This window comes from Ascaphus truei, chromosome 3 (assembly GCF_040206685.1).
Source record: "Ascaphus truei isolate aAscTru1 chromosome 3, aAscTru1.hap1, whole genome shotgun sequence".
Lineage (NCBI taxonomy): Eukaryota > Metazoa > Chordata > Amphibia > Anura > Ascaphidae > Ascaphus > Ascaphus truei.
The window spans coordinates 213622722-213694810 of NC_134485.1; the positions used below are offsets into that span (position 1 = coordinate 213622722).

Genomic DNA, 72089 nt, shown 5'->3' on the forward strand with positions numbered 1-72089 from the left:
GGTGGGAGCCTGAGTCCTATGGGTTACTGTTTAATTCTTATAGTGTGTGCTACATTTTGTGTGAGACTGTAGTGACTAGACACAGCACAGTGGTAAAGAAATTATAACCATTTTTATATTCTCATAGCTATAATTTGTGGTGTTGCATATCTCATATGAATTAGTACGGTGACTTATTCTCAGAATCACTCCATACACATATTTAAGCAAACTATACCAACAGTGCGAATGTTGTGCAAACAAATAATAACTTTTATCTCTGTCCGGCCTCCCAATCATGGGGTACTGGCCTGTAGATCCTGGTGCGCTAGCACAATCGTTGGAGCTCATAAACTGTGTGTGTGTCTGTGTGTGTGTGTGTGTGTGTTTTGAAGGCCTGGTGCTTCATAAAGATCAAACTGATGGCAATATAACTGCAGTTTATATCCTTTGTGGATTAGCTCACTTACTCCAATCTGGTGTAATTCCTGCACAGCCGGGCTCCCTAATCTCTCTCTCTGTAGTAGCCTCACTCCCTCAGCTCCCTTTCCAACTGTCACTCCACTGGCTAAGCACAGTCACATGGTCCAGTGGAATGTAATTCTTAAAGGGGCCATGTCCTGTGCTGATAGCAGATACAGAGGGTTACAGTAGTATCAATCACAAAATCTGAGTGGGAATCATGTAGTCCATGTGTAATCCCAAATAGTAAAGTGAATCCAAGTTTCCTCCGTGGATTAGTCTGGGTGACTGGTATCCTCTGAGAACATATTGAATGGGTGTGGGAGTCAATAATGCAGGGATAATTGATCCTAGAGGACAGTCCTTACCCGATATTATGCAATGGGACCTGCACATGGCAGCCTCAAGATCTGATCCAATCTGGGGGCGGGGAATGTATTCCCCTGCTTCCACAGCACCTCAAGCAAATCCCAGGGTGGATATATAATAAAACCACAGTCCATACCCAAATACACCACTCCTCTGGACCATCCGAGTGAGATACAGCTTGCAGCTGGTAATAGCTTTTAAAATACCCGCCTGCTGAAAGCGAGTCACTCATCAGTGACCGCTGCAGAGAGCTGTAGAAATCATCCAGTAAAGCACAATTAGATTCTCTAATCAGACAATGTGATGACGTCGTGATGAACCAATAGAAATCTGTCCTACCTGGTCATGAAGCAGGCTCCACCAATGCAAAAGCAGAGAACTTAACTCAGTAACAATGCATATGCAGGGCTCATCAGTGCTGTACGCATGCGCAAACTATAAGCGTGGCGCGCGCGGAGGACGTCACCGTAGCAACGGGCCAACAAACTGACGTCATGCATCCGGGAACACCGGTGCACTGACCAATAATAGTAAAGTGCGCTAGCGTTCCTTAGCAACCCATAAAATCAAGAGGAGGGTGTAAATGTGCATATAAGGGGGGACTCCATTTTGATTGCTGGATAACCATTTTTCTATAACTATTCTGTACTAACGTTTAAGTCTCAGGAACTAATCACATGCCATATGCCATATGTAATTGTGCTGTGCAGGCAGGTCTGAGAATGTGACTTGACCTGTCACCTACTTATCTCTAGCTGAACTGTGTTTGTTCAGACTTATTCAGACTTATTTTGCCCTGTAGAAAACAGGAACTTGTCTTCAGCCATACTGGGCATAAGTTACACAACAATGCATTTCACAACATACTGCCATTTCCTTAACGGCCTCCTAACTCTGTATTGAGCCCCTTTCCCAGACCATAAACTGTCTAACTGTCATTTTGCTGAGATAGACAGACTGTGAAGTAAAAGGGGAAGTATGTTCTCATATCTGTGTTTTTTCTATGCTCAAGTTTGCTATATAAACTGGCTGTAGACCTTCAATAAATGAGAGAACAGTTTTTGACAAAGCTTCACTGGTTGTCTGACTCAATTACTGTCTTCTCCCGAGCTCGTCCGCCATTTTGTTTTCCCAGGTCATCAGCGCTATAAGAGTGTGGTAAATCCTCCGGAGGTTGGAGTCGTCCTGAGTCGGCAGACGGTGTATTTTCACGCTAAGACGTTGGAGAATACAAGGGCACATTTTCATGGTGTCGGAAGTTGGGAAAGAAGCCACATTCGGGGTAAGCATACAAGATATATATTTTATCTGTATATTATCCGTCTGTGTCTCCTTGCCCAAAGAGCCCATAAGGTTTTAAAGTTTAGAAGTTTTTTAGAGTTACCGCTGCACCGGATGATCCAAGGTTAAGGAAAAACCATAGAGACACTTGAGTAAAGGACTCAAAGTGAAGTCAGGATTACATGAATCCTTGACAGAAGTATATACACAGGGTTATAGTCCCTGTTGAGAGATAGGAACAAGCGATATAGTTGGGTATCTGCTTGAAAAACTCTTAAAGTGTCTGTGGGAAAAGTGTATTTTTTTTTAAGGGGGGAGGAGGATTGTACGGGATTTTTAAGGGATTTTTTTTTTCTTTTTTCTGTATTATTGTGCATGGGCATGTCGTTATATATATAAAATAAGATATATAAGACATATAAAGTGCTAAGTATATATAAGTGCATAAGTATATAAGTGCTGAGTATATCTGTGCGTAAGACATATACGTGATAAGTATATCAGTGCGTAGGATATATAAGTGCTGAGTATATAAGTGCTGAGTATATAAGTGCTAAGTATATAAGTGCTAAGTATATAAGTGCATGATATCACGCTGTGTTGCTCATATATTTTTACAGTGCAGTGCTTGCTTGATTTTGGTTATTTTAATCAAGTGTGTATTGTATTGTCTAAATGATGGGAAGGTAGTTTTGCCGCATTTCATATGACAATGATAAAAGGATTATGTTTGGGTGGAGATCCTGAATGGCTATGGTTTCAGCCTGATCCCGAGTGGGACATGCATTATATGGCATTATGTGGCCGCATTTGGGTAAAAGTTGCACCTCACATTGATGAGGCTAAACAAAATAATAACCCAAAATTTGAGGAGCCAATTTGGCCACCCCCGCCTGATAATCTCACTACAATGTATTCCCAAGCCCCTAATGCACCCCCACAGGAGTTTTTACCTCCAGATATTTTAACCCCAACACCGCCGCCTTCTGTGATGTTACAAGTACCCCCGTATAGTCCTATCACACCTGTGCCACTATTTTCCAAGTTTTGATCCTAACATGTTGGCAGCGTTATCACACTATGCTGCAAGTCATCACCCCAAACCTCCTGCATCCGTACGCAGGGAGGAGAGTAATGGCATTTGCCCACAGCCCTCTCTTCCCACCTATGTGGAGTTAAGAGACGATGCAGAATCAGAGGTGGTACACCTATCTGAATCTGAGCATCATAAGTCGTCCTGTAAAGAAAGCCCAAACAGAAAGCTTCCCAATGCCGTAAGCTCCACAAAAGTTTCATCTCTCGTTTCACCCCCTGTCTCCAGGGAGAGTGAATGGGAAGACGATACTTCAGATTCGTCTCATTCCGATATACCATCACCCCGTAACCAATTGCCTTTAAGGAAACTTAAAGAAACCACTGCTTCAGCAGGTTCTGTGACGTCTGAGTCATCTGCAGGAGCCAGCAATCATAGAGTTAAGGATTTTTGTGCTTCTGTAAGGGAACTAGCTGAGGAATTTAAAGAGGTATTGACTGATTCATGTGCTGTAACATTAACTCCGGCACATAGTAATGCCAAACCTGTCCTAGTTACACCGCAATCATCTGTTTTCTTACCTAAAAATACTACTAGGAACGATTTGATTCGCACTGCTAAAAAAAACGCGAATATGAATCATTGTTAGCTGACACACAGGATTGTGCTGAAGCAGAGGTTGATTTTAGCATTATTAAAACTGATACGGAATGCGCTGCAGCCTGTGTCAAAATTGCATCTTTTAAGTGTTGTCAACTGAATTTTTTTTATATATATATAACTCTCAAAATGCATATTTGCCCCCTGCCCCTATGGCATCGGGACAATTACCATTTCCATAGGTAGCCCCAATTTACCCCAGTGTCCCTGTTCTAAAAAAAAAAAAAAAAAAATCCTGATCCCTTAACCTTTCCTCGGTCACAGGCTCTGAGGCAGTCTCCGATAAAGAAGTTCTTATGGCTTCATGGGGAACCCGAAGCAATAGGCTCCCTAGACCACTCCCTATTGATATGCCTGCCAGGCAGATCGGTACGGATGGGGAAGAGACGGACTCTAGACAGGAATTAACCCCTGTCAGGGACCGTTCATGGGACAGGGAAAAGTCACAGGATGAATCAGAATCAGATACTGACACTGTGGCACAGTTTTATGCAGGTCTGTCAAACAACGCTAAAAAAAAAAAAAAAAATGTGTTATAACTCCAAACTGCTGTATTTATATTTAACATAACGTAAGAAGGAAAAAAAAAAGAGCAGAGAAGCTAAGAAAGCAAGGGAAAAGAAAGGACAGGAAGTGCTATGATTGTAAAGAGACAAGATATTTTTCCAGTAATTGCAAACCAGCCCCTAAGAAGGGAACCAGAGAATTTTTTTTAGTAGAATATTTTTGTCTAAATTCAGACGGGTCTTTCCCGCCGGTATTGAGATTCTCAAGTATTGTAAATCTTAGTGGAAAATATGTTTTGTGTGTAAATTCAAGGTAGGAAAATTAGTTTTTCCCCAGAATGTTTTATTAAATTTTATAAATATGGTAAAAAGGTTGATTGAGTAATCCCTGTGTGCTTGTATAATCTGAGTGAATCCTAACTATGTGAAAGTTTTATGTGCATTGAATAATATGAATGTCGGTTTATTGTATATATACAATTTTATCTAGGTACTTGCAATTGTTTCTGAAATAAGAACATAATTAATTGCTCATGTTAAGTGTAAATTTTAAAGGTAAGAAACACCCGCACTATAACACAAACTAATCAATAATGGGAAAGGGAGAGTTTGACTGGTTATAGAGAAAAGGACAAAAAGATGGGCAAATGTCAGAAAAAAGGAAAAAAAATATATAATTCAGCCCAGTCACTGGTATATTTTGAGGATTTATTCGTTCTGGCCAGACGATGATTTCTTAAAAACCAGAAAGACATCCTTTTCCAACTTCTCTATTTCCATGTCGAGAGAGAGAGGGAGAGAGAGAATCAGAATAGCAGCCCAGACAATCTAAAATAATTAGCCCCCCTTCTCCAGTTGAAAAAAATGTGCGGAGATACATTTGAGACACGAAAATTAACCGAAGCTCTGTAGCTACAAATTAGGTTTAACTGTTTTATTAATATAGTTTGCGAGCAGGATCAAACAGTTTTGCATTGCCTTGTCTTGGTAATTTTTGTTGTATTATTTTTGTTTCTTTTGTGTGTCACATTTTATTCTGTTATCAGGCCGTGTGAGGAGCTGCATTTTTAGATGTCCCAAATTATATTGTAATGTAATTAACAGTTTTTTTTTTTTTTCTTATCTGTTTTGTTCCAAGGTTTTGGCAGGATGCCCAGAAAGCTATTTCAAGCTTGTTCCAATCCGAGGAAAAAAAAAAAAGTTTTTAAATCTGTGTCTATAATTTCTTATATTACAGGATGTTTCTGTCAGAAGACAATAGTTGCTTATATTTATATTCAGTAGTGTTTTCAGTGTTTTTAATGCAAATTTTATACCCAAAGGATTCAAGTTAGTTTAGCTACAGATCAAACAACAATAGTTAGTTATGTTTTGAATGCTGTTATCCTTTCTGTAATATTGTTCATATATAAAATTATGTGAACAAAGGAGGGGTATTATTGCTGTTTATCATATAGCTGTCTATGCCCAGAAGTTAGATGGGTTAGTGCCCGGGATGAACGAAATCTGAAATTATCATTTATTTATTTTTAAGAATAATGCTGAGTGCCTTTTAAGGTTGGCAGTGTGCTCGGCACTTTTCAAAGAAATTATATTACAAGTAATTAGTTTGGAGTTCTATACAGAATTATTTTAGCCATTTTTTTCTTTTGGTTAGGCAATAGCTGAGGCACCAATTTTAATGAATTTAGATTGTAGCAAAGTCAAGACCACAGTGACTGTGTAGTAAAACAATTAGTAAGTATTGTATGCAACTGATATATTTTTGAGTCTCTCTAGGCACATGTCAAAGTTGAAAGTGCACCTACGAGAGATGGGTTAATGGTCAAGCATTTCCTACGCAAGAACGTTCTTCATCCCAGATGAAAAGGCGCTACTACTACTATTAAAAGTACTACTCATCACCACTACAGCAAATAAAGTGGCAGAGGTCTCTTTTTGGATCCACGTTACGCATATGAAACTTATCCCAGCACCACCCACAGTTGCTTCAATCTGCACCGTATCCAAAGTGGAAAAGCCTAGAGACACAGCCAAAATTCCAGGCCTCAACACATGAACTTTGAACTTTTTAATAATCTTTTTTCTTTACAGGTTTTGTTATTTTAATTATAAATGTATAGTCTATTAGGTTTGTGTAAATAAGTGTGCACACAAAGACGATAGGGTAGGAACAGGTATATTTTGTTTAGTAATTGTTATTTTGTTTTTATTGATTTGTGTATAGCATATATGCACACCTTTTGTCACACAATGGAATCCTAGTAAACAAAGCCCATATTTTATGTATAATATAATCCAATATACTATCTATATTCAATAGGTTGCACCCCAGGAAAAATGAGTGTTATATTTAACCCCTTGAGAAAAAATCAATATGAAATAAGACATTTGTAGAACCATCTATAAGAAATTGGTTACGAAGGGTGTAGAAATAAGAGTTTGCCCTAGGGAAGTTATTGACTCTGTGATAGGAGGACAGATAGAACATTACCCTGCAACTAGAATAGTTTATGTTATTTGGGGAAAATAGTCCAGTGTTTAAAGGTAGAGATGACGGATGGGATTTGTTGGGACTTGGTGGTTGGATTAGTTCTCTGGAAGCGAAGCTATTGGATGCTTTTGTGTGTGTGTCTGTCCTACTCATCACTCTCTATGTATGTGTCATATGCAGTAAACTTTGATCCAGAAGTGCGTTGCACCCCCACCGACGCTATGCCTCTTTTCGGTGATGTCAGCAGTCCCCCAGAAGAAGAGACCAAGAAGAAATCAACTGTGCCGATATAATGGCCGAAAAAGAATGACAAGGCACAATTGGACAATCTCCTGGTCCAGCAGGACTATGCAATGGTTAACTGTTCTTTAAATAGACTGTCTCTAAAGAATAAGAGGGGACTAAGCAGATTGGATATGAGGCTATGAGGAAAGTGGGAGGTCACCCAGAGGCGTGTGTCAGCCACAAGGAAAGGATCATAAGTCAGCCATTTTTTACCATAGCAGCCATTTTTCTGTTTTGCCATTCTGAATAAATGCAGTATGAAAGATGCGTGCAAGATGGATATTTGTGCAATCGCTCCCGGTAGAAATTAGCCCCCACCAATTTTCACAAGTTTTAGCCGCCATAATGTGCTAATAGTTACAGAAGAGCAGTATGAATAGTAATTTAGAAATTGGTAATAGTTTTTGTAGTAATAGTCAACCTGGTAAACAGCAAAGATATCATACCAGCCACACCGATATATATCTCTCTACAAACAAGAACTCCTGTGGCCATATATATATATATTTTTATTTTCTTCGGACCCCCAAAACCTGCACCACTATTTCTGTACGACAAAATATATCAACAATATCAAAAACAATATAGTAGTTGTTAGGTTATGGACCCACGACAAAATAAGGGAAAGAGAATTGTTATGGGACTGATATTTATCGTTTGCATATTTGTAGTATTAGTTGTTATTATTTCATGTTACAAATTTATGTGCTTATCTTTATGTAAAATGATTATGCCTTTTGGTAAGTCCATTGATCACGCATATGCATCACTGGACGTTAATGCCCCCATTCACAGTTTCTCAAATATGATACGTAACTCTGGACCTACTGCCACTAGAGTCCAGATACCTTTGATGGATTATGATAACATTCAAATCCAATACGAGACCCCCATATCCTAGAGGTTAATTGTCATTTTGTGATGACAAAAGGGGGGATTGTAAATGTGCATATAAGGGGGGACTCCATTTTGATTGCTGGATAACCATTTTTCTATAACTATTCTGTACTAACGTTTAAGTCTCAGGAACTAATCACATGCCATATGCCATATGTAATTGTGCTGTGCAGGCAGGTCTGAGAATGTGACTTGACCTGTCACCTACTTATCTCTAGCTGAACTGTGTTTGTTCAGACTTATTCAGACTTATTTTGCCCTGTAGAAAACAGGAACTTGTCTTCAGCCATACTGGGCATAAGTTACACAACAATGCATTTCACAACATACTGCCATTTCCTTAACGGCCTCCTAACTCTGTATTGAGCCCCTTTCCCAGACCATAAACTGTCTAACTGTCATTTTGCTGAGATAGACAGACTGTGAAGTAAAAGGGGAAGTATGTTCTCATATCTGTGTTTTTTCTATGCTCAAGTTTGCTATATAAACTGGCTGTAGACCTTCAATAAATGAGAGAACAGTTTTTGACAAAGCTTCACTGGTTGTCTGACTCAATTACTGTCTTCTCCCGAGCTCGTCCGCCATTTTGTTTTCCCAGGTCATCAGCGCTATAAGAGTGTGGTAAATCAAAAAAAAAAAGTGTGGAGGTTGGAGTCGTCCTGAGTCGGCAGACGGTGTATTTTCACGCTAAGACGTTGGAGAATACAAGGGCACATTTTCAGAGGGACAAACACATAACTAAAAGAAGGGGGACGACCACAGCCAAGAAAAAACAATCCGGCGCTAGGCAAATTAACTAAAAATATTATTTATTGTGGGTGTACAGCATGGTGGCGCAAGGATGTACTCTGCGCGTTTCACGCTAAAATAGCGCTTTTCCAAAGAGTATCCTTGAGTATCCTCAATCCTGATGAAATTACATCACAATACCATGCAGGTCATAGTACAATGAGTAATGGAATGGAGTGTTGTTCTAAGGTTTCTATGTTTCTTTATGAAGTTCAGATGCATCAGACCCTGACTCAACAGTGATTATCTCTGAAGCCCTTCATATTCTCTCCACACAACTTTCTGCTGAGGTCTGTCACTTTTATCTTACTTATTTATGGTACCAACGTCTCCGTCTGCTGATGAAGGCCCCATAGCTGACCAAAACATTGGTATCATTTCTTGACCACAATACAAACTTTTTTGATTCACTCAGTGTGCTGTGTCCTTTAGTGAAGTTCCTGCCTGGGTATTGTACGGTATATATGGTTAATCGTAGATACATGCTGGGCTGCCAAGAGTGAGTTCGGGCCCCGGTGAAAAAAAAATTTCCGGGACACTTAGCTGCTCTTTTCTCTCCCGCACTTAGATGTGTGGCCGCCTCTTTGCTTAAGGCCTCCTCCATCTGAACCACAGCGTAAAATGACGTCGCTGACGTCACCGTGACGGTGTCGCGTTGCCATAGTAACACGACGTTCTGATGTCATTTAATACTGCGGTTCAGAAGGAGGAGGGCGGCCGCAAGGAGTGACAAATAATGATACTACCGAGAAAGCGAAAACATGCAACATAGTCGGGTCCCGGGCCCCCTTTCAGACCCCCTTAATTTGTACCAGCTTCTCCCCCCTTTTCCTTTGGAGTGGTGTGTGTGCACATTTTAAGTTATGGTGGGTGAAAAAGGCAACAAAAAACCTCCACCGTTAGCATATAGCCAATAAAGAATATCACTTGTGAGCACATTCACATGTCTTAGACAGGTCTACAAACCTGCCTTTCACCATTATCATCTAGCATACAGAGCTTCCACTGCAGCAAGGGATTCTGGGAAATGAATGTACTCACAAGTGATATTCTTTATTGGCTATATGCTAACGCTGGAGATTTTTTTGTTGCCTTTTTCACCCACCATGACTTAAAATGTGTATGGTAAATCCACCCAGACTTGAAAATTGCAAAGCCAGGACAAGCAACCTCACACTGATGAGACCCATTAAGGTTGAAGCATGTCTGTGCGTGGTTTGGCTGGCTTTGCATCTAATCCCATGCTGTGCTTAAAAGCTGTGTGAACAGCAGAGCATTTGCTTATATGTGGTCCATGTAAATGTATTTCAGGCAAAAGGTGACACATTGTGTGCTCATTTGCATGTAATTTCCCAGAATCCCTTGCTGCAGTGGAAGCACTGCATGTTAGGTGATAATGGTTGAAAGGCGGGTTGCAGACCTGTCTAAGACAGGTAAATGTGCTCACAAGTAAAATTCTTTATTGGTTATATATATATATATATATATATATGTATGTATGTACAGTATGTGTGATGCCTATCCAAGCTTCAAATTGCAAAGCCAGTATAAACAGCCTCACACTGATGAGACCCAAAAGGTCGAAAAACAGTTGACTGTGAGTAGGTTTACTGGCTATGCATCAAAACCCAGGTTGTGCTGAAAAGCTGTGTAATGCAACGAGCATAAGTTCGTAGGGATCCATATCAAAATTGATTTGAAGCAAAAAATGACACTGTGTGCTCATTTGCATGTAATTTCCCAGAATCGCTTGCTGCAGTGGAAAAACTGTATGCTAGGGATAATGGTGAAAGGCAGGGTTGCAGACCTGTCTAAGACATGTGAATGTGCTCACAATTTATATTTTCATTTGCTATAGTGTGTGTGTGTGTGTGTGTGTGTGTGTGTGTGTGTGTGTGTGTGTGTGTGTGTGTGTGTGTGTGTGTGTGTGTGTGTGTGTGTGTGTGTGTGTGTGTGTTTATCTTCCAAATGTTTACTAACAATGCAGTTGCCCACAAGATGAAGACATTTGAGAATCTCTGCGCTTTACTGCATATGGACCCCATTATTATCTGTTGCAGCAATGAAAACTTGAAATAGATTAATAAACTTTACAAAGGAATGTTTGTTGTAAGTGAAAAATTATAAACTAATCACCGTAAAAAAAAAAAAAAAAAAAAAAAAAAGAATAATTGTACTGACTGTTAAGCACCCCTTCCTATAACTTTCATCACTAATCCAAGAGATAAAGAAAAAAGACACAATGGGAACCACAAAAAAAAGTGCACAGACAGGCACCTAATTCAGATGTGTCCCTTAATTTTTTTTTTAATATATACAAAGGAGAGCACTGGAAAAACAAAATAAATAAACACAGATTTTACCAACAAATTAACATGGAGAACTGGATTCTTCAGGTCCTTAAATATAAAAAAACATATATAGGTTATTTGTAAATTCACACAGTGGTTCTTCCAGCATCTTAATATATTCATATAATCCAGCACATGTATATGTACTTGTTTATATATGAAGTCATTTTATACAAAGTTATCTACAACCATTTTTCCGTATACTGCACTGTTCATTTTTAGTACGTATTACAGTCCTTCCAAACGGAGACCGATACAAAACAGTCTTATTGCAAATATATTTACTTTGCTTTGGATGTGTAATCAAGGCTGGCATTATAGAACGCTCTTTTGTGCAGTTGTATTCATGTTTCACACTACTGCAAACACCTTTACCAGTGAGATGAAAGAGCTTTCAGCACACTCATTTTCTACTACTACTGTAAGACCTAAGGAAGGTCCCACAGTCCGTAAATAAGGCTACTAACAATTGGTCATGAGTGATCTGTGCTTGTACCTTTTCTCATCTCAGTACTAAAAGAATCTAGAGGCCGTTGACCTGTTAAAGTGAGCTCCCTATCATGTTTTCTTTCAATATGCTTCCTTTTTATTCTTCTTGTTTATTGCTCAGTATATTATTTTCGCAATTACACTTTTTCCGTTCGTGGTATATGCCAAGTACAGATGATGCAAGTACCCCAGATCATATTAACCACAAAAAAATCCCAGTCAGCAGATCACAAATTGTGCTTCGGGTGGGTCAATCAGTTTGATTTTGGTCCTCTGTAGATATGTTTCTTGTTTTATGTATTAGGTGGTAGAGCCTGATTGGGTCGTCATGGATCATATCCTCTGCGGCATTGCTTTCAGCTTTTAGCTGCTCACTGTTGAGGTATATGCTGGACCTAGATACGATATCGCCAGGCTTCAGGGCTTTTCTGTCCTCCACACAATCTTGAGCATCTATATGGCAGGCTTTCTTTTTTTTATTTTTCCTGGGCTTTTTAGGGCTGAGGTCCAGTGCTGCATAACACATTTGTTCCTCAAATTCCACCTGAAGAATATAGTAAACAAATAAAATAAAAGGAAAATGTGATCAGCAGTCTTTCTTTCAAAGTTTGTAATAAAATAATAATAAAATATGCCAATGTATGTCTGTAGAACAAAAAAAAGATCAAAGTAACATCTCTTCCAAGGTAGAAAAAATGGGGAATCTTTTTCCTTGAAAAAGCGCCATAGGTGGCGTGAAATGCGTGGGTGGAGTTTTTTCACTGTCTTTATGTTTTTTATGTAGCCTAATAAATTGTTTTTAATTTTCTATGGCTGGTGGGTTTCCCCATTTTTTTTCTACCTTGGAGCAGCTGTTACTTTGATCCTTTATTGTTCTGTCTACTTGTTTGATCGAGGAAACGCCACCGGGGGCAAACCGGAGGACGCACATTGTTTAGCAGCATCCATGCTAGCAGCTTAAATCCAAAGGAGTCACAGGGCGGTGCTTAATAGTGAGTAGAGGCTACTCACACCGGCTTAACCAGGGACTCAGGGATTTTTGCTTACAGCTCATTATATCTCCCTTATACGTTATGTCTCCTCCTGTTCTCCAGTACAATTCGATTTGATATAGCTGCAGCAGACCTTCCGTTATAACTCGATTTTTCTCCTCACGTGCCACCTGACTTCCTCTTTCTTTCTTCGTCTGCTTTCTGGGTAAACTTTATAGCTATCTGACTCTCCTTATCTGCTACCAACCAGGCTATGTGCATTATGATGTCACGTGCCAGATACAAAGCCTACCAGTTACAGCACATGGAACGTAACGATCCTAGCAGCACCCTCTTTGGAATGTTCGAGAGGATCCAAACCATGACTATGGTTTTGATACATAAAGTAAACCTTCCAAGTTTGGTTGCCCTAGGTCTTATAGTTTGGCGTGCATAATGAGAGAGAGAGAGGGAGAGAGAGAGAGAGAGAGAGAGAGAGAGAGAGAGAGAGAGAGAGAGAGAGAGAGAGAGAAGAGAGAAGAGAGAGAATAGATATTGCTTTTAAAATGCTTTTATTCCTTAATCTGACCAGTCAAGACTTTCTACCACATCAGCCTCACCAATGTATACATCTTCCTTTACCTCATCCAGGCTGTGTCAAGCGTACAGTAATGATTACACATTGAAAATGTGAAGCTGTTCAGAGTTCTCTACTGTGATCAGAGCATTAGTGTATGTTTGTGTCTTGCTTGGAAATATAAAATAGAAGACAGCACCTGGAATTCTTCTCTGTTTCTCTCTTGGGGTGTTGCCATCTGTTCATAACAACATTCATCTATGCGCCCTTAAAAAGAAAAAAAAATGATTAGATGCTTTTTTTTTTTTTTTTTTTTAAAGGCTAAAGACCTAATAACTTTAATAAAGAAGAAAGCAGATTTAAGCTGATACCACCATAAATCTCTCTTTAAATCACAGAATATTAATCTACTGCAGTTTTAACTTGTGTTAATAAGAACGGAATAGAATTGTCATTATCTGGTGATGTAACCTCAATGTTGATGACATCAGTCAACATTTGTATTAGGTTCTTTTGTACGTGCACACACAGGGTCCCTGTGATCTGCTGCAGCTGGCATAATTAGAAATGGCTATATGTCAAAGTTATTGGTTTATATATAAAAAAAAATTAGAGGTGGGTACATTTACAAATGTTATCTCTAAGTACTGTCTGTGTAAAAATGGTACCAAGAAAATGGACTGAATCTGAAAATTGCCCATCCTTGGAAGCCTGATGGGAGCATTGTTACAAGATTAATTACTGATCATTACCCTCTTAGCAATAATGTCCCCCCTGCAGAGGCAATCCAAGCCGTTTGTTTTGTTGTTTTCTTTAATTTTTTTAAATACAGAATTCAAGCAGGGGGTCTCCGGAGTGGAACCCCATTAATTTCACGTCTGGGGACCCCCTGCTTCCAGAGGTACTTACCTCTGTGGTGGGTGCCGGAAGCCACTGCAGGGTTCACATTATGACTGCTTTTCAAAGCTCGCGAGCCAATAGGAAGCCGTAATGTCATCAAGTGCAGCTTCCTATTGGCCCATGTGATCGGGGGCTTTAAACTGCAGAAAAGCTGAAATTAACAGGGTTCTGCTCCCGAGAACGTCTGCTTCATTCTTGTATTAAAAAAAATGAGGGGGGTGGGGCTAAAACCTCATCTGAAAATGATTTAGCTTAATGCAGAGAGAAGCTTTACTATTAACAATTAAAAGGGATAGTGAAATACTGTATATATATACATACATACACTGGTTGTGGGGCAATAACCTGTCTGTGATTGAGAATGTGTGCTTGTCCGTTACATCCTCAGTAGATTATTATTCTCTTTGTCTACACTCTGATTTTTCCCTGTAAATAATCTTCCATTCATCTACCTCCTATTTTGAATACACGTCTTAATGTAGTACTGTACTTTTATTGCTGCAATCCTATTATATGTAACCCTGGTAAGAAATGGGGCTATAGTTCTATCCTCCTCCTGGTATAATCCCTGGTAAGGGCAGGTTGCCAGGAGTTATCATGGGTTTCCCCCACTTCAAGCACTTGCCCTGAGTGGTGGAGGTAGGTCACCTGACCCTGTGTCAAAGCAAGAGACACAGGGGCGGTGCCTGCTGAGATCATAAAAGAGCAGTGCATTTCCTATTTAGTGTGTTCTGTTTTGTCAGTCTGAGAGTAGTGAGTGATTGAGTGAGTTAGTGAGGAGAGGAGTGATCAGCTCATGAGTAGAGCTGATATAGTTGTAGTTAGTGAGGTGGACCAAATACCTCTCACCCTGCATAGGGGGTGAGGGAAGAGCTAGCCCCACTCTGGATGTCCTTTGGGTCCAGAGTGGCGGCAGGGACATCACAAGGAGAACAGTTAGTGGACTGTGCATCACTGTACCTGTCGGCTGCTGCTGCTGCCCAAGAGAATAAAGAGACTGTTGCTTTTAAAGATAATCCGTGTGAGACTGGAATCTCTCACCCCTGTGGGGAAACTCTGTGGTAAGGATTCCACCCCGCATTCCTTTGGCTTACTTGAGATGGAGGCGCTGCACCATTGAACAAAGACGAAGGCATCCACCCCAGTAACCTGTTCCTGTTATCCCCCATGTCATCGGGGGAGACTCAGGCCCTCCTGTTGCCAGCAGGTATGCACCACACAGAGACATCTAGCCAGACCCCAGAACACCTTAGGGGACCTGATCTGCGATTAGGGGGGGAAGAGGGGCTAGATATATAACTAATATTAAGGTCAATCAGCAAGCTGCTTTTCTTTTTCCAACTTCCTTTTTATAGGTGTTAAAATGAACATTTGTTCAGAATAATTAGAAGCGCGGTGTTCCAATAAGAGAAAGCGCCAACACTTTCTGCGGCTATTGATTAATTTGCGATCCAGTTACTGTTGCGGCCACCTTTAATCTAACACTTACCCGGATTTATCCGGGCCTTTTCTTCTTTTCTTCCGGAGTTTCTCGCGCGCATCATCAGATAAGCGCTAATGGCGCTTATCATTGAAAGCGCCCGAGGCGCGGGAAACCGGCCAAAAAGAAGCCGCACGCCTCCGCAGTTTTAAAATTCCCGCGGTGGCAGCCGCATTAGGTTAAAGGCGGCCGCCACTGTACATCGTGAAACGTAGGTGTGCGTGATCTTAATGATGATTTGGCATCTTTATCAGTCCTGCCAGATACATGCAGTTGGTGCAAGAAATAGACAATCATAAAAAATATAACTGAAGTAGAAGTGAGTCAAACAGGACTTATTAAAGCACGGTTTTGTACTGGCATTCAGGGGGGAAACGTTTCAGCACTTTTCTTAATGGAGTGTATGCATGCAATGATAAAAGAGCGTATTATTATTAATATGCATAAGAAAACAAATATTATTATCTTTTATTTGTATGGCACCAACATATTCCGCAGTGCAGTACCATGTGGGAGGGAGGACAATAATGTTGCATTACTAAAGACTACATATATAGTATGTTAAGACCGAATGAGACAATAGGAAGGAGGTCCTTGCCCCAAGGAGCTTACATTCTAGAAGGAGAGGAGTGGAGACACAAGGAATAATGTGTGTGAGTTTCTTAGCAATGGTTTGGCTATGAACATCCGGACTCTCTGTATATGTGAGTCTAGGATGAAAGCAACCGTAGACAGGAGAGTGTTGGAAAGGTCTCCATGAAAAAGTGTGTCTTCAAGGAACGTTTATATGTATGTGTGGCAGGGGAGAGGCTGATTGTGCGTGGTAGAGAATTGCAGAGTTGGGGTGCAGCACAGGAAAAGTCTTGTAGGCGGGAGTGAGAAGAAGTAATAAGGGAGGTGGAGAGACGTAGATCAGGAGAAGGTAGACTACGTGTAATTTCATTCCACTTACCAAGTATTGGTTGATGTAAATTGCCATAGATTGGGTTATTTTCAATATATTGTTGTTCATAACTGCAGTGAAAAAAAACAAAATGAAAGCATTAATTATACAAATGCTATAAAAAGCTTGAATAACATTAGAATAGTAATGGTAGAGGAGATTATTAATTGTAGGACGGCCTCTTCCATTGAGTTTGACTTTTGTCAAACTTATGCTGGAGCAGTGTTTTTCAACCTTTTTTGCATTGTGCACCCCCTGCTAAAAAAATATTTGTGCCACAAACCCCTAATTAATAATAAGTCCTATTGCCTATTCATGAGACTGACAAAACAGTTTGACCGATCCCAGGTAGTATAGTGACCTGAGCTCATGATGGAATACATACTTAATAAGGCCCCAAACTGCGCCTCGGTGTGTGCAGACAGCATTGGTGGTTTAGCTGTCAATTTGGAGCTTCCAAAGTCACGCCCCACAATTCTTTGCTGCCGTGGATGCAAAACACTATGGGGACTGATTTTGGAAGCTCCTGCTGTAATTGACGCCTCTGTCACGGGCTCAGCAACCTACTATACTGCCTGGAATCTGCCATTACATATATATTTTTGGCGAACCCCATTTGGGAATCACCATAGTTATAATTGTTCCATAAAAATAACAGTAGCCAGGAATTATTATTATTACTGTAATTTGTTTAAAAAATTATTTTAACCCTGCCAGGTCTAAACCGGTAGCCCTATCTGTCTGAGAAAGTCTTTTAAATGTATAAAACATAATTGAACGGTTTCATACACTTGAGAAAGTCACTACCGGGGGGGAAAGTTATTATACACGTACGCAATTTATAGATCAGCTGGTTAGTTAGTCCCCATGGAAGTGTGGATTGTTGCATATTGCGGGCGTGGGCAGTGCCTTTGTGCCTCGGTTTTCCTACTTTATATATTTAGTTCCTTGTAGAAAACGTTCATTATGCCTTTAAATTATATACACTATGCATGTAATATATACTCTGTCAGTGCCATAGGGAAAATTATTACATGAAGATTATATTGAGTACGTCACCATCATTATAACCGATTATTTGTAAAGCGACAACATATGCCGCAGTGCGGTACAATGGGGTACAGTGTTATGTATGTTGCATAAACAGTTACATACAAGTGAAGACAAACATGCACAATCAGATACAAAGAGCAGTGAGAGCTTACAATCTAGAGGGAATGAGGGAGACAAGAAGGTAAGGTGGCTGCACATTGTAGGATAATGTTTGGCTCAGGTTGGAATATGGCCCAGTCTGACAGCTGAATCCATTAAGGTTGGGGGGGGGGGTAGGGGAGTTACATACATTACAACGTGATGTCGCTGAGATGAAGAGCAGGTAAGAGACCCGTGCTCTCCCCTGGCACCAAGCCCTGCTAAATTTACTCTGATGATACGTGGTAGGGAATTCCAGAAGGAGGGGGCCGCACGGGAGAAGTTTTGTAGTGAGAGGTGTTAATAAGGCAGCAGTAAAGGCGGGTGTCGTGTGCAGAATGTGGAGGGCTGATAGAGGAGTCTCGCAGCATCATTTCGGATGGATTGGAGTTGGGATAGGCAGACAAGGGGTATGTCAACTAAGAGAAGGTTGCAGTAGTCGAGGGGAGTGAGTGAATCTGGATTTTAATTGCATCCTGAGTGAGAAAAGGGCCTATCTTAGTGATATTTCTAAGGCTAAGGCCCCGCTGCCTCAGACCACGCGCCCGCACTGCAGACAGGCGGCGCGTGGAGAGGCACTTGGGGCTTTTTCCAGTCCAAAGGGATCATTTTTGCGAGCGGGGGGGGGGGGCTCGTGGCCAAACGGGTCGGGGGCGGCCATGGTGGGGGGGGGCGGGACCGCCCCTCAACTGTTCAGCCCTTCAGCCCCTCAACTGTTCAGCCCCTTACCTCCTCAGCCGCTCACACACACAGACAGGCACTCAGGCACACACACAGACAGACACACACACAGACAGGCACTCAGGCACACACATACACACACAGACAGGCACTCAGGCACACACATACACACACACAGACAGGCACTCAGGCACACACACAGACAGACACACACACAGACAGGCACTCAGGCACACACACAGACAGACACACACACAGACAGGCACTCAGGCACACACATACACACACACAGACAGGCACTCAGGCACACACACAGGCAGGCACTCAGGCACACACACACACACAGACACACACACAGACAGGCACTCAGGCACACACATACACACACACAGACAGGCACTCAGGCACTCACAAATACACACGGGGGGGTGGGTGGGAGCCCGGGGGATCGGAGCAGGGGGGGAATCGGAAGGGGGACCCTCCCCACCTCCCAAGAGGAGAGAGTATGTGGGAGGGAGCAGGGGGGACTTCCTTGGTGCTGCAGAGTTTATTTAAAATCGCTGCTTTCCCCCCACACTCTCCTCCCCGCTCCCCGAAGCCTCCCCTCCTCATTGGCTCACAGCCACACCACGTGACGCGTCACCGCTTGGGATTACAATTCTCTTGAATTCCCTGGCGCGTCACAGCGTGTAGTGAGCTGTGCAGCGAGGGGGGACTGGGACCGGCTCGGGAGTGTTCCCCTGCTGGTGGGAAACGCTCGTGCGGCTGCCCGCGACGCCGGGCGCAGCGGGTCCCAGCCCTAAGGTGGAGACGGCAGGACTTCGTAAGGCACTGGGTGAGAGGAATGAAGGAAAGATTAGAGTCATAGATGACCCTTAGACAATGGGCTTGGGGTGTTGATTAGATTGTGGTATTATTGACAGTGAGGGAAGGTGGGTGTAGCTTAGGCAGTGAAAGAATGAAAGAGTATTAATTCTGTTTTAGACATTCAGAGAGACAATTGGAGACACTGGACTGGAGAGAGGGGAGAAAGAAGTTAAGGGAGGAGAGATACATTTGGGTGTTATCGGCATAGAGATGATACTGAAAGACAAAATATTGTATTAGTTCACCAAGAGCAGAGGTTTGTATCTCTTCTTTTTATTGCATATGCATTTGTTTTAAATCCTCGCCCCCTTTTTTCTTTATTTTCTAAATACCAGTTTGCTTAACCTGGTCACTTCCTTCTCTATGTTTCTATCAGACAGGGCTGGCTTGATAGCAGTGCCCTCTGGTTATAAAGGTCCTTCACTCTTCCCCCACAACAATGAAACTGACATGCAAACTGTAGACATACATGAATACAGTTCTTCCATTAGTGCCCACTCTTAACACTCAAATGGAGGTACTGTAACTTAGTTACTCTGAGTAAATGTGGACTCGGACCCCCTGGTTGCTTCAGAATCATCATTGGTATTGATCCAATTACTCTGGGCCGCTACAGGAATCCAGACGGGTCTTTCTTACTTGACCCGGTACCTGATGCCCGATTGGAACTGCCACTTCCATACAGACTGATAAGGAATAATAGCGCCGATCCACCGTTAGAGCATATCTGCCGGCGCACGGGAAGCCCTCTTTTCTGAGGCCCTCAATGGGGACATATATTCCTTTCATTCCTTATTCCTTCCTTAACTCCATTCCTTCTTTCGGGGATCCTAACTTAACGGGCACTGTCCCTATCTACAACACGGTAGACAAGGGGGCCTCATCTATACTATTACTTTATAAACATTACTTATGTACTCTCCCTGGGGCTCCTCTCGTCCTCCTGGAACCTAACCTTCCAGAATAATCCCTCTTCCTTAAATATCCCTGGGTGACATCTGAATCCCCATAGCAGTCCAGGCAGGCACCCAGCATACAATAGCCATGTTAGTAACCCTTTAGGAGAGGGGGTTACATATGTATATCTTTATTTAAATAGCGCCATTTATGTACATAGCGCTTCACCGTAGTAATACACGTGACATAATAACACATAATGAGAAGAAGTGCTTCAGACATAAAAGTAGCATTTAGGAAAAGGAGTCCCTGAGCCGAGGAGTTTACAATGTAAGTGGTAAGTAGGAAGAACGTACAAAGACAGCAGGAAGGTTCTCGTAAGTGTCTGCAAGGGAACCACGGTCGATGTATGAGGTGTATAGTATCAGCCATAGAGCTACCCAATAGCCTCAAGAAGGAGGTTGGTTTTAAGATCGGTCTTATGGGTGGATAGAGATGGGAAGGGCATTTTAGAGGTGTGGGGCAGTGAGTGAGAAACGTTTAGGTGGGAGAGAGCTTTATATACAAAAGGGGTAGACAGAAGACATCCTTGAACAGAACGCATAGAATAGTGAGAAATTAGGGCTGAGATGTAAGGAACGGCAGAAGAGTGTAAAGCTTTCAAAGTGAGGAGGAGAATTTTGTGTGTAATACGGAATTTGATAGGAAGCCAGGAGAGGGATTTCAGCAGGAGAGACACCGAGACAGACTTAGGCTGGAATTCTGGTCCCTGCTTGGCCGTGTGCGAATGAGTACTCTGCCGCGCGCACTCCTGCAGCCCAAGCGATTTGTGAACTTGGCTGCAGGAGATTGTAGACGCGGGGCGTGGCGGACGAGTCACAAAGCTGGTTCGGCCTCATTGGCTGAACCAGCTCACATGTGCTGACGTCATGCGCATCCGCCTGAAAAGACAAAATTTGTTGCATTTTCAAAACACTGCTGCATCAACACGCCTCTTCACAGACAGGCATGCAGGCACTGGGGTAACTTGTATAGCCCACTACAGAAAGAGTCCTTGCCGGGCGCGCGCACATAGCCACACTGGCACCATAATCTCAGCCTTAGGAGAGAGTAAAGTGATTCTAGCACAGACAGATCGTTAGAAGAGGTGTTAGCAAATGAGACACTGAAAGTGCAATTGGGGAGGTAAGAGGAAATCTTGGATAGAACTTTGTTATGGATACCAAGAGTATGGAGAATGTGGTCCACAGTATCAAAGGCTGCAGAGAGGTCGAGCAATATGAGCAGATTGTAATGACCATATTTTTGGCAGCATGGAGGTCATTAGTTAATTAGTGAGGGCTACTTCTGTGGAGTGAGCAGTGGGGAAGCTAGATCGTAGAGAATCTAGGAGAGAATAGGTGAGAAAATGGAGCAAGCGAGAGAATACAAGACGTTCAAGGAGTTTAGAGGCAGGAGGGAGACGGGACGATAGTTAGAGACACAGGGTAGGGTTAAGCTTGCTGTTTTTGAGTAATGGTATAAATGTTGCGTGTTTGATGGAAGAGGGAAAGGTACGAGAGTAGAGGGAGGAGTTAAAAATGTGTGTGAGCATAGGGATTATAGTAGGAGCAAGAGGTTTTAGGAGATGGAGGGAATACGGTCAAGAGGGCAAGTGGTAGAGTGAGAAGAGATCAGCAGTGACACATTCTCCTCTGAGACAGCAGAAAAGGAGTTGAGGAAGGCAGGGGGAGAGTTAAGAAGACGTATAGAATGTGAGGAGGATACAGAGGGAATGTCTTGATGTACTGCACCGACACACTTTATTCGAGCAAATACCCGGTATGTACCTGGCAGATACCTGGAATGCGCCGCTCCTCACCTCTGACAAGCCCCGTTGCATTTGCCTTCCCAGCCTGGGTTCATGCCTGGCTGATGGGCAGCTGATCTGTTAAATGATAATGATTAGGATTTAATAGGCTGCAATGCTTCGCGTGTCTACCAGATGGCATAAATTCATGAATTGTAATGCAGTATATATATATATGTACAGTGCAGTATTGCAGCCAGCGGGAATAAAATGCTTCAATCCCTGTCTGGAAAATAACTCAATGCACTCTGGCAGAAAACAGTCACAAACCTCAATACACCCGGGTATACCCGAATTCGTGGGACTAGCCAAGCTCGAATAAAGTGTGTCGCCAGTGTACAGTACGGAATCCACCTTTGTCTACTCAGCAAAGTCCTGAGATGACATAGAGGAAGAAAAACAGGCCACAGCCTGTTTCTGCACTGTAGACTAATAATAAATTAATCTCTTCTCTATTCATTATCAGAATGAGCGCCTGCGTAAAAAAAAGACATTGATTGTGCAGCAAACTGTTTTGCCTTTGTTGTATCTGAGTTATTTGTACCGTACGTCAACCACAAGATGAATCAAGGAGGGAGCAACAAGAAGCACATGGAGATAACTGGTATTTTGTTTGGTATACAGTAGCAAACACAATTTTGCACCTACTTTTATAACAAGAACTTATCAGAACTGTTACGTGTGTGCTATTTTTAAATCCCCCAGTTACAGTGAGGAAGAAAACAACATGATCACGGGTGTGATTTTCCCAAGATTTCCAATTTCTAATTCATTTATAAACAAGCTGTTCAACACGGTGGTGAATTTGGACAGTCATTTTGAACCTTAGAACTGTGGAACCCATTATAAGTGTATTGTAACACCGTGGAACCTCTTAAAAATCGATTGTAATGGAACGCCACCCCACGTATCATACGTACGTTAATAAACAATTTTGTGATAAGACTTCTATGAACAGCTTTCTATATTAAGTTTAATTTATAACTTTATTAACTTTTTTTTTTATTAAATCAAAACTAGCAACAAAAAAAGCTATTGAGTCTTGAGGACTAAAATATCTTCTATTACCATTTTTTTTTCTCAGGGAACCCCTTTCTGTATAATATCATAGCAGATCCCCAGGATCACAGGTTGCAAAGCAATGTATTAGGAAATGGATATTTCACAAGTTGGGTTTTAGTAATAAACTAGCACGTACTACATAACAAATAGCACACAGTAAGTATACCCCAAGTACATATATGCAAGTCAATGAACAAATATGTGCAATATTAAAATAGTGCACTTTCGATGATGAAAGAGCTTTGCAAGAAACAAAAATAGGGTGGTGTTGGACATCTGAAAGAAATGGAGCTAGAAATAGCTGGTTTTGTTACTACTGTATGTAAAAGAAAGTTGGAGGTAGGGGGTCACTGCTTAAAAAAAACAATAAAGCTTGCATTAATGGCAGGGCAGCCGACAGCTTTCTCCTCACTCTCTTCCTAGCCCTCTCTCCTCTCACCCACTCCTCTCTTATTCTCTCCCATTCCCTCCTCCCCGCTTTCTCCCTTTCCCCCCCACTATCTCCCACTCCCTCCTATTTCACTCTCCCCGCACCTCTCTCTACTTCCTCCTCTCTCACTCTCATCCTCTCACCCCTTCCTGCTCTCTCATCCCCTCTTCCATAACTCTAGCCCCTCTCCTCTCTCACTCAATCCCGCCCTTCTTTCTCACTCAACCTTCCCTTCTTCAAACTCCACCCCCTCCACCATCCTTACACTCAACCCCACCATCTAAGAAATGTACCTTGTGGAAGGGGGAGGGGATTCTTGTCCCGCGTTGGTTTTGCACTGGGCCATCTCTTCTCTTTCCCAACCCGTCCTCTCTCCATCCCTCCTCTCTCTCCCCTCCTCTACTCCCTCTCCCCCTCCTCTCTTCTCTTTCCCCCTCTCCTCTCTTTCTCCCCCTCTCCTCTCTTTCTCCCACTTCTCATCTCTCCCTCCTCTCTCCCCCTCATCTCTCTATCCCCTCTCCTCTGTCTACCCCCTACTCCTTGCTCGCATCCTCTCCCTCTCACCCCTCCTTTCTCATTCACTCCCATTCCATTCTCTTCCTCTTTTCAACGTATCTCCCCACCCCTCCTCTCTCTCTCTCTGCTCCTCTCAAACTCTCCCCCTCCTCCTCTTTCACTGTCATCCTCTCACCCCTTCTTCCTCTCTCGCCCTATCCTCCATAACTCAAGCCCCTCTACACTCTCACACAATCCCACCCTCCTTTCATCACTCGACCCTCCCTACCTCACACTCAATCCTCTCCCCTATCCTTACACTCAAACCCTCCTGATAAGAAATGTACCTTTGGGAGGCGGGGAGGGGGGTATTCCGGTTCCACGTAGGCTAGGAGCTTGGCCCCCCTCTTATTTCTCGCACCCCTTTGTTTCTCTCCCACCCCTTTCCATCTCTCCCCCACTTCCTCTCTCACTCCTCTTACTCCATCTCTCCTTCCTCTCACTCCTCCTCTCTCACTCTCATCCCCTCTCCCTCCCCCTTCTCTCTTCTCCCTCCCACCCCATCCTCACACCCTCCCACTTCCTCTTTCACTTCCCCCTCTCTCGCTCTCATCCTACTTTCTCCCCCTCTTCCTCCTTTCACCCCCTCCTCTATAACTCAAGATCCCCCTCCTCTTTCAGTCAATCTCCCCCTACTTTCTCACTCAAACCCCTCTTTGTCACACCCATCCTTAACCCCCACTCTTAGAAATTTACCTTGTGGGGTGGTGGGGAGGCCCAGCAGACAGATGCAGAAGTTGGCCCAACTTCCGGCTCTGACCGGCAGGAGTATTGCTTTGGGGGCCGGCATGGGTTGGGGAGAGCTGTGGCCCCAACAGCTAGACACAGAAGTCGGGTCCAACTTCCAGCACTGTCTAACTACGCCCCCACAGCCACCAGGCCCGGGAAATCTGTGCCAGCTCTCCACACCTGTCGACGGCCCTGAATAATTTACTAAACATAAAATATGGTATATTGAGTAGTCAAACAGAACGTACCTTATGCTATACTGACTGTAGTGTTGCAGTTCTTTAGCTGTATGGAAATACAATAAGACATTAAGTAAACTATTGAATGAATTGTTACACATTGTAGATTCACAATAAGGAAGCACTCATAGAAACATTAGAAGCACACACTGAATCATTGTTCAGCGGTGCCCATGCCCATCATGCCAATGTACATGTATGCAGGATTAAACCGTGAACAATAGAGACCGTTTCAAAACAAACAATTCTATTACTAGTAGTTTTTTTTCTTAAGGATTCAAATAGGCAACTCATTAAGCAACACTCTTGCTTTTCAATCATTGCACTTTAGAGGGCTTTTAGCTCCCATCATTTGACCAGATGACAATCCCTTTTATGAATATGTGTTGGACCTATCCCTCGTAGAAAAAAAAACCCCCTCAGTAATAATAATACATTGTATGTTACTAAATCATTCTAGAGAAATGCAGTATATTTCAGTATAAAATGACTTTACATTAATGCAGCCACCTTTGGGATGGAATCCTGCCAGAGCATGGCCACTTGTGTGGTTTGAAGAGCAGCAGATAAAGAGGATAGGTTTGAAGGGAACAATGATAATTTACGTGAGTGTAAGTGGATGCACATGGAGATAAATAATATATCCAAATGTATAGCTTGCATTGCTGTTACTGAAGTGTAACGTGATTGCTTCGCCACCGATGATGGAACGGAAGGGGGAGGAGTCCTCCTTACATTCCACTTCCTCTTAGACCGCGTTTGGAGCGCAGAATATCATCTCCCCTAGAAAAATTAGCATGAAGATGTCCTCATCATCAGTGATGGAGCTAACATGTAATCACGAGTGCTAGAGGGGTCATGGCACTCTGGATCCCTCCAGCACTCAAAGTTAAGATGTGGGATTTTAGTTCAGATATGAATATTTAGCACTAAATTCTTTGTCTTGAGTAAATTAGGTGCAGTTTGTGTGCTTAACTTTTCCCCCCTTATTTTGCAGCGAGATTTTGATCAATATCCCCAATATTATGTACCGGTTAATCTTAATACATAAAATAATTGCCTGTTGTAGAAATACTGTTTGTGAAATAAGGTGTGTAATCTGAATACCTCATGCTCATTTGTCCTTGAAGCAGTACTGATTTTAGAATAGGACGATTCTATGGGTGTGCCACTTAAGTAATATACAAACAAAGAAGTAATTATGACTGGGGCAGTGGGGCACATTATAATAAAAGTTAAACCTGCTTGTTGCTCAGTCAAGATGGCGAACCAGTGTACAGGGTCAAACTGCCCATTTTAGGGCTACAAAATTAGTGCCAGCCCTGCTAATTATCTAACTCCCAGTTAGATATCTGTATAGTTTATTTAGTATGTATCTGTGTGACTTCAATGTAACTTTGTGTAACTCGTATGCTTGGGCCTCTAACAATTGTTCAGTGGCTAGCATACAGTGAGTCAGGGACCTTTGTGTGGGACCAGGTGCATTTTCTCTGGACAATGGGGAGATGAGGAAGGTACAGAGCATTATTCTCTCCCCGGCAGCCAGGCATCTACCCCTGTGGGAGTTGTGGAACTGTAATTGGGAACCAAGCCCTGCGTCCTAGGCCCTGTTGGCTCCATTCCCATTGGTCAGTTTCAATTTCCCATGATCCCAAAGCCCCACCCCTGGAGACTATCTTGAGGCACTGTCACCGCCTCCATCCATCTAAGCCCCCGGCTCCTGATTGGCTCAGTGGATTAGTTGGCACCTTGGTTTAAATCAGGGGTGGCCAACTCCAGACCTCAGGGGCTACCAACAGGTCAGGTTTTCAGGATATCCCTGCTTCAGCACGGGTGGCTCAGTTTTTGACTGAGCTACTGATTGAGCCACCTGTGCTGAAGCAGGGATATCCTGAAAACCTGACCTGTTGGTGGCCCTTGAGGACTGGAGTTGGCTATCCCTGGTTTAAATGTTTTCAGATGGATGCTGAGGTCCTGTACAAGCCAATGCCCATCAGGGCTTCACAGTTGTTCATGGTTGGTCTCTGTGACTAGAGACCAACAGGAAGGTGAATGGTGGACCAGCGACGGGCATTCCATGTTACAGGTATTGAAGAACGGATGGATCAAGGCTGCATCCAGGGTAACCTTGCTTTGGCAGTCCCCTGTACCCCGAGTTGTGGTGAGTTATTGCCTTGTGCCTGTACTGTGATGCTCCCTGTTGGCTCCGGGCAGAATAAACCTGCGTTATGTAACTCTCGTTCTTCCTGGTGTTTGCGATCCCTGTTGTCCGGTCTCCCGTGACAATTACCTCAAATATTTGCTGCTAGCCTCAAAATACTACAATCGTTTTGTTTTACTATATGAAACCAAGTTTGAAGAAAGTATTTTGTATCGTATGTACACAAGTTTACACTGATAATGTTATGGTATAAATCCATAGTATTACTTCTTCAAATCCATTTTGGCTATAATATCTATTTTAAGTGTGTTATTCCCCCCTTATTGTGATATATGCATATAATACATTTGTTCAATGACATTATATTTATTATTTTAATAAGATGTCACCATTTGAAGAACTGTAACTGTTGCAGTTAATACATTGATTGTATGTGTATCTATTCAGCGAGCATAAGTTTATAAGGGTTCCATGTAAAAATGGGTTATGGCAAAGGGTGACAGTTTGTGCTCATTTACATGTCCCAGAATCCCTTGCTGCAGTGAAAGCACTGTATGCTGGGGATAATGGTGAAAGGCGGGTTGCAGACCTGTCTGAGACATGTGAATGTGCTCACAAGTGATATTCTTTATTTGCTATATGCTTTACTGTGGAGGGTTTTTTACCCACCATAAGGCCGTGCTTATAGTGCCGGCGACGCAACGTCGCCTATTCTGGGGGCCACGGTCATGTGTAAGATGGTGAAAAAGAACACAGAAGCGCACCAAGGGTTAAGGATAATGTATTTTACAATTGATATAATAAAATGTAAAAACTTACACATCATATTAAAAATGTCCAGTAGCGGCCAGTACAAGAATGGTGGATCCAGGGGGGTAGGCGCAGGAGGTATTGCCTGATGTTTGCAGTTCAGTCCCGCACGCTGGGGCTGGCTTGCCCGGCAAGGCTCAGATCTTACTTCCGGGTTGCGGTGTCGCAGAACCCGTATGGAGCTACCCTCCGATCGCCTGTGTACTTTACGTCCCACTCGAGCAGGTAGAACCAGCTCTAAAGTTCGTATGAAGCTGGGACTTGTACAACCAAACGTCTGGGCACCAACAAGTACTGTATATACTCCATTTCACGCGTTTCACACTATTCAGTGCTTCATCAGGCAGGGTAAGATGATTAGCCCAGATAGTTTCAACTCGGCCCTCTTTTCAAAGCACAACAAGTTCTGTTTCTTTTCTTTACTTTATTTGGGGAAAGCAGCATAAAAGACAGGCACTTGTGAAGAGATGTTGGTGTTTAGATAGTGTCTCTCTGTGGGTGCTTTGTAGTTAAGGACAGGTGAAAAGGGTAATCCTGCCACTAGAGCAGTTACAGGGTACTCACTCATCCAGGTGGTGATGGTGGAAAAGGAAGTCCCAATGTATGCTGGGTAGCAAGATAGCCTGGGGATAGACCATCTGTGGGCAGAGCAGAGGGGGAGAAAGCAGACTAGCCCATTTGGGAGAAAAGCTGGGGTTGCTATAGCAACTCACTGAAATGTCTAGGGAAACCACAACATGTAGCAATAATGTTGCATTTCTGATACAGCAAGCTGCTGGGACAGGGGAAATAACACTGTGTCTATCACACGGGCACTGTGTGTGTGCACAGAGCAAAACACATGCAGCTGGAACTGAGAAACTGACAGGCAGAACTGCAAGGAAGGGGGGGGGTGAAACAGAAATGTAGTTCTTGTTCCATGACACTCCCCGTCTGGTATCTGGAGATACCACTATATTCTATATATTTGTGGAACACATGTGCAATATAACATAACATAACAATGCAAAGTTCACGTCCACATAACGAGGTGATACCGGCCGGTACCACTGGCATTGAAATCCCTTGGCAAAGTCTTTTAGCAAAGGATGTTGGGTGGATGAACCGGTCCAGGTTAGCTGGGTTCACCACAATGTCTTTCTGTGAAAGTCTCTGGCACTGTTTCCTTTCAACTTTGTGAGAGAACAGTCCCTTTGACTCTGTAGTTTTCTCTACAGAGTGCATCACCTCGTGGATGTGCCAGTCGTGGTAGTTTGTCACCCTTTCACCTGGCGTTTGGCGGGAGGAGATGGCCTTTGGCTCCTTGCAGAAGCGGATCAATGCCCCTGGAAGACTGGTTGTCAAGTCTGGTCCAGTGAGTAATGCCCCGTTTGGAAAGGCTTCCTGGTGCTGAGCATTGGAACTGAACATTACCCAGATCTGGCTGGGTTTCTGACGGTGGTGAACACCAGATGATGGGAGGTGCCGGCATTTTTTTACCTTCCTTCAGTGAAGGCGCTGGCTCTGCGTTTGCGCTAAGGAATCTCTTCCGCGTGAAGACCACAATTTGATTCTTGGTCTCCGGCTCCCTTTGTGGGTTGCGGCGGAGCGAAGTGAGCCTGGAGATGGCAGGTTCTCTATTGTTCAGGAGGCGTCGTCTTGGTGAACGGAATGGTAGCGGGTTCACCCAACTGCCCGGTCCGTCTTTAACGAGCTCCTTGACTGTTAACCTTGGGAATCCTCTATCTTCCCTCAATGGTGTTTGCTTGTCATCGTCCCTTGTTGTCTGTAACACTGTGCACCGTAGGTCATCGGTGCATTCCTCTTGCACAAGAACATCTCCACGTAATTTGGTGAAACGCTTTTGTGTCTCTTTGTTGACTGCCCTCAGGAGGTTGTTCTCTCCTTGGACATGACGAAAAACAGTCTCTTTTGCCCTTGTAAATCCCTTTGTGAAATGTCTTTGCGACTGTCTCTTTTTTGACGTGTGAGAGGACAGTCTTTTTGACACTGTGGCTTCACCTGTACGGCGCAATCTTTTGCGGCTATGCCAGCCGTGACAGCTGGCTGCTTTATCGCTTGATACTCTGTGGAGAGGAACAACTGTACGTCTTAGCCGTGCCATTGCTCGCGAGAGGATCGTCCGATTGTTTGTCTTTTGGACGATCCCTTTGTCGGTCACCTTTGGGAGGTTACTTTCTTCCTTCAGTGGAGTCAACTCGTCATCCTTGGTTATCTGAACTGCTAAGCATCCTAGGCCATTGTCACATCCCCCCGATGTGAGGATGTTTTTGTTGATCTCAGGGGTATGACCTTGTCTTTTCTCTTCACTTGGCCCTTCTGTCACTTGGAGATGGCCAAGACATGGTTCAGAGAGAGATGTGTGCCCACATTCTGTTACCACCATTCTGCGGGTGTCAACATAGTCTTGTCCGTGCTCTTTGTCAGTGCACGCGTTGCCCTCTATCACCCATCCTAGGTCAAGTCTTTGGGCGTATGGCGCGTTGTGGGGTCCGTTGTGCTGTTTACGGACTTTATGTACCCTCATGATGTCCCTACCAAGCAGCAGCAAGATCTTGGCGCCTTGTTCTACCGGCAGGATGTAGTTGGCTATTCCTCTGAGGTGCGGGTAATGGCATGCCATGTCTGGTGTGGGAATCTCTTCCCTGTTTATGGCCATGTGGCTGCACTCGTTGAGTGTGGGAAGGGGCATGTTCACTTTGCCGTCTATTGAGCATATGGTGTAGCCATTCACTCTTCTCCCTGTAGTCTCCATTCGCCCTGCGCACGTTCTGAGAGTGTAAGGAGAAGCGCTGTCTTGTATGTTAAACATGTCGAAGAATTCTGACCTGACCAGCGATCGGTTGCTCTGGTCGTCGAGGATTGCATACATCCGAATAGCCTTCTCAGGTTGTCCCTGGGGGTGCACTGAGACAAGGCATATTTTGGAGCAGGACATTTTGTCACCTTCTTTTCCGCAAACCTCAGTGCGCTGAGATGTGACGGATGTTGGCTCTCCTTCTTCTTTCTCCCCGCCATGCTCCGCTATGGAGGATGGGTTGTTGAGTTGGTGGAGTGTCAGCGCCTCTGGGTGTAACGATGTCACGTGCTTGTCGCTTTCGCACACTGTACATTTGATATCTTCTTTACAGTCTCTGGCTAGGTGAGTCGTGGAACCGCAGCACCTGAAGCAAACTCTGAATTCTCCAAGTAACCTCTTGCGTTCCTCTAGGGACTTCATCCTGAACCCAAAGCACTTGTTAAGTGGGTGTGGCTTCTTGTGTATGGGACATTCCCTGTTTGGGTTCCTTGGTTCCTCGTCTCCGGCGACCGACTGATCAGGAGTAGTTTGGGTTGTCTGAGGCACGTCCATCCTGTGGACCGAGATGGGTGTTTGAGTGTTACCGTATCTCGCCACTGGTCCCTCATTCCTCAGGCTGCTTGCACTGTGTGTGGTTTGCGCACCTAAGATGAAACTGGGATCGTTCCTTGTCCTTGCCGCTTCGCGGATGAAGCTCAAGAAGAATGAGAATGGGGGGAAGGCGACTTGCTTCTCCCTTTTGTATTTGGAGCCTTGTGAAATATATTTTTTTTGGAGGTTGTAGGGTAGCTTCTCCAAGATGGGTCTCACTCCACGAGCTGGGTCCAAGACGTTGAGACCTGTTAAGGAATGGTCTTTCCTTGCGAACTCCAGCTCTTGCAGCAGGTCCCCGAGCTCTCGTAACTTCGAGTAGTCTTTAGTTATGATCTTGGGGAAGCTGTCGACTCTTTTGAAGAGCGAATCCTCGACTGCTTTGGGGCTACCGTAGCACTCTTCTAGCCTTTCCCACACTAGGTCAAGACCTACTTGGGGTTGGTTTGCGTTTGCCGCCCGATGTCTCTTTGTGTGCTCCCTGGTTTCGTTCCCCAGGAACTTGAATAGCAGGTTGAGCTCTTCCCTTGCTGAGAAGTCCAAGCAGTTGATTGCGTCTTTGAACGTGAACTTCCACGTCCGGTAGTTCTCAGGGCGGTCGTCGAAGCTGATGAGTCCTGTTTGCACAAGGTCACGCCGGATCATGTACTTGGCTATGTCTGTCAGGCCTGAGGCATCGGCGTGTTGGTCGCGTTCTGAGGTAGATGCTGGGAGGGTCCGTGCGGTCGCCTCTTTCTTGGCGTGAACGTGTGGTGACTGCTGGTCAGTGTGAGGGGCTGTGTTCTCCCGTATGGGTGTACCTGGATTGCGAGCCTGTTGTGGTGCATCCGTGTGCGCGCTGGCGTGTGGATCACTGTCGCGGCTGTAGCTATCCCAGGCAGCATGTACCACTGAAGTAACAGCATCTTCTCCTCGTGGAGCTAGCAAGTCTTCGGTGTCTGTGGAGTCACTCCCTCCGTGTTGAGATGGCGCGCTGGTTTTAACACTGAAGAGGTTCCTTACGTAGTCTTCAGTGCGTTGGATTGGATCCTCTGAGGCTCTCCATCTGTACGGTAGCTCCCCGCCGTCCTGTCCCGCAGCTGCTTCTAAGACTTCGGCTTGGGCTATAGCGGCGGCGGCTTCCTTCTCTTGATTATGTGCCTCTAGTTCCGCATCAAATTCGGCTTTCCTATGCGCAGTGGCTGCGGCAGTAGCGGTGGAAGCGGTGGCGGCATTAGCGGCAGCAGTGGCGAGAGCATTAGCGGCGGCTGTCTGTTCCTCCTCTTCTATGCGCTCTCTTCCTGCTCTTACGGCTGCCTCTCTCCGACTATATTCGGCCCTGGCACGTGCGGCCTCTGCGGCGGCTCGCACCTTGGTAGCGTTTGTGCTTGCGCTGGACGCGTTAGATTGCGCTGATCTTGCTGACCTTGATGAGTGTCTGGATGCGCTGGAGCCTGTCATGCGGTTTCCAGCAAAAGGTCTTTCCTCTTACTCTCAGCTTCCGTGATAGGTTCGCACGCAGCTGTCACGTGTCAAGTCAATGTTATGCTGTAAGTCCCTTTCTTGCAGGCTTTCGCCGGTGTTAGTCCTGGCCAAGTAAGTGACGTATGCCTCTGACAGCTCTTGGTAGCATAAGTGGTCTATCTTTAATTGAGTTATTGCCTGCTCGAGCTGTTGTACATAATTGCCAGCGGCGGCGACATTGCGCATCCCAAGTGTGGTAGTGTTCAAGGCCAACTCTAATTTAGCGCGTTGCGCTTCAATGTCAGTCTCGTATTTTTCGCGGGCCTTTTGTGTCAGTGTGACTGTCCATTTGGGCCTTGCGTCTGTCTGCTCCTGTTGCAGTTGCGCAGCGGTCTCTGTGTCTGAGTGATCACTCTCCTGCGTGATATCTGGTGAGGCTCTGAGTTCTGCCATGCTGTAGGTGTGTGTAGGCCTTTAGCCAGTGCGTGTGGCGTGCAGACTTTTACCTGTGTCAGCGATGGGCGACTGTCTCAGATAATGCCGAGCGGTGTCCTGCAGCGTTCAGCGTAGCTGTACTCACAGGTGTCCGGTGGCTCTGACCCGTGTCCTGGCGGTTGTCCGGTGGCGTGGCCCTTGGTGGCGCTAGCCGTGGGGACATGCGCAGGGTAAGGTGAGATGGTAATCCCTCACTATGGAGCTGTGCAGAGGGTGAACTCAGACAGAGAAAGGCAATCAGGTTTTGTGTAAGAAGCACTGTCTGTCTGCAAGGCTGCTGCCTTGTGTGCAGGGTTGTTTGCTGGCTGTGACCAGTGAGAATGTGCTTGCTTATTTGTAAGGCTGCAGGCTGTGTGCAGTTTGCTGTATAAGGCTTGCTGCGCTGTCTGGCAGTGTAAAGCTGCTGCTGTTTGTAAGGCTGCTCTGTGTTATCATAAAGTCTGGAGTAGCAGCTCCTGTAAGTGTCTGTAAGGCACACGGTATCCTTTCCACTATTCTGGAGGCCAGGGTCATGTGTAAAATGATTAGCCCAGATAGTTTCAACTCGGCCCTCTTTTCAAAGCACAAGTTCTGTTTCTTTTCTTTACTTTATTTGGGGAAAGCAGCATAAAAGACATGCACTTGTGAAGAGATGTTGGTGTTTAGATAGTGTCTCTCTGTGGGTGCTTTGTAGTTAAGGACAGGTGAAAAGGGTAATCCTGCCACTAGAGCAGTTACAGGGTACTCACTCATCCAGGTGGTGATGGTGGAAAAGGAAGTCCCAATGTATGCTGGGTAGCAAGATAGCCTGGGGACAGACCATCTGTGGGCAGAGCAGAGGGGGAGAAAGCAGACTAGCCCATTTGGGAGAAAGGCTGGGGTTGCTATAGCAACTCACTGAAATGTCTAGGAAACCACAACATGTAGCAATAATGTTGCATTTCTGATACAGCAAGCTGCTGGGACAGGGGAAATAACACTGTGTCTATCACAGGGGCACTGTGTGTGTGCACAGAGCAAAACACATGCAGCTGGAACTGAGAAACTGACAGGCAGAACTGCAAGGAAGGGGGGGGGGTGAAACAGAAATGTAGTTCTTGTTCCATGACATCGACCGAAAACAAATGCATTGTCGCCGCCTCGTGCGCTTATAGTAAGCGCTACGGCGACAAAGTGACGTGGCGACGTGATTTTTGGTAGCCGTAATTATTTGATTGTACAGGGGCTGTCGCCTCATGTGACAGCCCCTGAACCAATCAGGAGCATGGTCGCTTGCGACGCTGCCGCAAAGCGAAATACAACTTTCGCTTGCGGCGACGGTGACGTCACGCGTCGCCGGCACTATAGGCGCGGCCTAACTTTTCTAAATTTGGTGAAACCTACCCAGCCTTAGAATTGCAAAGCCAGTATAAACAGCCTCACACAGATAAGACCCAAAAGGTCGAGACAGCTGTCTGTCAGTAGATTTACTGGCTATGCACCTTAACCCAGGCTGTGCTGAAAAGCTGTGTAATGTTACGGACCCATTAATACCTGCAGCACGTGCGCCTGGTGACTTGGCGGCGCGTGCACAGTTTAAAGCCACGATCTGCGGTTTTTAGGGGGGCGGTCATGACGGGCCATATCTGCCCTCCAATTGGTGCGCGCTGACCACGTGATTGTGTCGTGGCACGGGAAGACAAAACTATTGTCTTCCCTGCTAGCATACGCGTAACATCGCTTTGCGCGCCCACACACACAGAGTCACTGGGGACCTGGCCTAATGCAGCAAGCATAAGCATATAAGGGCTCCATGTAAAAATGGATTTGAGGCAGAACGTGACAAGTGTGCTCATTTGCATGTCATTTCCCAGAATCCCTTTGCTGCAGTGGATGCACTGTATGCTAGGTGATAATGGTTGAAAGGCAGAGTTGCAGACCTGTCTAAGACATGTGAATGTGCTCACAAGTGGTGTGTGTGTGTGGTGTGTGGTGTGTGTAAACTAGCACAGGATGAGGTACAATCAAACTATATCCTGAAGCAGCAATCCCCCTGTAAATGGGGGTTGTGGTTTCATAGCCAGTGTTGTCCTGGATATACTGTACTGTACACTAACATAACAGTTCCTTTATGTGTATTTTTGAATGTGAACTTTTAAAAATAAGCAAACAGGTTTTAGAGGCCAAGAGCTGAAAATATAGTTTGTCAAGTTAAAGCAGCATCCCTCCCCCAGAAGCCTATATGAGTTTAACCCTTTGAGAGCCCTGGGACGTAGTAGCTATGTCCAAAAACAAAAATGCTTGTTTTAGGGCAGATCGCGTCGGAGCGCAGGACACGTTCTGAAATTATGGCGGTCGGATTCGGAAGGGGAATGACTTCTCTTCAGTTCCGTCATCAGTGACAGAGCGGTCATGTGATTGAGAGAACCGGAGGGGGCGCGGCACTCAAAACATTAACTCATAATGTTAGTATCTTGTCCCCCGAGTATGTCCTGCTCTTAAAAACAACAACAAAAACCACACAATTCTTGTGTTGCTCTCCATGTTCTGAGATTACCACGATAACCTTTAGACTGCACTGGGCTCTGGGGAGAGGCCCATTTTAACCTCCCTGCCACGTCATATTTCAAACGCTTACAGTATATCTCCAGAACGACAAAGCATCAGGTTTTAAAAATAAATAGAGCTTTGCAAAGGATAAAAAGAGATTGATTAAAGTAAGTAAAACAATAGAAGGCCTTTAAAGTACAGCCCCTAAGTGCTGCACCTTTACACAGCTGTAATGCAGACTCCCACAGGAAGGCACTTACCTTTTCTATGTTTCATGACACAGTGTACGATGTTTAATGTCAGCGATAAAATGAAGGCCATGCAAATAATTGCAAGTGACACCCAGACGGCAATTCCACATTCTGCGGGAGAAACATATTATTACCACGGTGACGTTTTTCTTGTCTTGTTAAAATGAATTGTTTCTGGTAGCACTGAGTTGATATTAATGTAGTTAAACTTAAAGGCAACTTAAGTGAAATGGTGCAGTCGGCGGCGCAGGTTTTTTCCCTTTCTGGTACAGTATGTAATCATTTTTTTTTACTTGTATAGCCCCCGTATCCCTCAGGGGATTGTCACATGCTGCGGCTTAGCCAATAGGGTGGCTGCATTTGCAATTAAGGCCTTTTCAGTGCAAGGGAGCCTGCGCTGGCAGTTCTGAATAGAGACAGTTAACAGAGGCTGCAGTTACATGTTGCTAGGCAACCAGTGAAGCTGTGAGACATGACAGTTTTGACAGCTTTTAAAAAGAAGCAGTTGGAGCTGGGAGTTGGGGGAGTTAGGGTGTGTGTGCAGGGAGCAGTAGCCCCTAGCACTAGGCCTAGTTACCCCCAGAGGTCCCAGATAAGTTACCATTCCCCAGTTTGTGGTTGCTTCAGGGACAGGCCCTACGTAAGGAGATCTGCCCCTTTAGCTATTTGGTTAAGTTAGAAGCCACTCAGTAGTGCGCAGCCTGATTACTGGGTCTGGGCTCAGACCCCCCAGAGTTATATAAAGACTATCTTCTCGGAGGCCCTGCAAAGCAGTGACTGCGGCCAGTTGCAGACGGATCCCCGTCAAAGTACAGACGGTGCGGAGCTGCGGTGATATTATCCACGCTGGAATTCACCCCACGCGTAGGAGGACATCACGTCAGATCAGGCGGATCCAAATCAAGTTGTATAGCGGCACCCGTGGCTGGAGCCCGGGCAGGTATCTATAAAGAGTGCACCAACACGGCCAGGGATAGCGCTATCTCCATCACACGTGGGTGGGGTTTGGACATAAGGTACTTTGGGGAATACTTATGTTGATGTGTGCACCCAGTGCACGTCCATGTGTGTGTATACACATTATTCTGTGTGGTACAGGTACCGGAGTTATTATTAGTAGTTGAAATAGTAAACCGTTATTAGCATACACTGTGTGCGTGTTTTATTATTGTGGTTCCTGTAAGAGGACAATCCCACTCAGGTGGGAACCCTTACAGGTGGAGGCGCTGTGTACGACGAATCAGGTAACCCCAGGCTCCCAGTGGCGGAGGTTCAGGTCTTCTGTGAGCCTATCAGGTAACGCACCACACCCGGTAACATAAGTGTAGATTTCCCCACATGGTCCATATCTGCGATAGGGGGGGGGGGGAAAGGTGTTACACTTGGTTAATCTTAGTGGGGTACAGTGCTGGTGGTGGTGGGGGGGTACAGTGCTGGTGGTGGTGGGGGGGTACAGTGCTGGGGGTGGTGGGGGGTTACAGTGGTGGTGGGGAGGGTACAGTGCTGGTGGTGGTGGGGGGGTACAGTGCTGGTGGTGGTGGGGGGGTACAGTGGTGGTGGGGGGGTACAGTTGTGGTGGTGGTGGGGGGGTGGACGGTGGTGGTGTACAGTAGGGGGGGTAGAGGGATGTACGGTGGTGGTGGGGGGTGGCACGGTGGTGGTGGTGGTGGGGGGGTACAGTTGTGGTGGTGGTGGAGGGGGTACAGTGGTGGTGGAGGGGTGGCACGGTGGTGGTGGTGGGGGGATACAGTTGTGGTGGTGGTGGGGGGGTACAGTGGTGGTGGTGGGGGTTGGTGTATGGTGGTGCGGTTGTGTACAGTGGTGGGGGGTGCAGTGGTGGTACTGGTGGGGGGTGTACAGTGGTGGGGGGTGCAGTGGTGGTACTGGTGGGGGGGGTGCAGTGGTGGGGGGTGCAGTGGTGATACTGGTGGGGGTGTACAGTGGTGGGGGGTACAGTGGTGTTGTTGGTGGGGGGGGTGTATGTTGGGGGGGAGGTGTATGTTGGGGGGGGGTACAGTGATACTCCTGACTCTGGGGACTGCCTGATTGCCAGTAAATCACTCTTTCATATCCAAAACAAGAATACTTGTGTGGGAGGACAATACTCCCCACCCCTCCCCCCCCCCCCCCCCCATTGCCTCAATTATACATGTGAACTGAATAAAACTTGTGGCAATATATTTTTGAATACTTTAAATGTGTCACCTGCTTGTCCTGTACGATATAGTACATTAAAATTATGTGCACACGGTAACCTATAACATATATAACCATTCCAATGTGAACAAAAAAAAAGAAATGTGTGGTTTTCGTGTCACTTATTTACATTAAGGGTCGACCGCAAATATTCCTTTCTTCTATCTCACACAAACACTGTTTGCATTTGATGGCTTTTCTTTTGAGTTGCGCACAAAGAATACAGTTTAGTTTTAGTAGATGTATTCTGTAATGTAAGGCTACGGCCCCAGTCATACCTGCAGCACACGTGCCTGTATTCTGCAATGTATCCTGTTCTTGTGTGTTAATGTGCTAAAGAAATACATTGATTTCACGTACGTTTTCAGCATTGACCGTAACGTCTATCAAAATCTGCCTGTTTGCAGCCGGACGCAAAATGATATGCTGATAAGACAAAATGGGTCGATCACGTTTCCACAAGAGTTAAATGATATATTAGTATGAAAACTATTTCTAATGGACACAGTAAATAGGGGCTGGGCAACAGCGATTTTGTAATAGAAAATGTAATATCAATGAGAAACCTATGCAACATGTTATACGTCTCACTCGACATTAGAGTTCACGTTCAGCCACTGCTTAAATAGAAAAAATAGCAATCAGGAAGGGTTAAGTTCTAAATGAGTCTAGCTGAAATTTTAGGCAATTGAAATGTTTTTTTTGTTTTTTTATATCCTTCCCATAACGTTTCAACATGTTGGGCAGAATTATGATACAGGCCTGAGGCCTCTTACCTTGAGATTTAAATTGTAATATTATACACTTAACTCCTGTGTTCGTATACAATGTAATGCAAAACGATCACACCTTTTCTGCCTAGTGCTAGCAGTTACATTTTATAACAGTTGACGATTTTTCACAACAGAAAACCCAAACTACTACTTTTCCCACACGAGGGTGTCCTATGCTTCTAGTCTGTACTTTTAATAGAAATGTGAGCCGAAAACAATATTAAAAGCATGCAGGTGGTAAGGAGATTCGTGTAACATTGGAAGTTCGGCAATATCAGTGTAGTAGCAGTAAAAGATGCACATTTTATATTTTAAACAGGTTCATTCAATATTCAGAGATATGAAGCTTGGTTACGGAGTCATCAATGAGATGATGGAAAGGAGGAAACAAGGATAGAGAAACAATTGTGCCCATAGTGGTTGGTACTCATAGGCCGATCATGGGGTTATGTGTGTGGTCAGTAGGGCTACTACTGGGCAGTAGCCTTTTGAAAAATTCCTGCCCAGAAGTTCAGTATGGACTCGAGTGTTATGGTCTCCTTTGTTCAAGCAACATACTTTTCAACGCACTCAATAGATGTGATCAAAACCCTTGGTAATTAAAAACAATCTTGAGGGTGAAGAAGGTGGAGCAAATCTGGTGCAAAAGAAATGTATCAAATAAAAAAATTCCAAATGAAATCAATAGGATTGCTTTCCTTGATACATCTTATGTATTTTTTTGCTCCACTTTTGCCTCGATACATAGCTTATCTAAAAAACAGTAGACAAGAAGCACAACATTCTGGGCAGGAAGTATTAAGGCATTAAATCAATGCTTCTTTTTTTTTCCACATTAAATCACCTAAATTAGAATTATCTGGACAATAAAGGCCTCCTGAGATGGACTGATGCCATTAAAATAAAAATAAAAATCAGCAATATATATCTAGTCTACGAAACAAAAAGTTGCTATCCTATTTTGAAAAAGGATATATTTTTTAATTTCCACCAATAATTGTTTCAGGAGTGGCTTCACACAGCCAAAAATCTGGATTTTTAAAAAAAATGTCTTACTCTCTGTTCTATAAATATACATTTACAATATGACATTGGTTTTCAAGGTGTGTTCATTGGAATCGTGAGGATATATGAGCGGTTACAGTCGATCCCCGAGAAAAATGTGTCAACGGCAAATATTTTACTCCTAAATACATTATTTTGGCACACTTTTTTTTTGTCCGAATTTATTCTTAGGCTGCGTCCCCGCTAACACTGAGTGGGCGGCGCTTGTGGCAGTTACTTACATATTATATAGATATATGTAAGTCCCCGCTCATGCTGTGCGGGCACACCCGCTCACCCGCGCTCACCACTTAGATAAACAAAAAAATTATACTTTCCCGCGCGCTCAACTACCCGCATTGCCCCCTCCCCGCGCGCGTAAATGCAGGACACCCGGCGCTCAGCGTCAGCGGGGACTAAGCCTTAAAGGGATTCACAGTTAAAGTGATGAAACTGCTGCAATATCATGTTTCAAATTAAATTTTAGCCAGACAAGTCCACAAGTAAGCATGTATTCCATTTTGATTTTCTTACCCAAATGTAGGAAAATACGTTCATAAACATAAGAAAAAAAAAAACATAAGTCCTTTGACTTTGTAAACTGATACTCCCATAAATGCAAAGAAAGACCAATTGAAAATAGGAACAATTTAAATGGTCACAAATGTTTTCCTCTAATAAAAGCACACATTTTGATTTATGGTTTGCATTAAAGCCGTAATACTTCTCCCCCCTTTTCTTTCTTTCTTTTTTTCTTGTTTGTATATGTAAAGCATGTAACAATGTACAATTCTACATTGTTACCTAAGCTGGCAATCGTTTGTCGCTCCTGTTATAAATCTGTAAAAATCCTGATTGTGGGCCTAACATAATGGCTGCCTTTTAGTGCCAATCAATCCTTCAGTCAGTGTAACTCAGCAGCTACAATGTATCTGGATATTACTAAAGTAACATTGATTATTGTTACAGTTTACAGCTGAAAATGCTAAGAATATTGGCAACAAATGATCAAAAACATGTCTTTTATACATACATAGTAAACACTTCTTTTTAGTATAACAATGTACCAAATAAAACCAGGATAAATAGATTTGTGCATAAAATACCTACTTTCACTCTTATTGCAACTACAGTAAAATAAAAAATGAATTGACTTCTATAAGAAAGAGAGTATATACTTCTAAGAAGATCGCATCACATGGAGAAGTAGTAGGACATACAAGTATATACAGCTTCCTACTGTACCTGTACTCATTTGTTTTTTGTAGAAAGGTTTCCGTCGCATACAGAAAATGTGAGGTTGCCTGCTTCACACACACAGAGGTTGTGTGCATGCTCAGATAATGTATCCAACTTTTAAGTGTCTGTGCATGATTCTGTTACGAACAGGAAATGAGGTGCACAAAAGAGAGCCATTGAACCTCTATATGTGCATTGTTTACAATGTCTTTGTCCTCCGCATCATGTGTACATTTAAAAAATCCTAGTTAAAAACCCCCACATAAAACAGGTTGACGTCGCCTGGCTTTCTATGAGCCAATACTTGACCGATATAAACCCTTGCTTTGTCGAGATAATTATATGATTGTAAAACATGTTTCCTGTTTACCCCCCCCCCACCCCAACATATGTTTACCCCCTGCCTCTTTTTATATTTCTGAATCCCTACCCATTCCAACTTTTCAAAAATAAAAACAGCTTTAAGAAAACAAAAAACAAGTTGACGTTGCACAAAGAGGATGTGACGTGCATGTTGGGATCTATTTCATAAAAAAGTTACGATTATTATATTAATCTGCATGCAACTCCTACAGACACTCAGCAATGCGTACGTCTGTCACCAACGTGAAGGTTGTTATTAGAATTTTTTTTCACAAATAAGCCAGTTTGTTACATAAACTAATATTCAATTGAGCGCCTTGTTACATTTTACATAGCCCAAAACGGAAAACTTATTGGAGATTATTTACTGGTGTTTGAAGTTTTGTTTTTTGCATCAAAATTGCACGGCTAAAAAAGAAGTACAAACATAAACAATGCAAGTATGCATGAAGTTTGTGACTTACATATGACACAGTTGGTTCTCCGAAATGACTTTGATGCATTGCGTTGTGTTGCATACATGGTGGATACAATTTAGATTACAACAGAATGATGTGTATCTTTCCTACTAGTATTCGTAAATATCAATCATTCATTTAATGGGGATCTCCCCTAAGTCCATGGTGTGGGAGACGGCGCGGAGGCGTCCGCACGGGGTGCGATCAGACTGCCTTAAGGCAGTGATCATGCCCATACACCATGCGGGTGGAGGCAGGAGGGGGTGCGCGCGTTGCACAAGAAATCGGTTGAAACTGATTTCTTGGCATAACACACGGGTCACGTGAGCGGTTAGCCCAATGAGGGTGAACCAGCTCCATGACGCCCTTAGGCACGCCCCCCCACGGCCCGTCGACCATGACCAGGGAAAGCACCCTCTTTCCCACGGCCTCCGCACGCCTCCTCGCGGGCGAAGGCACCATGGCCCTGGCATGTCTGAACCCAGACATACACACCTGATCTCACCCCCGCCTCACTGCCTTCTCTTCCCCTGTAAATGGTGTTAAACATCTGATTTAATACTGACCTTAAAACTAGCCTCACAAATCAGACATCCCAATAGCCTGCACTCATGGCTATTGTCCCACACCCACAGTCACTCCTACCGCCCATTGTGACCAAGCACAGCCATCTACAGCACTTATTCCCTCACCTGCTGTCTCTGTTATTCTCCCATCATACCACTTAGATTGTAAGCTCTTCGGCGTAGGGATTTCCTTTCCTATTGTCTGATTTTGCTGCGCTTATTGTATTATTATAATTCCCTGTACTATATTCTTTGTGAAGCGCAGAGTACACTTTTGGTGCTATATAAATAGACATACAATACAATATATTTCATAATAGCTATACTGTGAAAATATTACATTTTGTTAACATCTACACATGATTAAACATTAATGCTGCATACAATTTTTTTTGTCAATACATAGCGCAGAATTAGAAGTGCTTTAAGTTGCATCATCTGTGTATCATGCGCATCCCATTTCTTTGAGACAATATATTTGACGGGCAAACATTTTTCACCCTTAAGGTGAACATTATGAAAGATAGTAGACAAGCACAATATAATTTATATTTTCACGCATCAATTTAACACCAAAAATTCAATTAGTACATCGTTCCCATTGCAAGATACCACGTCACACGGTTGTAAGGCAAAAAAAAAAAAAAGTTTCGGTGCTCTCAACACACTGGACAACTCCCTATTTAAAGCTGCAGTTCAGTCTTTTTTTTTTTTTTTTTAAATGTATTTTTTTACTTCAATAGTTTTATGTGTGCAATCTCTAGTTACCTAAAGAACTGTATAGCTGCAGGTCAATTCGTTCTCCATGTATTGATAGGTCGAAATTTGGTGACATAATTAGTGAAGGGATCTGTTTATAATCTGCTTGTCTGTCAGTGGAAGCTCATGAATATTCATGAGCACTCCTGCACTGACATGTGCTAGAGGGAGGGCAGGGCTGACCAGGGGGTGTGCCAGGGCTTGTGACAGGACATGAAGGGGCAGTGCCTTAGCAAATGGCTTTTAAAATAGAATACAAGAAAATTGGTCTTTCAGAGTTGTTTTTTTAAAAACAGAAAATGCTAAAAGTATTTTTTCTTACTACAGAATGATTTATTAAAAAAACACACATGCAAGAAATTGACTGAACTGCAGCTTTAAAAGGTAGACTTCAACATATTATGCCCCCCCAAAAAAACAACAAATCTACACTTTTTCCTACTTTCTCCCTGACAAAAATCCTGTTAAGTCAATAAAAGATGAAAATATCTGTAATTTTTCTATCAAAGTTAATATTTGTTGGAAATAAGCTCATGAGAGATAATGTCTGGGATTCACAAAGCTTGGATAACAGGTATCCCAACTCGCTCTGCATTCAATGCCATTGTCTCGAATTCCCAGTATCGGAGCTTTGGGAATCCTCCCCAATGGCCCGGAAGGTCTTATACCATAACACTGCTTGATAAATATGGGTTAATATGAATCTTCGCTGAATGAATTTTCACTACATAACCTCAGACGCAGCCTTACACCCAAAGAAAAACAAGCTATTAAGAATCAATTAAACTAAATTAAAATGTTTAGATGCGAGAGCTTCATGTGGCAATGTCCTGGTCATATGTAGTGAATGTTATGAAGCCAGCATGTGGTTGAATCTGTAAATGTATATTAGTGTTATTTGTTAGTGTAACCCTGTTTCCCACCATCCAATCTCATATAGGTCTATCTTGGGGAAAGCTGCTCTGGTTACTCATGGTAGTGTGGTGCATACCTGCTGGTAACAGGGGGCCCTGGGTCTCCCGTCTGGTGTTATGAGGAAGGTCAGGACAGGCTTCTGGGGTCTTACCTGAATTATACTCACGGTGATAGCACCTCCATCTCTTGCAGCCCCCAGATGTGTGGGGAGAAATCTCTGCAGGAGAACTACCTCTTCTTCTCCCTGATAGATTTTAGTCTCAGGCAAGAAGTATGTGGAACAGATGATCTTTTTTCAGTCTCTCTCTCAATCAAGGCAGTGTACAGCTTACACTGAATCAATTCTTATCACTCAGGTCTTCACCTTTAGGATGTCCCTGGACCTACACTCCCGGCCACCAGCCACCAGGAGCAGTTCTTGCTCTTCCCTTATCTCCCGATGGAATAAGAGGAAATGGTTTCCCTCCACTCCCCTAATGGAGGGCCTCAAACTGCCAGAGCCCTGACAGCTTGGTTAGGGTAAACTGGTCTCTCTCAATTGTAGAGACAACTGGCTAAATTGAGGAAGTGCAGCTCCTTAAGTCAGTTCCAGTAAGAACCAGCCCCCTGTCCCTGATTGGACAGCAGGCCTGATTGCACTACCTTCTCTGACTTACTGAGCTGCAAGGTGTGGGGAAAACCCATGATTACTCCTGGCAAACCTACAGTACCCTTACTAGGGATTACTGCCATGAGGAGGGCAGACTTATAGCCCAAACCCAGCCAGGGTTACATTAGTAAGTATGCCTTTTACTTAACACTGATTTGTAAGTGCTTCTTTTTGTATTCCGTATGGTAGAAAACTTGTTCAAAGCAGCATTTAAAAATGAAATGCTAATAAATATCAATATCATAATAATGTGAACTCAAATTGTAATTTGCGAGTTTTCCATTGACCCTCTAGTACCCGAGATGTTTGTAGAAATTTGTGCCACATTTAGCACACCAAAAAACCTACAAATACAGCTGCAGCGTCACAAATATATAGTTACAATGTCTTGGCCTCTGAAAGGAGCCTGAACCGCACACACCATTTAGTATTCAGTATTCTTGTCCTGAGGACAGACCTGATAGCCAGTCAAGAACTAAAGGGCTTCCCCGGGGTCGGGGGTCCACGGATCAGCTCCTTGTGACTCCCCAGTTCAAGTAACTTTTAAAAAAAACAATTGTGATCCTCAGGGACTTCTTTAAAGTCTTGTTTAATTGTCCAAGTGTTATGAAAAGCTTTGGTGGCATATTTTCGCCCTTGCACACATGCATGTCGATTTGTGTCTTGTTTATAGCTGAATGTAAGCTAAATATCTAATTATGTACTTATGTATATATTCCTTTTAATATCATTGCAGCACTCTAATACATTTTGTCCTTTTAAGACCATTGAGGCTGCAAAGGAATCCTATACATTTTCTTTTAATATTCTGTGTATCCCTTTCTGAGTGATAGTTGTTAGCTTGAGAGAGAACTTCAATGACTTTGATGTGATCCATTATTTATTTATTTATTTATAAAATATTTTACCAGGAAGTAATGCATTGAGAGTTACCTCTCGTTTTCAAGTATGTCCTGGGTATTAGTGTATTGTCTTCACAGGAAAGAAGGTCCAGGTCCTGTTGGCGCTGGTGTGTGAGTGTCAGAGAGTCCTGCCATCTCTGTGGTCACAGACCCTATGGGCTGGCAGTGATGGATGACATGACCGCTCTTTGGTGCGCTCATGTGATCCTTTAGGCTGAGTTCAGCTGCGATGCGACGTGCGCGAGTTTACGTGCGCGTGCACGTTCGCCACTCTTTCGCTTTGGTGGGTGGGAGTTTTCAAACTGAAACAGACCCCCGGCGGCAAAGTGCAGTGTTGACAACTGAAGTTGTGATTTCAAGCGGCAGCCGCATCATGTGTACTTCGCCAGCCAATCACAAACACGCACTTTTTTAAAGTCCCGCATCCAATGGCGTCATTCTGTCTGCTGGGGATGAGCACACATCGCTCAGCAGAGAGGCGCGGTAGCGTAGCAGCCTGTCTGAGCTCAGCCTTACGGGTTCCGCTCACGAGATCGGACATGAAGGGGAAGGGTCCGTCCCTTCAGTGTAGTCTGCATTTGTGCTGGTTGAGGACAGATCCTATTAAATGCGTAAATGGCCATAACGTACAGTGTATGGCAGAAGGACCTCTGGGGTGGCAATTTTCATGACGCATCCTGTACGTCAATGGCACACAGAAGGGTAATCAGTACATTGTGTCTGACTTTGTCTTAATTTTTCAGCTTGTTTAGTGTTCCTTTTTGGTTCCGAACTACTTGCTTGGATTTATATGATTTTATTGAATCCTCACGGCAAGACAAGTTTTCTAACTGCATTTCCCTGATGCGATATTTGCAGTTCTGGCAGTATGTTCATTTTTTAGAATGATTGTTGTTTGTAAGTTTATTTTGAGATGAGATGGAATCGACAGTCATGAAGTTCTTGTTTTCCAGAATAGACTGAAGGTTTCATTATGCCCATTTGTATTCGTCTTGTTAATATATATATATATATATATATATATATATATATATATATATATATATAAACATATATATATATATATATATATATATATATATTTTTTTTTTTTTTTTAAGTACTTTTTCATTTAGGAGTAGAACGTAGTTATTTTCTAATTTTGTGTTTCACATAACCGTAATCCACAGCAAATTCTTTTTTTCCCTTTCCATTTATTTTAATGCTAAAACGTGTTATGGATGGTAATCATTGCTGCTGGAGTTAACATCAGAACAGTAGTTTGAGTCTAATACCCACATATCTGTCAAATTGTGTTGCAGTTTATGTCGGAAGCAGTACACACCCACACACCCACACGCTAATAAAAAGTCTCCTTTTTTTCCTAGCAAAAACTCAGCTCACAATATTTCCCCTGAACAAAAAAAATCTATCATTACCAACATTTTTACAATGACTATTTAAACCTTTGTTATCAGAAATAATTGTAAGTGACTAGGGCTCCTATTTTTTTAAATGGTTAGACGTATGGGGGAAAAAAAACACCTTCCAGCGCAGTAAGATTAAGGCACTTTCGTTTGGTGACATACATGACGTAGGATTTCAAAAGAGCATAAATAAAAGTATTTTGAACATACCGCTCTGTATAATGATTCGGAATCTTTGTATACCTCTCCCAAAGCTTTTTTCTGTAAAGAATATATAAGAAATACTGTATGGCAAAGTAGCCATAATAGTTGGTGTTGTCTTCCTCTCTCTGCTTCTACCTCCCAATATAGGTGCCCTCTTCTGCAGTTTGAATGTTGGGGTCAAAGTTTGTGCTAAGACTTCTTTAGTGACTTTGGGCCTTTGTGTTTTTGAAGGTTAAAGAGAATTAGGTGACTGAAGCTCAGCACTTATTTTTACGATGTCTTTAATATTTTAGGTTTATTGTCTGTAAATATAACCATTTTTCAATAGAAGAAGGTTTGATATTTGTAGTAATACTGTATTTCTTTATTTTGCAATATGTTCATTTTCAGTGAGGTTATACTGTAGCTGTCATACTGTACCTGCTAACATCCTATTTCCCAAACATCAATTTGTCATTATTCTAGCCCTATGAGGAAGACACCTACTTTCCTTTAGAATTCTTTTCAGTGTCTCCTCTGCCTGTCAGACCTACAATAGTACATTTGTTAAACTTAGTTTAGGTTGCAGTATTTTTAATGCACACTTCACTTGTTTTTAGGTCAATAATACACATACATGATTTGTTAACTAGTCAGTAGCAAACAGACGGCAAACAAAGGAACAGGATTCATACACGTAACATATCCGAGTTTTAATTTGTTAATGGCTTTACAATCAAATGTATATGTACAAAAAAAAAGCAGCCAAGAAAAATTCTTGACATTTTAAGTGAAATGAAGCGATTCATTCTTACTTCAGTTTAAACCTGAATAATTGGATAATGGTTGCCAAAACATTTGAATTTTATGATATTGGCTTTTCTTAAGCGGTGAATGGAATTTATGCTTTGAGCTACATTGAGGGATAATATGTATATCTTTATTTATATAGTGCCATTAATGTACATAGCGCTTCACAGCAGTAATACATGTGACATAATCATATAAACAACAAATAACACAAATAACACATTATTGGAAGAAGTGCTTCAGACATAAAAGTAACATTTAGGAAAAGGCGTCCCTGCCCCGAACAGCTTACAATCTACAGGAATACCCCGGTTTAAGGACACTCACTTTAAGTACACTCGCGAGTAAGGACATATCGCCCAATAGGCAAACAGCAGCTCACTCATGCGCCTGTCAGCACGTCCTGAACAGCCACTGAGCTACTCGTATGCTTTGTTAAGGAGGTGTGTTTTAAGATGGGTCTTAAAGGTGGATAGAGAGGGTGCTAGTCGGGTATTGAGGGAAGGGCATTCCAGAGGTGTGAGGCTGTCAGTGAGAAAGGCTGAAGGCGGGAGAGGGCTTTAGACACAAAAGGGGGTAGAGAGAAGACATCCTTGAGCAGAACGCGGGATGGTGCATACCGAGAAATTAGGGCTGAGATGTAAGGAGGGGCAGAAGAGTGTAAAGTGTAAAGCCTTAAAAGTGGGGGGGAGGGGGGAGAATTGAGTGTGTAATACGGCATTTGATAGGAAGCCAGGAGAGGGATTTCAGCAGGGGAGATGCTGAGACAGATTTAGGAAAGAGTAGAGTGATTTTGGCAGCAGCGTTTAGGCTAGATTGTAGGGGAGACAGGTGAGAGGCAGGAAGGCTGGACAGCAGGAGGTTACAGTTGTCAAGATGGGAGAGAATGAGGGCCTGAGTCAGCGTTTTAGCATTCGAGCAACAGAGGAAATGATGTATCTTTGTAATATTGTGGAGGAAAACACAACAGTTTTTTTCTACCTTTTGAATGTGAGAGGAGAATGTAAGAGAGGAGTCGAGTGTGACCTCTAGGTTGTGTGCTTGTGCTACTGGGTGTAGGATAGAAGGAGATTCAGTAACGGAGAAAAAAGTGGAGCACTGCGTTCCAAAACACTGGGGCTAAGCAAATCCAATGTTAAAAAAATAACTTTTATTGGAAGGTTGACTACATGGAGGTACTGTATGCAGGTTCGTACGCTGATGTGTTTTGCGCTAAACGCTAGCGCAAATGTAGCAGTGGTGTGCAAATGTAAAGCAAGGGAGATATGCTTAATGTCACAAAAAAGAGGATAAACCCATTGGTAAGATACATAAGTTGTTGCATGCATGCACATTTAGGATGAGTTGGGAAAACAGCACGCTCAGTACAGTACGTTTGAAGTTCAGCCTATTTGTATAGTCTGCAAAACTGTTGGGGTGGGCCCACCTAAGAAAATGAAGGTGTAACTTAAAGCAAGTGAAGTAGATATTGATCTTTATTAATGGTCAGTGCATCTTAAGTCTTGTTGTTAATAACCTTATCAGCATCCCTGTTTGCAGCTGTGAGGCGCGAAGAGGAAATATTCAATGATCTGAGCCCACTTCACTTTATAAATATTGAGACATTATAGTTGATGTGATGATTGCATTTATGTTGATAATGTAGCTTACTGTTATGCACCCATGCTACCAGCTGGGAAATCTTTGTGATAACAACTCACCATGATATGCCAGCGACTGCAAAATCTATAGGCAGATCTACTTCTACATTATAAGCATGACAATAATATTATGTTGACATCATCCAATAGCTCTTGCATGCAGTTCTCTTTGCCATTTACACTATTCAAATTGCAATTTTGAAGTTTATCATATGCATGGCGGTAAATGTACTCTGCTCACTAGTTTTAGGTGGTTGCTATAGATGGAGGAAAATGTATCAATACATCTGTTGTTTGTGATAAACATCTTTTATATCAGGTCGGATGAAGGGAGAAGTTTAGCACCCAAAAGCAATTTAAAATGTTTAGTCCATTAAAAAGGTGTCACAAGCAGCAGATGTGTCGGATACATTCTTTTCTAGTTTGATTGTGTTAATGTAGCTTTCAAATATTCTGTACAATTGCTCATTGGGCATAATGTATGGTTTGAGTTCAACACTTCTATTATATATTGTAGATGGTAATATTAGCACATACCATTTAAATTACTTAATGGGATGAATCATTATTGATGCACAATTAATAGGCAGAATATGCAACAGTTTGTTCTACATTAACCAAAATACAATGAGCAACAAATCTATGCATACCAGTAAGGCAGTTTTTCTAAAATGATACATCAGCTGTTGTATCACATGTTGCTATGAAAGTCTAAAAATGTATTGTTTCACTAGTAGTGCTAGTAACTTCAAGGAAGCAAGTTTTGCTAGTATGCTTTAGTGTGGCATGTCATAACAAGATAAAGGAAGCTGAAACAATATACAGTAGGAGTTAAGTAGTTCAGGTGCATCCGTGTGCCTAATCAGTTTGATCTTACAACATAAAAATAGTATTTTTCTATAACAGTTAAGCAGCTGGCAAGTCAGTGCTATAAAAACTTTCACTGTTAGCAACAAGTGGAGTTACAATTATCTGTAGGATAAATGTTACCACACACATAGACATCTGACAATCTGGTTTAACCTTTGCTGAATTAAAATTAAGCAAGGTACTTAACCTATATTTATCATTGTCAAAAGGGGTAAGAAAATGTTTCCTGATTCCGGTAATGGCAATTATATTTCTCCTTGGATCAATGCTCTTCCTATGTTATTCAGCATATTCCAGTGTACCTTTACTTTGTAAAATGATATCTAGTCTTTTCTTAATTATTTATTTATAAAATATTTACCAGGAAGTAATACATTGAGAGTTACCTCTCGTTTTCAAGTATGTCCTGGGCATAGAGTTAAGATGAGAAACAATACATGGTTACAAATACAGTTACATAAGTGAACAGGGTATACATTATATACAAGACATTGCATGCACAGTTAGAGATAATATATATTATAGGCGTATGTAACAGTTACAGGCCAGATTAAAATGTGAGACAGCTTAGTTTTAAAAGAACTTAGAGTGAGAGTCTCCGGTAGATTGTTCCAGTTTTGGGGTGCACGGTAAGAGATTGAGGAGCGGCCGTATACTTTGCTGAACCTTGGGCCCATGAACAGTCTTTTGGAGTCTGATCTCAGATGATAAGTGCTGCATGTGGTAGGGGTGAATTATGCCCACTGAATCTGCCATCTGTCTCCATGGGTAGTAAATTCCACATTTTTACTCCTTTTCTCTAATGTCGAAGGGTGACCCGCACTGTCCGTGAAATAAAAGTTCCCTTGAGTGTTCCTTGTAATTACTCATCATAAACTGTTGGCTAATACTTTCAAATATTTCTCATACTTCTTCATAATTTATAATACGTTGTATATGTGAAAAATAAACGTTTGCTTTTATTAAAAGAAAGTGGAGCTTGTCCGTGCTGTTCTTTCTCTGCCTTGTACGTAGCCGTGTATGACATGTTACCTGGTTTGCACCAACCATCTCCAGCACCGCAGGCGTTTGACCATTTGGTGACATAACAAATAGAATTGTTCTAATGTTATTGCCACCGGGGAGCCCCGTGGCATCTTTCTTAGGACTGGAACCTTTTTGAAGTGAAACTTCTTTAGTGGCACCTCATTCGTAATGGGACAAAAATGCATTGTGGAGACAGAAAATGAAACGGATGTGACGTCATGAAGTAAGTGCTGGAAGTTGAGGCCCGGCTGTATTCTGGCTCAGCCCGACCCCAACACTGACATGCTCCCACCCGCCCTGCTAACCTAAAAATCACATGCTATCGCCGCCGGCGCCGCTCCTAACGGCCACCGCTCCCCCCACATGCCCGCTGACATGTGGCAGCGACACGCTCCCCCCACACGCCCGCTGACATGTAAGCTGTGAAAATTTTATAAAATATTTGTCACATGCGGCGGCGATAGCCGCCAGCGCCGCTCCTAACAGCCATTGGAAGGCACAAGTGATGTCAGTGCAGGCAGATGAGGCCAACACTTACCTCCATGTCCACATTCGTCCGTGGCCACATAACTGTCTAGCGCCGATCGCATATGCCGCGCATGTGCAGTATTGATGGCGCCACTGATGGACGCCACGCATGCGCAGAAGTGGCTGGCATTGCTCGTGCATACTGCGCATGTGCAGCAGCGGACACCGTCTCAACTTCAACAAGCCACGCATGCGCAGAAGTAGCCATACTGTCTTGCGCCGTTGACATATGCCGCGTATGCGCAGTAGTGATGGTGCTGCTGTTGAATGCCACGCATGCGCAGAAGCGACTAGCATCGCTCAAACAGAAGCAGAGTTCTCCGGTGCGCATGCGCAGAGGCTTCTGGAACTCTGCAGTGCATCGCGCATGGACAGCAGAGGAGAAGAGGACACGGAGCGAAGACCTCCCACCCACACCCGCTGTGTCACACACCCTGTCACACACACACACACACACACACACACACACACACACACACACACACACACACACACACACACACACACACACACACACACACACACACACACACACACACACACACACACACACACACACACACACACACACACACACACACACACACACACACACTGTCACACACACACACACACACTGTAACACACACACATACACTGTCACACACTGTCACACACAGATACACACAGACACACACACACACACACGAGGAATTCACAGTTAGTGCAAATAGCTAATATAGGGGATATGTGCCGAGCACGTGTGTTCTAAGTCAAATTTATTTGCGTTTTGTCAATTAAATTGTTTTTTGATTTTTAATTAAAAACATCACCAACACAAATACAATTTCTGTGACAAAAGTCAAAGAAGTTTCACTTAACATGCGCGTGCTCGGCACACACAATTTTTTCCCTCTATTTCCTGAAAGTGCACATGACTGGATATGGGATGCGCACTACAGATCTCTATAACAAGGATTCATTAAGCCAGTGGTGCACAAACTGGGGGGGGCGCAAGATTATTCATGGGGGGCGCGGGCGGTTGCAGAGGCCCCAGGCTCTTCCCTCAAGGCATGTAAATTAATGCCTGGGGATCGCGTGAGGTCTCTTCAACTTCACTTACATTCTCTTTGGCAACGCGTCGCCATGGCAACGTGACGTCACGTGACCCAGCAGCATCATTTGACGCCGGGAGCCGGAGGTAAGGGAGGGGGGGGGGCACGAGTATGGAGGGAAGATAGAGGGGGGGGGGGCGCCGGCAGGAAAGATTTTGCACCGCTGCGTTAAGTACTGATGTTGGGTTTCACTCAGCAGTCAGCAGTGACTGCTATTTAATTCCAGTGTGGAATGGTGCTCAGGAAAACTTTTCCAATGATGTAAATATGTAGGTCCGGATTACCCTCTAGTGTCCACAATATACATCCATATATGGCATTCTGGGGAGGAATAAGCGTCTAGTGATGGCTTGATCTATTTAATTCCATGGCGGTTAATGTCAGGTGGGGGTGCAATATCCTGCATTGGTGCTTACTCAATCTCTGTCTATATATGTTATTTGCTGTAAATAACTCTTTGCTGCTGGTGGAAGCTCCTCTCTTCTAACTCAGGTCTCTATTTCGGCAGTCTCTATTAAAATCTCTTTTTACTTGGTTAAAAAACAAGCGCCCTTTGTGATCCTGAAAGCTTGTACTCCTTCTAACCATGAGTTAGCAATTAACAGTATCACTTCTACCTAACGTTTCTTTGTATGTCCTCGGGATAAAACATTTCCTTGAAAGTTCGTCGTAGTGACCAAGAATGTATTTCTAAATAGCAGTCATATCACCCTTAGAAGTCTTAATTTGTATAGCTTTTCCTCATATCACACCTGCCATTCCCTTTATTATTTGGTGCACTTCTCTGCACTTTTTCAGCTCCACAATGTGTCCAACCTGTACTACGTATTCAAGGTGTGTGATCTTAATATAGATTTATAAAGGGGCACATTATTCTGCTTTCCCTACCATCTATTGCAGGTTTATGTAATATCGCCAGCTACTCAAACTCGCTCAATTGTTGTAGCCCCGATCAGCTTATCGAGGCTGATCGCCGCTCTAGAATGGAGATTTCCTCTCCAAATCGTCCCGCCACAAAAAGTTGGCAAGAAGATGGTGAAAAGCTGCGAGATGGCACTTAGAAAAAAAATGCATTTTTCCTGCATCGGATTGATGCCGGGAGTTTCTGGAGCTGATACCCATTAGTATTAGCATCGGAGACCCCGGCATGAATCAGATGCATGAAAAATGCATCTACAGGCAACTTCATTACCTTAGCGGATAACCGCTAAGACAATGAAGGGGTTAACCATCAGTGCAATGCTTATTGTGGGTAGCAGGGGTGGGTGAAGGTGGAATTTGGCCATTGGTGGGTGTTGAGGCTTTGCGGGGGGCTTGCAGGTGGACTTAACGTATGACTGAGCCACTAATTGAGCCAGCTGTGCTGAAGTAGGGATATCCTGAAAATCTGGCCTGTTTGTGGCCCTCGAGGACTGGAGTTGTGCAGGACTGATCTACATGATAAAATGCCCCTGTGGACTTTGCTACATAGGAAAATCAAATAGGATGCTCAAAACAAGATTTATAGAGCATAAAAGCAAGATTAGCCATAACGCGGAGAAGACAGTTTTAATAAAACATTGTTTGGAGATTAATCATGCAGTGTCGTCGCTAAAATGAATGGGCATTGGGCATCTAAACCAGGAATAGATAAATATGTTTTATTATTCCAAAAAGAGTGTTATTGGATTCACACCTTGGATACTGTATACCCTAATGGATTAAATGATTTTCTATCATTGAACTGCTTCTTAGAAGAACGATAACATTTATTTTCACTTCAGCTTTTTTAGGTTGCTGACACTACCTGCATTTATTTGAAATCTAAGGTTGGTTTCTAGCTTAATTAGTATATTATATACAAAAAATGTGTTTGACCATTCCATGATACATTTCACTCATTCCATGCTCTATTGGGAACTTCGGCTAATTTTACTTATGACAGTCAAGTTTTAATGTGTATAATTAGGACATTCATTATCCCAAATGCTGATTTAGTCCCAACTTCTTTGTTACCCCTATGCGATTGAATGAGAAGCCGACGAGTTGATGACATCAGATGTAAACAAGCTCACCATGCCGGGGTGGGAGGAGCTACAGATCTGACAGGATGATTTCCTTGGTCACCGACTGAGGATCCAGATGGATGGTTACCCGGATGTGGAACCCAACACCACGTCGGATGATGCCAGAGGAGCTGCACGGCAGGATGATTGTGCCACAAACACAGGGATGAGTAGGATGTGACTCACGAAGAAACAAGAGGAACAGACGGCAGGATTAGATCGTGCCCCTCCCCTGCCCCCTAAACCCCCCTCCCCCCGCGTCACTCATGGATATGGAAATTACTTCAACACACATTGTGACGCAGGGGAACAGAAGGAGAGTTTCAGCACAGCATTACTACATCATGGATAATGAACACAGGGTGCTGTGGGTAGGTGGGGGGTATTAAAGGAATCACTTATGACTTTTTCACCATGCCACTTTACCTCACTTTATAAAGACCACTAGGTCGAAACATTGTGTTTTTTGGCTAAAATAAATTAGATTATAATTCAAATCCATTGTGCCTTGCATTGCCTTCCTCCTTTATTGAAATGTTGGCCATGTTTTTTGTTTTTTTAAATATAGGAATGGTACCACAGGCCAGTGGGGACCCACAGGGACCACCCGAGGATCCTCGGATGCCCACAGGGACCACCCGAGAATGCCTACAGGGACCACCTGAGGACACCGAGACACCCGTTGGAACCACCCAAGGGCCCCCAGACACCCTTGGAGATGACCTGGGGATGACCTGGGGACCCCCAGACACCCGCAGGGACCACCTATGGACCCATTGGGGCCCACACACACCCGCGAGGACCACCTGGAGGGGGGACAACCTGCGGACCCCCGCTGACCTGTGGTATTAATCCTGTGTGTAAAAAATAAATAATGGTTTTATGTGGGGGCACAGGGGGTGGGTTGTGTATTGGTGGTTATTACATATTTTAATTACATTTTATTACTAGTGTATTGTAGTAGGGTGCCTCCGGAGCAGAACCGCGTTGAGTTCAGGTCCGGGGACCCCCTGCTTCCCGAGATACAGGCCCCATTAGGGGGTGTCGGTATCTCCTATGTATGTAAAAGTCCCCCGTCACGTGACCAGTACAATGCGGTTCTGCTCCGGAGACCCCCTGCTCATCTACACTGGTAATAAAATGTAAATATTTTTATTTTGGGTGAGATTTACACAGAGAGAGGCGGCTCTCTCTGCAGCAAAAAGAACTCGCCGGGTGAGCCCTTTTTGGAGGACAGATCATCTTGGCCCCGGCTACTCGCCATTTGTTGAAATGTTGCTATCACTGGTATTTTGGGCTTTCTGCATACCGTGATAGCAACGCTGTCAAAAATAGCGATTTAAAAACCCTGGCAATTTTTTCTATCGGACTTTACTGCATGAGTCCCTAAATCTTTCTCCATAAAGAATTGACATCATTTTGACCCATTTCATTAGTAGGCTGCATGTCTCTTAATGCTTCCCAAATGCATAACCTGACATTTATCTGCACCAAACTTCATCTGCCACTCACCAGCTCAGGCTTCCAGTTTATCTGTTTTCTGTAGGTAAATTACATTGTCCTCTGATTTTTACAACCTTACAAAATGTTGTGTCATGTCTCCCACTACTGAACTTTGAGGTACTCCACTTATAACTTTAGACCAATGTCAATATATTCTGGCTCAGGCTCACTGTAGCTAATGAGTAGGATCAGGCAGTTAAACTCGTCCCAATGTTAGCAGAAAAGAAAAAACACAAAAGCGCACCAAGATGAGAGATGTATATTGTATTAGCAATAATAAAAATAATAGTAACTTACATATAAAATTTCTTTAATAATCCCCGATTCTGACGTCTATCACAGGAGTAGGGCATCACATAGGAAATAGATGGGCAATCTCAGTTCTGGGAGATCAGACCCGCGCGCTGGGGCTGTCTCTGTTCTGTCTCCTATCCTCCACGTGTAGTTGCGTGGTGAGGAGTGTAGCGCGCATGCGCAGGAACCGGAGCCCTCTATAGGTGTCCTTAGGATGCCTGTCCGTTTTTGATACCGTAGAAACGATCGGGAACGGGCAGAAATGATACACTTGAATGTGTACTGGTGGTGGGTAGTGAAACCACCAGCCACAATAGTCGCGACGCGTTTCATTTACCAAAGTAAACTTCTTCAGGCGATATCTGGGGCACCTGTTTAGGGGTCCTTTATAGGTCTAATGCTGTGCGTCATTGGTTAATACCCAATGACTGCATGGCCAATCAGGCTCATATGCTGGTAGGGGCGGGCCAAATTGAAAAAAATAATGTTGAAAATAACATTAATGACATATAAATAACATTTAAACATGGGAAATAAAATGGGAAAAACAGGGAAGGGAAGGGCGGGGGGGAGGGGGGGGGGGAAAAGGGGGGAAAGGAAGGGAGGGAGGAAAAGGGGGGGGGAAAGAAAAATAGCTTAAAAGGATAAAAACCACTATAATGAAAAATGAAAAAGCAGTTAAAAGATCGGATAAAAAACAGATAAAAAATCAACTGACCCCTTTTCCTCCCTCCCTTCCTTTCCCCCCTTTTTTCCCCCCCTCCCCCCCCCCCTCCCTTCCCTGTTTTTCCCATTTTATTTCCCATGTTTAAATGTTATTTATATGTCATTAATGTTATTAATTTTGTTAGAATGCACATACACTTTTGTCATTTATGCTGTTATTATGCATATTTCATTACACTTGATTATATGGGACACATGTTTTTGGCTCCCCTTTAAGGTCTGTTTACCTTTCTATACACACATATATATTTATATAGTGTAATTCATCATGGAGTATAGACATAAATAGGGAGGGCTTTTCAATTTGGCCCGCCCCTACCAGCATATGAGCCTGATTGGCCATGCAGTCATTGGGTATTAACCAATGACGCACAGCATTAGACCTATAAAGGACCCCTAAACAGGTGCCCCGGATACTGCCTGAAGAAGTTTACTTTGGTAAACGAAACGCGTCGTGACTATTGTGGCTGGTGGTTTCACTACCCACCACCAGTACACATTCAAGTGTATCGTTTCTGCCCGTTCCCGATCGTTTTTACGGTATCAAAAATGGACAGGCATCCTAAGGACACCTATAGAGGGCTCCGGTTCCTGCGCATGCGCGCTACACTCCTCACCACGCTACTACACGTGGAGGATAGGAGACAGAACAGAGACAGCCCCAGCGCGCGGGTCTGATCTCCCAGAACTGAGATTGCCCATCTATTTCCTATGTGATGCCCTACTCCTGTGATAGACGTCAGAATCGGAGATTATTAAAGAAATTTTATATGTAAGTTACTATTATTTTTATTATTGCTAATACAATATACATCTCTCATCTTGGTGCGCTTTTGTGTTTTTTCTTTTCTGCTAACATTGGTATTGCCGTCGGAGTTTCCAGTGGAAGCCACATTTGGAGGTGGGGGAGACACCTCATAACACAAGAGCAGCAAAAGAACAGAGAGGGATCAACATTCTAAGTTTAAAGAGCCAGAGCGCGGACTGAACTTTTCATCACAGTTAAACTCGTCCCCTTTAAATGCACACAGAGTCCTTCTTATTTTCTGTAACTTTATTGGAGAGGGTAAACAGAAAGCATAAGATAACTTGGTGGTAACATTTATGAGAGGAAGGCTGAAAAAGCAATGCTTTGTTCTGGAGAACCAGTGAGAGATATGGCTACTCACATTGGCTGTTGGCTTGGAAAGAAAGTCTGCCTTCCTGTGCAAGCAGGAACAAGGGCAGGGACTGCAACAAATAGCAGGGGGAGGTGGGGCAGCCCATTCACAGAGGAGTAAAGGTGAGTTGCCAAGGCAACAGGCTCAGAAGCCAGGGAAGGGAGTTACATTTGTAACAACATAAACACTGAGGAGTGTCAACAGCCACATAATAGGGAAAAAACCCTATAGGGGTGTAACAGGGGACTTATCCCTGTTCACAAATGTGCGTCTAATCCAGCAGTGTGGTGGTTAACTGCTGGTAGCAAATTAACTAACACCACCTGCCTGATTAGAGGTGGTAGAAAAAGCCTGCCTTTGAGACAGGAAGTGACTCCTTAGCTCACTTGTGGGCTGAACTTTGGAGAACACATATCTCTGGAGCTGACCTGTCTTGAGCTCTGTCAAGAAGAAACAGCAGAGCTGATTGCAAGACACCAAATAAGACTTCTAAACCTGGATGCTGATTTTCTGTGCACGCACGGGTGCGGTTCCAGGAGAGCAGATAAGCGTACTCTACAGCAGCTAACAGATAAAAACAAAAAACAAAACTGTGCGCTACTACCTAACTACCTATAAAGTTTAAATGTATGAATATATACAGTGCAGTGACTATACCATCAATTTAGTGATAATAATTTTTTTTTTTTTAAATTAAACCACAACTCCCACAGTGAGATAATTATACATTAAATAATAAGTGCCACATAACCATGTTGGGGATAATGGCGTCTGCAGCTGTAAACGCAGGGGTGGCTCAGCACCCCACACACACTAAGAGAATGGAAACAAAAGAAAACAGCGCACAACGCCAAATAGTGAAGCAAATTCAACAATATATTATAGAATTAAAAAGGGGGTAATATATCTGCGTACATGAAAAAAGTTGGTAAAAGGCATGTAGTGTGTATCACACTGTTTACCACTCGGCAGCTGTTAACTGTAGAATCGGGTGCTTGCTTCCCTCTGCTGATGCAGCTCAGTTGATTCTGGGGCAGGACGTCAGTCTTTCACTCCCAAGGGGATTTTCCTTCCATGCAGCCAGGTTCAGCAGCTGGTACTGGGGCTCGGTGAAATCGCTCCTGCTTCCTGGCCAATATGAAGCTGTTCCTGTACCTCGGCAGGTGTATCCTCTGCACAGAGGTTAAAACGCAGCTTGCTGGGGTGCCCTCAGCGTGCCACGATGCCGCTCCGTCGCGGGACGCTGTGTAATGACGTCACTGTCTACACAGCAGTGGTGGATTCAATAGGGAAGTTTGAACAGTCTTACAAAGTCTCTCACAAGTGTCCAAAACAGCACACAGGATGAAATAAAAACAGGACAGGCCAATACATAGACAAAGGCCAATGTAAGCAGATATAAGGCAATAGAATGTTACATCCAACTAGTTTCGTAGAATTAACTACTTCTTCAGGGAATAATTAGGCCATTACCCAGAGGTCTTAAATACCTCACATAGATACCTTATTGGTCAACCAATTAGGGATAGACCAATCATCTATAATAGGTAATGGTCTGCGTGATAGGGAAGATGTGTAGTTTACTTTTAAAACAACAACTTTATTAACAAAAAACAAAAAAAAAACAAACAATACCTATTTAATATAGACTTACATATAGACAAAACCTAGCATAAATAATTAAAAACATGCTGGAATAAAAGAAACACAATATTAGTCGACTTAAAATAGACACCATCATTACTTGCATAAAAAGATGTAACTAGAAAAAAGCGTAGGATAAAGGAAGGAAAACAGAGATACAGAGATAAATGATACACCCCCTAGGTACAGAGGGGTGGTGAGCTAAAGATTCAATAAAGTGCCCAAATGTCCACATCCTCATTTAACCCCTTAGGGGACATAGTATCTAACTTATGTATCCAATATGTCTCTTTAGAAGACAATGTTTTAACTCTGTCCCCTCCTCTTCTATTTACAGGAATCAACTGAATCCCCTTAAAAGTGAGACTTGACGGATCTTTATTATGGTGTATCAGGAAGTGTCTAGATACACTATGTTTTTCAAAACCATTTTTAATATTTCTGACATGTTCCTGAATCCGAACTTTAAGGCTGCGTTTGGTTCTGCCTACATATTGATACCCACACGCACATTCCAATAGGTATACAATATGTGTAGAGGTACATAGAATAAAGTCATCAATATTAAAAACTTCCTTCGTTACTTGTGAATAAAAAGTGTGTTTGTCAGGATGTTGGTATTTACAAATCGTGCAATTACCACAGATATAGTTGCCTTTTGGTTTAGGCCCTAGCCAGTTCTTTTTCGATGTAGTATTGCTCTTACTTATAAAAACATCACTAGGAGCTAACAAGTTTTTGATATTTTTTGCTCTCCTGTAAATAAACCGTGGTTTGACGTCAAGATGTGATCCCAAAATGGGATCATTGCACAATATACCCCAGTGTTTGTTAAAAACCTTTTCAATGTCTCTATGAACCGAATTAAAGTCTGTAATGAAAGCCACATTAAGAGTGTCCTTTTTTGTATTTTGACCTTCTTTATTTTTAATCGTGGATCTATTTTGAACTAACATATCCTTACGATCCATATTACGTACCCTTATGATCTCTCTTTCTAGAAGTTCCTTAGGATATCCCCTCTCTCTAAATCTCCAAAATAATTTGTTAGCCTGTTGGTTGAAAACCTCTAAACTACTACAGTTACGTCTGAGTCTCACAAATTGCCCCCCTGGTATGTTGTTTATCCATGTCTTTTTGTGATTACTATTCGCCATCAGCACATTGCTGGTATCCACCTCCTTAAAGAAGGTCTCAGTCTCCACGGTGCCATCCATTTTGGAAGTTAATCTTAAGTCCAAAAAGTCTATCTGGGTGGCATCCACCTTGTGTGTGAACTCAAGGTTGTAGTCATTCCTATTAAGGTTGGCTACAAATGCACTGGCTGAATCGTAATCACCATCCCACACACACAGGATGTCGTCTATGTAGCGTCTCCACACAACGACATTCCTGTGGTATGGTTGGTCGGGCATGATAAACTGAGACTCCCACCTTCCCACGTACAGGTTTGCGAAGCTGGGGGCAAACCTAGTACCCATTGTAGTTCCGCAAACCTGTAGGTAGAAAGTGGAGAGAAACAGAAAATAATTATGTTTCAATATGAAACTGATAGACTCTAGAATAAATTCCCTATTTAATGGATGCAGATCAGAGTCTGATTCCAGAAAGGAATTAACAGCATCCAACCCTTTCTGGTGAGGTATATTAGTATAAAGGGATTTTATGTCACATGTAATCCATACATATGAACTTTTCCATTCAAAATCTTAGAACGGTTATTGCTTACAGAAGGTAAACAATGGCTTGAGACTAAGACCCTACAGAGTTATCTGGATGTGGGTAGAATACCAAGAGGACTTAGGTTCTCAAAAAGCCCAACCTTCGGTAAGGATAACCCCAAGTTCATGCAGGAGTGGAATAGAATACAGGATGAGTGTTCTAATGACCTCATCAGGCTAATAATTTACGAAAGGAATCGTGAGATCAAAGAACTAGAAAAGGAGATCTTGAAAGCGATTAAGGCACTAGAACCGATAGTGATAGATACTGATTGCTCAGAGATTGAGCATGATTTAAAAGTCAAATTAGAGTATGAGGAAGATGAACTTTTAAAAACGAAACACAATAAATTTTTAAGAGACAAACTAGATTATCAGCAAGGGAGACAAAGGGACTGGGCTAAAAAGGATAGAGGAAGAGTAGTAGGTGATGAATATATCCCCCATAAAAAAGGAAGAGGGGGATCTGCACACTCAAGAGCAGACAACAAAATTACCACACCTATGAACAAAGGAGAGAGAGCAGAACCAGTAAAAATGACCGATCAGATAGAGATCGCTCACGCTCTAATCATGGTAATGGGTATCGTAATCCCAACTATAAAGGGAAAAATTACATTGAGGGCTTTAGATATAGCTCAAGGCCACAGGGCCAACATAGGAATTTTGAATATGAGCATAAAGACCCTCATCCAAGAACAACTAAATACTCACCCAGGATCTCCCCTAGATATTCACCTAAATGCCCTGCTAGACCGGAACCCACTATAGATTCACCTTCTTTTTTAGATTTGGTAAGAACCAGACTAGAAAGGAAGGTGAACACAGTAAAAGATATACAGAATACCCCTCAAGAGAAAAGAAAGAAAAGGGTTACATCAGACGAGGAACACGAGGAGGGACCAGAGCACAAAAGAAGAGAGTACTCTTGGGAAAGAACACCGTAGTAAACAAAGGGGTCTTTAATCTCTCCTCAACAGCTTTGAACAAGGATCAATTGAACGTACTTGGAAGGGGTTTGAGTTTCTCCAAAACTTGTGGACCCAGCTCCTTCCAGCTGTTCAAAGATCTACATAAGTTCACTCGCAATATTACCCTAAAGAGACATTTTCTGAAACAAGATAGGGATCTTGTTTCTGACAAGGCTGCAATGGTTTCTGTGAGTAATATAGATACGGAAGTTAAAATCAAACATACTGATTTTAAAACCCAATCCAAGTTTTATCCCGCACATTCCAAGGGTCATCATATTGATACATTTTTTAATATGGTCATCAATGATTTTAACATTTTATCTAGTAATTTTAAGTCAGGTGATATTAAACACAACCTCAGTGCAAGTGAGTCCTTAGCCCTTAAATCTTTGCGTGATGACGAAAGCCTCATTATAAGACAGGCAGATAAAGGTGGGGGCGTAGTAGTCCAAAATAGGTGTGACTACGAAAAAGAAGCTCTAAGGCTTCTCAACGATACATCGTCCTATGTAAAATTACCTAAGGACCCTACAGCTGAATATCTAAGGGTGCTTAAAGCACTATTAGACAACGCAGTAGCCCTGTCCGTCATCAACACAACAGAGTTTGCTTTTCTATTTTCTGAATTTCCTAGGATACCCATATTCTACCACCTGCCAAAAATTCATAAGGCTCTGGTTGACCCACCTGGACGCCCAATTGTGTCAGGTATACAATCTATGTCAGCCAACCTTAGTCAATATGTGGATTTTTTTCTCCAACCGTATGTTGGAAAATTAACCTCTTATCTGAAGGACTCTACAGCAGTTCTAAACTTATTTAAAGATTTTGAATGGAAAAGTTCATATGTATGGATTACATGTGACATAAAATCCCTGTATACTAATATACCTCACCAGAAAGGGTTGGATGCTGTTAATTCCTTTCTGGAATCAGACTCTGATCTGCATCCATTAAATAGGGAATTTATTCTAGAGTCTATCAGTTTCATATTGAAACATAATTATTTTCTGTTTCTCTCCACTTTCTACCTACAGGTTTGCGGAACTGCAATGGGTACTAGGTTTGCCCCCAGCTTCGCAAACCTGTACGTGGGAAGGTGGGAGTCTCAGTTTATCATGCCCGACCAACCATACCACAGGAATGTGGTTGTGTGGAGACGCTACATAGACGACATCCTGTGTGTGTGGGATGGTGATTACGATTCAGCCAGTGCATTTGTAGCCAACCTTAATAGGAATGACTACAACCTTGAGTTCACACACAAGGTGGATACCACCCAGATAGACTTTTTGGACTTAAGATTAACTTCCAAAATGGATGGCACCGTGGAGACTGAGACCTTCTTTAAGGAGGTGGATACCAGCAATGTGCTGATGGCGAATAGTAATCACAAAAAGACATGGATAAACAACATACCAGGGGGGCAATTTGTGAGACTCAGACGTAACTGTAGTAGTTTAGAGGTTTTCAACCAACAGGCTAACAAATTATTTTGGAGATTTAGAGAGAGGGGATATCCTAAGGAACTTCTAGAAAGAGAGATCATAAGGGTACGTAATATGGATCGTAAGGATATGTTAGTTCAAAATAGATCCCCGATTAAAAATAAAGAAGGTCAAAATACAAAAAAGGACACTCTTAATGTGGCTTTCATTACAGACTTTAATTCGGTTCATAGAGACATTGAAAAGGTTTTTAACAAACACTGGGGTATATTGTGCAATGATCCCATTTTGGGATCACATCTTGACGTCAAACCACGGTTTATTTACAGGAGAGCAAAAAATATCAAAAACTTGTTAGCTCCTAGTGATATTTTTATAAGTAAGAGCAATACTACATCGAAAAAGAACTGGCTAGGGCCTAAACCAAAAGGCAACTATATCTGTGGTAATTGCACGATTTGTAAATACCAACATCCTGACAAACACACTTTTTATTCACAAGTAACGAAGGAAGTTTTTAATATTGATGACTTTATTCTATGTACCTCTACACATATTGTATACCTATTGGAATGTGCGTGTGGGTATCAATATGTAGGCAGAACCAAACGCAGCCTTAAAGTTCGGATTCAGGAACATGTCAGAAATATTAAAAATGGTTTTGAAAAACATAGTGTATCTAGACACTTCCTGATACACCATAATAAAGATCCGTCAAGTCTCACTTTTAAGGGGATTCAGTTGATTCCTGTAAATAGAAGAGGAGGGGACAGAGTTAAAACATTGTCTTCTAAAGAGACATATTGGATACATAAGTTAGATACTATGTCCCCTAAGGGGTTAAATGAGGATGTGGACATTTGGGCACTTTATTGAATCTTTAGCTCACCACCCCTCTGTACCTAGGGGATGTATCATTTATCTCTGTATCTCTGTTTTCCTTCCTTTATCCTACGCTTTTTTCTAGTTACATCTTTTTATGCAAGTAATGATGGTGTCTATTTTAAGTCGACTAATATTGTGTTTCTTTTATTCCAGCATGTTTTTAATTATTTATGCTAGGTTATGTCTATATGTAAGTCTATATTAAATAGGTATTGTTTTTTTTTTGTTTTTTTGTTTTTTGTTAATAAAGTTGTTGTTTTAAAAGTAAACTACACATCTTCCCTATCACGCAGACCATTACCTATTATAGATGATTGGTCTATCCCTAATTGGTTGACCAATAAGGTATCTATGTGAGGTATTTAAGACCTCTGGGTAATGGCCTAATTATTCCCTGAAGAAGTAGTTAATTCTACGAAACTAGTTGGATGTAACATTCTATTGCCTTATATCTGCTTACATTGGCCTTTGTCTATGTATTGGCCTGTCCTGTTTTTATTTCATCCTGTGTGCTGTTTTGGACACTTGTGAGAGACTTTGTAAGACTGTTCAAACTTCCCTATTGAATCCACCACTGCTGTGTAGACAGTGACGTCATTACACAGCGTCCCGCGACGGAGCGGCATCGTGGCACGCTGAGGGCACCCCAGCAAGCTGCGTTTTAACCTCTGTGCAGAGGATACACCTGCCGAGGTACAGGAGCAGCTTCATATTGGCCAGGAAGCAGGAGCGATTTCACCGAGCCCCAGTACCAGCTGCTGAACCTGGCTGCATGGAAGGAAAATCCCCTTGGGAGTGAAAGACTGACTTCCTGGCCCAGAATCAACTGAGCTGCATCAGCAGAGGGAAGCAAGCACTCGATTCTACAGTTAACAGCTGCCGAGTGGTAAACAGTGTGATACACACTACATGCCTTTTACCAACTTTTTCATGTATGCAGATATATTACCCCATTTTTAATTCTATAATATATTGTTGAATTTGCTTCACTATTTGGCGTTGTGCGCTGTTTTCTTTTGTAGCTAACAGATAAGACTTTCATTCTAAAGAGACTTCTTATATCTGCTTATGTCATGCTATGTGTTTCGGGCTGGGAGATCTGCTTAACTAGGAGTTGTGAATTGCATGGGATTTCACTAGAAATACTCCAAAGTGAATGAAGCTTTGTTTCCCCCCCCCCCCCCTGTGTTTGGATGATTTCCTGATGAAAAGGAAAAGGCACAATAAAGCTTTATTATAATTTCACCTTATAAAAGCCTCCAATTGTGTACCTCTGTGAACGTCCATCTACAAGGGGCCAGAGCAATATGTTACTTGTATGACAACTATCTGCTGCCTATCCTTCTACTAGTTTTCAAGCCAGGTATTGTATTTGCACCGACAAATTTACTTTAATTTGTACACTAACCTCTTGTGTGTCACTGAAAAAACAGTAATTGCAAAATGAAAATAGACCACATCAATGTCATTACCTTGATCATATACCTACTTACCTCTTCAAGGTAGCTAACATGGTTAGTTTGACATAACCTATATTTCATAACTCAATGGTGACTTTTATACAGTACAGTATATAAAAAAAATTAATCCAAATTTATTTTTGAATATTATTCCTCAATAAACCTTCAAGTAGCTTCCCCACTATTAACCAGATCTGGATAATAGGGATTTTGCCCATTACTGTACGGTATGTGTTGGGGGGGTGGGAGGGGGTTGTTGGTGGTAGAGGGGGTGGGTAGTAGGGTGCCCATTCATTACCATTGGGGTTATTTTTGCTCCCATTGAAGGCATAGGTAACCGCACTGGCAATCGATGGGAGTATTGGATAGTATTGGTTGTAGTATTGTATTTTAATGTTTCTTGGGGGTGAAGGTGGTATTTGTTCTGTGGTGGGTGTTTAGGCCTACCGGTAGCGGGAGGTGTTAATCCCTTCATTACCTTAGCGGTAGTAACAGCGAAGGTAATGAAGGGGTTAACCCCTCCCAAAACCTTCTCGGTAGGCCTAACCACCCACCCTGTGGCACCTACCCCTTTCACCCACCCCGTCAATCCCCAATGAACCAGGTTTTCGGGTTCAATCCCTTAATTACTGCTAAGGTAATGAAGCTGCTTTTATTTTGTTTGAATGTCATAGTATTTAAGCAGGGGGTCTCTGTAGCTGAACCGTATTAATTTCAGCCCCGGGGACCCCCTGCTCCTGAATTACAGGACCCGGTATGAGGTGCTGGTATCTCCCTGCATTGTTTAAATCTTCCGTGTCACGTGAACGGGACATTTAAACTTTGCAGAGAGGTCTAATTCTTTTAGGTGTCTGATAAATGTAAAAAAGATTAAAACCGAGATGTAACTATTTAAATATATCACTGCTAAAGATGTGTGAACTGTTGCAGTTTCGGTCAGATAATTGCATTTTTTTTTTCTTAAACGCATTTTTGTGAAGGTTTAAAAAAGCACCAAATGTATCACTTTTTTCCCCAGAATATTGTCAGTTTCGCCTTAATTTTATTTAATAATAATATCATGTGACCCTACAAATAATTTTTTTACTAACTTTTTCATCGACATTTCTCATGGAAAAACAGCTAATTTCACTTAGTTCATGAACTGTTGTGAACAGCTGGCACATCTTTAGTCACTGCTATTAGTACACTTTTGTCCTAGCGTTCTATTTCTGTCTCTTACTCTAATGGTTTTAAGGCTGTGCTTATTGTGCCGACGGCGCGCCAAAACAAATGCATTGTCGCTGTCGTCGGCGCTTATAGTGCACACGGCGGCGATGGCACGACCAAGCGACATCGCTACCAAAAATCTGGTAGTCACTGTTATTTGATTTTTTTCAGCGACGGTCTCCCCTTGTGGCCAATCAGAGCTTCTCCGTGCCTCTGCCTTCCCCCTTTCTGACATCACTGGCCTTATAGCCAGCGACGTCGTCTAAACTTACATTACAACTATCGCGATGGCGACGGGTGACATCATAGGTCGCGTCGCTGTAGCCGGCAGTATAAGCGCAGCCTAAGATGACTCCTCTTGTTGTGATCTTCCACATGTAGTTTTGGATGTTACTTATGGCACAAATACATTTCAAATGTTCTTGCATTGAAGATTGCAACTTCCAGTGAACCAGCAAGTGAGATTAGTGGGATCTAGGTAAATAAAAAGCCATTTTAAAGGAAAAGATCGGGCCTTAAAATGTACAGTAATGCTCCTTTAACGTGTGTGAGATAAGTGCAGCTAAAATAAGTGGGACTGACTCTGTTATTAGTCCCATTAATTTGAATGGGGCTGAACACCTCTTACAGCACAAGGAAGACATCATCATGTCTTACTTTATTAGACTAACGTAAAAAATGGTTTCAGGGACTTTCTATTTTTTTTTTGTACAGGGGTTGTGTTTGTTTGCACTCCCCTGGGACCCCCTAAATCTCACTGTGGACCTCTGCTGGATATCCATTTTCTGCAATTTATGCCACTACAGAACCCTTTTTCAGGACTCACATGTTTTTACTCTTTGGTTACCTGCAAGTATATTTTGTGTATTTGACATCTACCTGTGGTTACCAATCTATTACTGTATATGCCTCATATATTGGTGATTGAGTGGTACTGCATTAGAGGGTAAATTTACAGCAGTAAGGTCAAAGCTAACAGTAACCTAGTATAGATTAATTACTGACCAGCCGGTCTTTTCCTTTATAGTAGGTTATATACCTTTTCTCTATACTTAGGTTAGAATCAATGTTGTAGGGGTTCATTGGGGACTGTTTTATTTCGTTTTTGTGTTATCCATGTCCTTTTAAATAAATCCATTTATTATTACTCTTTGCTTGAGTGCATTTAGTGGGACATCTTTTTCTTCTTCTTCTTGGTATTCATTAATTTCTGTCCCCAGCACCGTCATTAGACTGTTACCTATTTATCAGTTTAACTTCTCTTTTGATTTAAGCATATCTATGTTATTTTTCTAGTTAGTTGCAGGCTTATTCTGGTTGTTTTCGATATATATATATATATATGTGTGTGTGTATACAGTTAGGTCCGGAAATAATTGGACACTGACACAAGTTTTGTTATTTTGGCTGTTTACCAAAATAAATTCAAGTTACAGTTAAATAATGAATATGGGCTTAAAGTGTAGTCTATCAGCTTTAATTTGAGGGTATTCACATCCAAATTGGAGGAAGGGATTAGGAATTACATCTCCTTAATATGTAGCCCCCTCTTTTTCAAGGGACCAAAAGTAATTGGACAAATGAGTCAAAAGCTGTTTAATGGACAGGTGTGGGCTATTCCTTCGTTATTTCATCATCAATTAAGCTGGTAAAAGGTCTGGAGTTGATTCCAGGTGTGGCATTTGCATTTGGAAGCTGTTGCTGTGAATCCACAACATGCGGTCAAAGGAGCTCTCAATGCAAGTGTAACAGGGCATCCTTAGGCTGCAAAAAAAAGAAAAGAAAATCCATCAGAGAGATAGCAGGAGCATTAGGAGTGACCAAATACACAGTTTGATACATTCTGAGAAAAAAAGATTGCACTGGTGAGCTCTGCAACACAAAAGGCCTGGACGTCCACGGAAGACAACAGTGGAAGACAAAAGTACTCCTTGATGAAGGACCCCTACGGTCCGAAACGCGTAGGAGATTTGTCTCACCCTTTGGGGTCATGTTACTGAGTGTTGCTGAATAAATAGAATTTTATATTTTTTCACCACCTGGCTCCCTGGCAGTGCACTGTTTTTGCTCGCTTCTTCTTTCGCTGGACTATTTCTCACAGATTGCACGCCATCTGGATGGACCATGCAGGATTATCAAGGACAGATGGAGTGGGTAAGATTAATTTAATTATTCAATTTGTGATTTCTATGGATGAGTACCATTATTAGCACTGTTATGTCTCCAATGAGGTTACACTAGGGTGCTTTTTAGCATCCCTGTTTGTTACCTTCAGGAGACGGGTGTTTTGGTGACTCACATATCACATCTCATCATTATACCCACTCCGTTATTCACTCTGTCCCTTAGTCCTGATTAATCATTATGGACATTTATGTTTGAAGTTCCACCAACTTTGGAGCACCCATTTCACCATATATCCCTATACTGAGAAGTAAGGTATTCAACAATACAACTGAATGCGGGACAAGACCATGCCAGGACGCAAGATGCAAAATCTGCACAATGCTCCACACAGCGGACACAATACAAATACCACACAGGAATCTGGAGTACAAAATCAGAGGAAGGTTCACCTGTTCCTCCAGCAATGTTGTGTACCTCATCATGTGCATGAAATGCCCAGGGGGCTGCTACTACATAGGTGAGACGGGACAGAGGCTAAACAAGAAAATGAATCTGCATCACCACAGCATCACACGCGGAACAAGAGACAGTCCTGTCAGCGAATATTTCTCTGACTCTGGCCATAAGATGAACGATCTGAAGGTGGCCATACTCAAAGGTAATCTTAGAACATGTGACGGTTCAGGGGATTCGTGGTTCCCAATGTGTCCCCGTCACCCCTGCTCCCTCTGCCTCTGACCTTCCTCCCTCATCTCCTCGTCCATCTGTCCCTTCTTCCTCCCGAACCCGTTCCTCTGCGGCGTGCCCGGACGCGCGTCCAGCTGTCACGCGCGTTCCCCACGAGGTGCGCACACTTCTCCAGGCACCCGATCCCCTCCGCGGCACTCACAGCTCGCGGCGTCTCTCTATTCCCCCACCTGCCACATTACCTCCTTCGGTCGCTTCTCCTGCTCTCTCACCTTCCTTGGCGAGCACCCCCGCGGTGTGATGCTCCTCGCGCTCCCTGGCACACACTGTGTGCGCGCATCCAACCCTTACAGAGGGCGCGCGCACATGCTGCAGGTATAGGCCTTCCCAGAACCCTGGCTCCGCCTCCCATAGCGTACAAGCCATATCCCTGTGTGATTCACCTGTCTCCTCCCTTGCTCCTTCTGACCTATCCCTGCAACCTCTCACTCAACCCTCTGCTCCTCCTTCCTCTCCCATTGGTGCTCCCTCCTTTATAATCCCTGTCTGTCCTCTAGCTCATTGCTCTGCATAGCTTCTTGTGACCCCTGTGTGTGCAGTCTCTATGCTTGGCTCTCCTGTCTCTTTCAGCGCTGGTTCCTGTCCGTGCTTACCTTTGGATCTCCCTGGCTTAAACTCTGCTTTGAATTGGATTACCCTGCTTTCTCCTGCCCTTGAACCCTGCATTCGGATACTACTACGCTGCCTTCTCCAATCCTTG

At 43.0% G+C, this 72089-nt stretch overlaps 1 protein-coding gene and 1 long non-coding RNA gene across 3 annotated transcripts; one reads left to right on the top strand and one right to left on the bottom strand.

The window, feature by feature from the left end:
* Positions 1-1393: 1393 nt before the first annotated feature.
* LOC142489408 (uncharacterized) lies at positions 1394-8502 on the top strand. Its single transcript, XR_012799851.1, has 2 exons — positions 1394-2092; positions 6070-8502. It is a non-coding gene; the product is annotated as an uncharacterized LOC142489408 (long non-coding RNA).
* Positions 8503-10924: 2422 nt separating this feature from the next.
* Positions 10925-41502, bottom strand: TRAT1 (T cell receptor associated transmembrane adaptor 1). 2 transcript variants are annotated; one of them, XM_075590067.1, is made up of 6 exons: positions 41284-41493; positions 36035-36136; positions 24976-25012; positions 16476-16537; positions 13343-13410; positions 10925-12139 (listed from the first exon to the last, which is right to left on the bottom strand). In XM_075590067.1, exons 1-6 carry the CDS (start codon positions 41321-41323, stop codon positions 11846-11848), a joined length of 603 nt encoding a protein of 200 aa, XP_075446182.1. In that variant the 5' UTR covers positions 41324-41493; the 3' UTR covers positions 10925-11845. The 2 variants fall into 2 exon arrangements, with proteins under 2 accessions (XP_075446182.1, XP_075446183.1); XM_075590068.1 differs by lacking the exon at positions 36035-36136 and having other exon boundaries at positions 41284-41502.
* Positions 41503-72089: the final 30587 nt, after the last annotated feature.

What these genes read in the sequence shown, in the direction of transcription:
- TRAT1 (XM_075590067.1), bottom strand. Translation starts at nt 41,323, where the DNA reads ATGCGACGGAAACCTTTCTACAAAAAACAAATGAGTACAG. An exon ending in TTTACATCAACCAATACTTG is followed by an intron (nt 13,411 to 16,475) that starts GTAAGTGGAATG and finishes TTTCTTTTTAAG; the next exon opens with GGCGCATAGATGAATGTTGT. An exon ending in GAAACAGAGAAGAATTCCAG is followed by an intron (nt 12,140 to 13,342) that starts GTGCTGTCTTCT and finishes TATATTCTTCAG; the next exon opens with GTGGAATTTGAGGAACAAAT.